The sequence below is a fragment of the Pezoporus occidentalis genome, unplaced genomic scaffold (assembly GCF_034315485.1).
Source record: "Pezoporus occidentalis ecotype Australia unplaced genomic scaffold, CSIRO_AGI_Poc_V1 ctg171, whole genome shotgun sequence".
Taxonomy (NCBI): Eukaryota; Metazoa; Chordata; class Aves; order Psittaciformes; family Psittacidae; genus Pezoporus; species Pezoporus occidentalis.
Genome location: NW_026913543.1, coordinates 1,768,123 through 1,840,211, shown reverse-complemented (window position 1 = coordinate 1,840,211; position 72,089 = coordinate 1,768,123). Strand labels below are relative to the sequence as shown.

At 42.4% G+C, this 72,089-nt stretch overlaps 1 protein-coding gene across 5 annotated transcripts; it reads right to left on the bottom strand.

Annotated features, from left to right (window-relative positions):
- Positions 1–22,950: 22,950 nt before the first annotated feature.
- On the bottom strand, positions 22,951–67,151 carry DOK5 (docking protein 5). Of its 5 annotated transcripts, none has more exons than XM_062613967.1 (9): positions 66,992–67,151; positions 46,605–46,712; positions 35,434–35,548; positions 35,215–35,355; positions 34,280–34,469; positions 32,693–32,828; positions 26,719–26,781; positions 26,393–26,513; positions 22,951–23,618 (listed from the first exon to the last, which is right to left on the bottom strand). In XM_062613967.1, exons 1-9 carry the CDS (start codon positions 67,055–67,057, stop codon positions 23,551–23,553), a joined length of 1,008 nt encoding a protein of 335 aa, XP_062469951.1. In that variant the 5' UTR covers positions 67,058–67,151; the 3' UTR covers positions 22,951–23,550. The 5 variants fall into 5 exon arrangements, with proteins under 5 accessions (XP_062469951.1, XP_062469953.1, XP_062469952.1 ...); XM_062613969.1 differs by having other exon boundaries at positions 34,280–34,430; XM_062613968.1 differs by having other exon boundaries at positions 35,215–35,334.
- Positions 67,152–72,089: the final 4,938 nt, after the last annotated feature.

Below are 72,089 nucleotides of genomic sequence, written 5' to 3'. Positions count from 1 at the left end.
CAGTTTCTGATTATCAACTTACAATTACTTAACCAAGAAAGGCTCTTGAAATGAATTATCAGTCTTTGAAAAATAATACCAAGGATGAAAGAAAAAGGGAAAGCAACAGATGGGTAACAGCTCCAGCAGGACAATTCAATTTCCAAACAACAAGCCATCACAAGCACACCAGCCTCCCTGCAGGCTTCTTAAGTTTAGCAATAATGTGTTAAACATGCCTCCAATTTGCAAGGAATTTCACAGTGGAAAAGTTTCAGTGCACCGTTGGTAATTGCAGCAAAGCTCACTCAGACAAGCAGTCCTGCTGGGACTCAGCAGAGGTTTCCAAGGCCAACCTGGGGACTGCAGTGATCTTCCTCCCCAGGACCATTGGGTGAGCAGCACCCAGACAGCAGGGCAGGCAGTGCATTTCTGTCAAACAGGCATTCCATCTGAGGTTGAAGCCTGCATAAACTGGGGGACAAGGAAACTGGTTTCCTGTACTAAACTACCATTGCCCATTACTATTGTGAGGGATAACCTCTTCATCGTATTGCAGTTTCTCCATTCATCTTTGGAGGGAGGATACTTCCCACCATACCCCTTGAGTGTTATCATCTGTATGTATTGTTATCCAGCTGAAGAATACTTGGGAAGAACTGGGAAACCAATATAATCAACTTATATCTCATTTTTGTCGCTCGCCCCCCCCCCCGACATCTGTGAGTATTACCAGGATTTAATTTGCTTTCATGAAATATAGACAGACTATCTACTGCTCTAGGTTTATTTTCCTTTGAAATACCTCACAATCTCCTTTCTCCTCTTCTTAAAAGCAGCCTTGTAGATTCAGGCACCTGGTATCAACAAGCACTACTCCTCCAGCCCTCCCAAGCCATGAGGTGCTTCAAAGCCATCAGCAGATGCAACTCAGGAGCTGAGCACTCACCCTGGGCTCCACACAGCCCAACACAGAGCTGGGAGCACACTCCAAACCAGAACTAGAGCTGGGTCTAGGACTGTTCTCATATGCTTATACAGCTGCTTCTGAGTGTTTGTGACTACATGGGTGACTTCTAGGTGGGAAGCATTACACAAAGCAAAATTAACTTGGATTTTATGCTGTAGCCAGTCCAGCAAAATCTGATTGCTTTGTAGCACTTACTGTGGGAACTTGGATGCTGTCCTCTTTAAAAAAATAGCAATATTGGAATGTTTAATTCATTATTTTTATATTAACACATTATATTCCTTGAACTAATGAGGTTTAATTCTTACTGTGTCCTATGAGTCTGCTCATGCAAATGACTGGCAAGCCCATGGTTTGACACACAGAAAGGAAGAGCTTGTACTCAACTATCACTTCCTTCAGGCAGGATGCAGCAAGTGGGACTGTTAGTAGTTATTAATTTAATAGTTAAAGATTTTCTGTTCTGTTTCTCTACAAGAGTTTGCATCATTTCTATGGCAAAAAAAATCTTTCTCTAGGAGCTCAGAGGATAACTGAAGTTAGCACAGTAGCATTTCCCTCTTCCTGGTGTACATGGTAACCTTCAGGATCTCTTACAGAGCAGAGCAAGCCATAAACTCAGAATGAAAGAAGCTTACGCTCAAACCTCTGCCTTCCTGCAGACTTCCAGTGCAAAGTTAGGCCACATAGTTAAAGTCAGCTAACATTGAGGAATCCAGCTCCTGATGGATTTGGGAAGCAATATATACACATCTAGGCTAAAGATTAATTGATTCAACTCTACATTTTTTAAAAAACAGAGTTTACCACTTCCCTAAAGGTGCTTTGCAAAGATTAAAGATAAAACAACCCAAAAGCTGCAAAGCAATCAGGTGCAGTGAGCCCCATAAACACAAAAAGCACCAATTACCTCAACATCTTCAGCTCACAGAGAGGGCTGCTCATCCAGGAGCAGCTCTGCAGAAGATGATGCGCTGGATCCGAAAGGGACAAGGTGGCAGAATTCTCAGAAGCACAGAGGTACCTGCAGGCCTGAGCAATGCAGAGAGCCATCAGCAAGCAGGATCCAGGAGGAAAAAAGACTGAGCAAAGAGCTGCCCACAATAGGCAGAAAACTCACCTAATGCCCAACGTCTGCCCTAAATGTGGCTCTTGGGCCAGTGGGTGGGTGCATGGGTGGGGTTCCCAGGTGAGGAGGGGCAATAAATGCCTCAGCTGCAGAGGATTAGAGCATTGATTTGTGGTGTTTCTATGGAAGTTCTGACCCAAAATGCGAGACAAAAGAAAATGAAAGAAACCTTTTATTTTCTTCTTTTTTTTTTTTTAAGATGAGGCAGAGCATTTCAGTATTCTCAAGCTTTTACTGTTTTTATCATCTTCCACGTAATTTCTTGTTTCTAAACATTTCATATTCGATAGCTCTCTTAAGAATATATAGTTTCTACAAAATATCCTGACAGCGCTCAATTTACAAAAGCAGCTAGAAAAAGAAAACAGCCTGTTTATTACCTCAAAACTATATTTCATCTCCAAGTCAAATTTGTCTGCCAGTGCTAAGGGATGTGGAGCCCATTTCTTAAGACACCCAGGGAAGTTTTGCTACTTGCCAACCCTCCATAGTCATTCTCCATGACCAGCCTCACTAATGCCACCATTTCTTTCGTATAAGAAACAGGAGCAGGAAGCACTTTCTGAGAGTAACTGAAGTTATCACCGCTTCCAAAACATCACAGGGAAATTTAGGATGGATTTGTTACAGGCAGATCATGAGAACTTCAAGGCACTTCACCAAAACTGTTGTGTGTACCAGAAATACAAGTGACCATCCTACCCAGACTGTTCCCATGCAGAAAGGAATGGGTTACCATGAAGCCCAAGTCTGCAAATTCATAGGAAGAAAGAGCAAAATCATACTTGTGGGAATGACAAAGATCATTGTAATGAATGGTGCTCTTATTTGGCTCTGTTCCTGCCACAGTCCTTTGGGTCACATGCGGTTCTCTGTGCATAATGGAAGAGTCAGCACCTTCTTTCTTACTCAGAGATGATACAGTAAATTTAACCATCTGCTATGTTTTGTTAGGGCTTGGAGGAAAGGGAACAGCAACAGGAGGAATATCTGAGCAATCAACTGTGCATCTTATGTATTAGATAAATATTTGCATGTGTTAGCAGAGCAGTCTGATGTATTTTTCTAATTAATGTTGATGATACTGTTCTCTAAACTCTAGAAAACTTTGCAGCAGTATCTGAATGGTATCACAACAAAATTACTAATGGAAAACAAGTGGAGAGTAGATGGTAAGTACGGTGCCAACATAATTACTAAATAGAACAGCTCACTGATGCTCTTACACAATTCAGAGGTCAAGCCTCAGGAGTATTCTCCGTGATTCTTGCTCAAAGTTTCTGAATCTTTTCCCTATTTTTGCTGCGAGTTAGAATCAAAACAACCTGAAAATGAGAAAGCTAATATTTGAAGGCACTGAAGGTTTCTTGAACTCATCCTGGAGCAATAGCTGCTGTTATATGTGCATCTAACTAACAGCAGAGGAAAAATGAGAGGGAGGAATCCCAGAAAATCTTCCATCAACAGGAAAACAAAAATGCTTTCACCCCAGCTATGTCTTCATTTGAGCCTGCACCTCCCCAAGGACAGCTGTCAGGCAGCAGACCTGATTCCACCTCCAAGGTGAGGGATGCCTCAGTGTTGATCTCAGTCAGACTTGCTTCTGCACAGTCAATAATACAACAGCCCCACACTGTACAGGAAGTGGTCTGTCATCCTGTACCATGTGTAACAGTGCAAGATGGGTGCTTCTTACATCAGCAGACAGGTCATTAGCCCAAGTTTCAAGCACTGCTAAAGCACTTGGGGGACCCAAAGGTAACCACACACGGCAGAGTTCCCTGAATGTGCTGGTATATCCCATACAAACAGCGGGGAAATCTTCAGTACCATGACAGAGACTGCCCAGCCTTCCTAGGGCAGGCTGCATGATGGAGGGAGTGCCAAAGCAAGAGGGAAATTGGGTATATCTGTCTGCAGCTTGAGCAAAGATCAGGATATCTGAGTATGTATTTCTCATGGTTTCTATGCCTTTTCCTGTACTCCCTTTCCATTGCTTTTGCCCCTGGAAGAGCTAACTTGTGCCTGAGCAAGGAGCTGGGCTGTGATTGGAGCTGCAGTTGAGGGTGTTCATCACTGCAGAGGAGGGATGTGGGACCTTGAACAGTTTTCAAGCTTAGATACCACATAACTAAACTACGTACCTCTCTCCTCCAGTTTAGTCAATAAGGCTAAGACAAGTATTGTGATTTTCAATATGCATTTTATCATACATTTTAAACATTCATTAACCATAATGGGAATTTAGATCTGGGGCTTTTTTACTCATTCTGCTGGCAATACACATAAATATTGGGGAAAAGATAATTTGAAAAGTGTTGGTATCACATACTGCCATACTGCATCATTTACTCCTCATGCAAAGGCATACTGCTTATGTACATAATGCATAGTCTACTGAAGTACAGCATCCATATATATATATTTGTTGTGCTTCAGCCATTTACCTGTAATCAGCTCCCCTGCCAGACTCAGTACTGCCAGCAGCAAGAACAGTTCTTTGTGTGATGCTTCCATTTTCTGTTTTAAAACTCGGTTTCACAGTTTTAAGCAGTTGTCTCGCATTAGGTTGAAATCAGCTGCTTTCATTTTTCTGCTCCAGCATGGCTTTTTTCTATATATTTTCCATTTCCTGTTTACAGTCACAACCTTAACATCTATTTAAACACAGATACATCCTGCTACCAAGAATAATTGAAGCTGCTGATGATTTTAGGTACTCAGCAATTTACCGATTCGGAGAGCACAGTATCTCAGCACACCTTCTGCTTGGATCTCACGGTTTCACTGCAGAGCAAAGAGAGTTAGGAGTATTTGATCTAGCAAGCACATTTTATTAATTTATTGGCATTCTGTAGTTTTCCATGGGGTAGCGATGGCTTATTTTGCTTATCACTTCCTTTGGCTAAATTGCCTCAATCCATGTTTGACCACGTACAAAACCAAAGTGCATACTATGTTTACAGCAGAGACCAGTAGCATTTTAATTTAAATATATTAAATTTCCAGTGTGGTATTTACACACTCTTGCTCCATATTCTTTAGTGAGTTGATTAATTCAGTATTAATTTAAGTATTAATATTAACCAGGAAATTTGCATTGTTACAACATGAAGAATTGTCTTTTGTGCTCAAAACAAAATCTCTTTTTTCAAGGTTTTTTTATTTGTTTTGTTGAGGTTTCTTTGCAAGGACTTTATAATACAAAACAGGTCTGAGGGATGGCTCACACCTAGAGGAGGTTTAAATAGTCCTTATAGTAGTGATATAGGAAAACACAGTCAACAGAAACAGAGCTGGTTGGCACCCAGGGTACTTGAACTAACTTACAGAGATGCTGCTAAGGAGTTTGAGAAAGGGAACATCAGAATGCCATCACCTCTCTGGGGGGCTTGTGTGCTGCTTTGCTCTGAGCCCTGAAAAGAGGCAGAGAGGCTGGATCCAACATCCAGTAGAAACCGTACTGCCCAGGGTGCTCTGTTCCTCCTTCTGTCTTTAAAATCGCTCCTTAGCCCAACAAAAGAACCTTTTATTTTTGTAAAAATCATTCTTTCTCTAGAGGGTGAAGTGGCACAAGGTGCTCAGCTTCACAGGGCAGCCTTCAGAAACCAGGCCTTTCCTCCACTTTCTACTCCACTGTCCCAGAGGAGCACTAGGAATAACTCATGCACACACTAACACCCTACTGCTGCAAACTGCCCATCACCTCCTGCAATCACACTGCCGGCAGGGACACTGCCCGCAGGCATGCTGCCTCCCTCCCACACCCTCCAGGGATGCTGGCAGCAAGGTGCACTTAACCACCAGCAGCCCACATACAAGGTGCTGGCAGGACTCTCACCACTCAAGAGGTGAGGTTCTCACTCAAATGTCAGTCGTGAGGTTTCTCGCATTTTAGTATAAGATACATACTTAAGAATGGGCTACTCATGCTCCCAGTTCCCTGCAGGCAGCACACAGTTTAACTGAGAAGAGAATTCAGGCCAGCTTGTAGGCTGCCCTGCTCTACAGGGACACACACAATCAGATTCTAATAGCAGGAAAGCTGGCAATAAACCCTGTTGTTGAGGACATCACCAGAAGGATGTTTTCATTTACTCTTAGAGAAAAGAACCTAACCCCCAAAAGAAATCAGCACCTTATTTTCACTGCTTTTCAAAGGTGAGGCTCTGGGCTTTTCTCATCTCATTTCCTTGATGCTCTCAGCTGACTGAACTCAATCTTCATACCTGAGCTAAAGTGGTAACATTGCTCTTTTCTTTTTATGCAATTAGACATGTGTAGGCAAGATTTCAAAGGCTTCATGCAAGTATATGCCTTTCCATTTCCTTATGAAACAGAATGGGAATTTGCATGTGCTCTTTTGTTGACTGTATGACCCACTCAACCACTTCATATCCAAAAGCCGTGGGCACCAATGACTGCACAGGTTTGCACATTCACCATCATGATCTGTTTACAATTTGTTCTACTGCATATGCTCTGCTCCTGAATTTCAAGGGGTGTTTTTTCAAAAACATGAGGCCTTTCTACATGCTAAAAATAAAGCAGAAGCAAGGGTGTTTGGTGTCACACACAATGGGCTTGTGGTGCAGGAGCCAAGACAGATGAATCCTTTTCTCATGAGGGTAATTACTGAGCAATTTCCAGAGGGAGGCTGTGGGGTGTGATTATAAACACAGTGACCACAGCTTGCTTTCTGAATGCCCTTGGTGAGCCCTGGAGAGGCAGCTGAGGACACCTCAGAGCCCCATAACATAGAATCATAGAATCGTTAGGGTTGGAAAGGACCTTAAGATCATCCAGTTCCAACCCCCTGCCGTGGGCAGGGACACCTTACGCTAAATCATATCACCCAAGGCCTCGTCCAACCTGGTCTTGAACACTGCCAGGGATGGAGCATTCACAACCTCCCTGGGCAACCCATTCCAGTGCCTCACCACTCTAACAGGAAAGAATTTCCTTCTTATATCCAATCTAAACTTCCCCTGTTTAAGTTTTAACCCGTTACCCCTTGTCCTGTCACTACAGTTCCTAATGCAGAGTCCCTCCCCAGCATCCCTATAGGCCCCCTTCAGATACTGGAAGGCTGCTCTGAGGTCTCCACGCAGCCTTCTCTTCTCCAGGCTGGAGAGCCCCAACTTCCTCAGCCTGTCTTCATACGGGAGGTGCTCCAGTCCCCTGATCATCCTTGTGGCCTCCTCTGGACTGGTTCCAACAGTTCCATGTCCTTTTTATGTTGAGGGCACCAGAACTGCACACAATGCTCCAAGTGAGGTCTCACGAGAGCAGAGTAGAGGGGCAGGATCACCTCCTTCAACCTGCTGGTCACGCTCCTCTTGATGCAGCCCAGGATACGGTTGGCTTTCTGTGCTGTGAGCACACATTGCCGGCCCATGTTCATTTTCTCATCGACCAACATCCCCAAGTCCTTCTCCGCAGGGCTGCTCTGAATCTCTTCTCTGCCCAACCTGTAGCTGTGCCTGGGATTGCTCCGACCCAGGTGTAGGACCTTGCACTTGGCCAAAAGCCTTTACCAGCAGTGGACTATTCTCAGCATCAGCAGTTTTCAGGTTTCATCTCTGCTTTACATCACCTAAGGCATTAGATCTGTACCTCCTGCACCACTAGAGAACAGTGTGCTGGGCTCCATACACAACAGTGATGTTAGTACATGGGCTGTTCATTCACCCACATGCAGCCCTGTGTTATCATGTTACATGCCATCAGTACCCACACTTGCTCGTTCATATGCTATGGAGCTTCAGCCTGCTTCTGGGAGTGAGCAGGATTAAGATGCTCACGCCCTCATTGCACGCTTGCTCCTCTTTTGATCGAGGAGCATCACTCTTGGTAGCAAAGACTAGGCATTGAGACATTGCTTGGGGCAGTTGTGCAGGACAGACTGAAGGAAGGCCACTGGAGCACAAGGATGTCCCCTGCAGCCCTGGAAGGGATATGGCAGCCTTCTGCTTGCGAAGCACTAGCCCTAAAGCAGCCCTTTCTGCATAAGGTGGACTATTAGATGGACTATTTTCAGACAGGGCAATGCCAGCTTGTAAAACCCACCTGAAATTAACTGCACGGAATTTGCTTAGTGCCAAATCTGTTCATTTAAAACAATGAACAAAAATGCAAAAAATGGATACCTGCACCATTCAGTCAGGAAAGACAATACAGTGTATTCCTATTTTCCCTGAATCAGATAGGGGCGATTAAAGACTCTCATCAGGAAACATCAGAGATGTTGTATATACAGCACCACTTCAGCTGGCAGCTCAGAATTTCCTTAGGGTGTTTCCCTGATAGAACGAATTCTATTTTCAATCTACACTCTGAGGGGAGGAAACAGATATTTAAGTTATCAATATGTTGCTGTGGACTTTTAAACTTGCTGCTAGCAAAATAGTACAAAGAACTCAATGTTCCTGTTTCAGTGGATTTCAGTGCACACGTTAAGGCAGTACAGCAAATTCTCTGCAACTTAGACCCTGCCACTACAATTTGTGTTACAGCACCTGGCGTTATCATAGGACCAGGGAATTGTGAATGGTCTTGAGGAAGCCCAAAGCAGAAGATGCTTATTCATGATGGACTTGTGTGAAGTCACAACTAAGCAAGTGCACTAGAGAAGGCTCTGGCTGAAATCCTGATCACCAGGGGTTTGCGCTGCGTTTTAAAAGATTAGTCTCGGCAAAATGAATGTGTGTTGGGGAAGGGGGAATAAAACACACCCATTAAATCGCAGCGTTTCAAAATGTGATATCACCAGTCACATCCTATTAAAGGAATCAGAAGATAAATGTTTGCTGTGGGCTGGTGAAGGAAGGCAGGAAGAAAATAAAGCTTTACACCTTACGTGTAAATTGTAAAAGATGATTTCTTATGTTGCCTTGCTGCTGCCAAAGAAAAAATTCTTTGCTAACTAAGAGAAACACAGCAGAAGACAAATATCCCAAAAATAGATATAGCAACTAAGGCTTTCCACCAGAGAATATCAAATACATCCAAATGTAGCTGTGTTTTGCTCTGATTCATGCCGTATACTCTGCAGACCAGGGGCTTGCTTTAATCCAAGCAAGTCCATCCAGACCTAGGGTGAAAGGTTCATATATCAGGCTCTGGTTTCAAATGTTACAGAGATAAGAAACTGTTGTTTCAGAAAGGGAGAATTTGGGCTCTGAGATAATGAAGGCTCCTGTTTACACCAGCATGTGATACACAAGCAGTGCCAGGAAGAGGGAGGACAAGGATAAATTTCACTTGAAATTCTCCAGATGCCAGGAACCAGCGGGAGCACCGGCCAAGCCCAGCACCTGCATTAGCGTCTTGGGAAATGGAGTTGTTTTGCTATCATGAACTTCTGCACATTTCTGTATAACAGATGTACCTGGTGAAACTGATGTGTTATGACAGAGCTCTCTTATTCTTCTTTGTACATATCAGATTAAAAGATTCATTGCAAGAATTACACATTTCTGTCATGTCTTTGCTGCGTCCTGCTTTCCATGGATTTATATTGCTCAGAGACTGGCAGCTGTAATTCTGCCCGCCTGGCAGCCACTGATGAAGACAATGAAAGCATTCTGGGCTCAAAAGAAAATGGTTATTTAATTAAAGCAACAGGAAAACTGCCTTTCTTGTGGTAGCCAGCAGCCAGATGGGATACAGCACCGTATCTCCATTCATTAAATCATCTTCTGGAGAGAGGGCAAGCAAGGCTGAACAAATAGTTTTATACACCCCATAAATAGTAGGGACCAGCTTCCCAGGGATCTGTGTCCTGTGGGTGAATTATCACGTGGGAGCTTCACAGCCCATACCTTTGCCTACATGGATCACTCAGGTGCCAAGTAAAAGGTGAGTTCATATCTCAGCCTTTCCCTCTGCAGAAAACCTCTGCTCTTCTTGAAGTTTGTAAGAAGCTAATGATACCTGAAAGCATGATGGCAGCGTGAACTCAAATGCAGATTACAGACAGCCTGTTTGACCAGCAAGGTGCTCTGCTCTAAAAAATCTTTTAGTGTGGTATAAAAGAGTGCCAAAATCTGTCTAAAATCTCTCTCCTAAATTGGGAGTCAATCGGATGTGTCCTTAGTAGGTGGCTCCCAGAGCCTTTGCTGCATAACCCAGTATGAGGGTTGCTGGAGGCATATATTAATGGTTGTAAAATGAACTTTCAGCAAATGCTGCCTTGGGAGCACCCCTTTAGCCTGTACTTCAGAAACATTTTGAAATTAAATATAGTGAAACAGACAGCCAGAAAAATAGACCCTATTAATACTAATAAAAGCCCTCTAATAGACAACAAACTGCAAGGCCATTAAAATTCTAGTCATGGCTGAGAAAGCAGACTGCAAACTTTGGAGACAACAATGGAGAAAAAGCAACTAGCAGCAATTTTGAAGAGAATCTGATATGATTGTAAGAACATCAGCTGGTTCTGCCTTGGTTGTTGTTAATAGACTCTGTTGTGACCCCCTGCACAGCAGAAAAGCAGCATAATGAAAGACAAAGCATATAAATCAGCAATCAACTCTTTCTTCTCGACACATCAGTAACAGCTGAATGAAATGAAGGTCTGGGATGCTCCCTTGAGCTAGTTCTGTACTGCTTAAATTGCACCCTAATCTGCCATATTTATAATGCAAGCAACTTCAATGGATTAGGTTCTTCAAAATTCAGTGTCATTTTGTAAAACAAAGTAATTATGAAGCCAGCATTCTCCAAGGGGCTGTTAAGGCCACAGCTTACTACGGTGACAAAAGCATCTGATTCCATGGAAGTTTGAATCTCTGGATTGGTATCAGTACATCCTAAATACTTTTTTCCTCCATTCCGACAGTGGGCACCTACATACTGCTTTGTGATCTAGAATCTCTTTTAAATACAGTGTATATATCACCGTGTTCTGCAGAAAATGCTTGTGGCATGGGGAAAAACTGGAAAGATTGCTGAAAATGACAATGTTTTTGGTGGAAATGGCCATCCTGATACCTGTGTGTGTTTTTTACCTCATTATACACTTTGCATGCCTCCATAGGTGTTCATTACGTACTCCGCTGGTTGATCGCTGAAGGAGGGCTTAAAATGGCATTTTAACAGGACCCTGCCAGGTGCCAGTAAGAGACAAGATAAAATCTAGCTAGAACTTCTGATTCTTGAATGTAATCTGATTTGTGGAAATGGCCAGCACACGGTGGGAAAACAAGTGACACTGTAATAATGCTGCTGAAGAATTCCACCAAGTATCATCAGGGTAAGAAACCCAACCTTCTTGCCTCATTGACCCTGCGGTAACTGATTCATTCTTTACATTAAAACAATCAGTTCAAGTTGCCAGTGTAGCTGGCATTTGGAACAGATGTGTGGCCACACTGGCCAGCTGCCCACCTCTGAGACTGACTTGCTCTCTGGGAAGTTCCCACTTTGTTAGGGATAGAAACTCAGTTCTGACAGGTAAAAGTTGGGAATTGCAAGGCAAAAGCCTTTTCAAGGCCTGATCTCCTAGAACTGAGATTTTGCTCTGCAAGCTGGGATAACAGTGCTCCCTCCCTGTGGCAGACACTGAAAGGAGAGTGGAATTCACCAAAAAATCCTGAAGCTCAGACATAGCTGGCGCACCTACCTAAGGAAATAGTCATTTAAATGTTAACACTATGTAGTTTATCTGCTTTTATCCCATTTCTCTTTACCCTAAGCAGAGTTTGGCCCTTCTTAGACAGAAAAAGTACTTCCAGCTCCAGCTGATGATTCCCATTTTGAAGGCATCAGGGGAGTTATAAAAGAAATGTTCCCTTGCACAAAGAACTAAAACAAGCTGAGTTCAAATGTGTTGTAGTGTCAAAAAGTATGTTCTGCTTCATTCAGCAGGAAGAAAGCCCACACTTGCCTGCATGGGAAAGCCAGAGCAATTATCTGTTTGAACAATTCTCCAACTTCTTTGACTCTGGCTTTTCACAAGGGAAAAATGAAAGCATGTCAATCTGATAACAAACTGCTACATCTGGAAGGAGGGGAGCTCTATTTCTCATCAAGATGTTTTTACTGAACCACTATGAAAATGCACACTTTGGTGCACTGTGTCAGAGAGAACATTCTTTGGGTTTTTTGATGAGAAACTGCTCATTGACTCGTTCGCAAGCTGCAAAAGTGATGAAAATAAAATGCAAGAGAATAAATTATAACACAATGATGGTTCAGGTCTTCTTGAAGCCAAAACAAACAAATACCATGCTACTATATGATTCCTTCCTAATGACACTCATTAGAAAGTGCTTTGGATCAGGTTTGTCTCTATAATGAGGGGGGAATGAAGGAGATGCCACAGTTTAGGAACATGGAGAAGGGTCAGTGCAATCTGCAAGAAATTGCACGGACATCAGCAAGGATCCAGACTTCTCACATACTGCCTGTGCATTTCAGCTCCTGGCTTTCTCTCTCAGCAACTGTCTGCTGATTTGCACAGTATTTCCCTGATCACAGAAGCAGCAGCCACATTTCCTATCCTACACGCATTTGTTCAGCTAAACCGCTAGGTCCAACTCAGACCAAGCCAAAAGTTGATTTAACCTGGCAGCTTCTTTTAATAACTCCAAGCTGTCAAAGAGCAGAGGTTGCACACAGGTGGTAGGTACTGACAGATGCATCCAGAGTATACATACGGCATCTTTGGTGGAGAGCCACCACAGTAGTAGCTACCAAAACAAAACCCAAACAACCTTGTTCATATTTCACTACCATGAAACAACTTGTCTCCAGCTTATCATATTGCTTTAAGTTTCAGTCCTTGATTATGTCCAGCTTTCTTGGATACATTTTGAATTATTCCTCTCGTGCTTTCTGATGAGTCTATTTTTACCATCTTTCTAATTTGCAATAGGCCTGAGTGAGATAACTGCCCTCGGGAACAGAAATAGCATCCCAGCTCAGTGCTGGAAATCAATACAGTTAGAAGATGTTATAAATCTAGTTTTCCCTCAAAAGCAGGGGATTGTATTTTGAATTCTAAAACTGTAAAACTTCCCCACATTGTGTCAAGCAGGAGAAAGCACATCTACAAATACCTTCTGGAGCACCAGGGTTTCTATTTTTGGCTTATGGCATGGATAAATGAACACTTACCAAAAACAGAAGAAGCACTCACAGCCTTTCACGGTTAATGGTGCATCAATACTGACCCTTCTACTAAAGCAAAAAAAAAAGCTAGTTTTATCCTTCAGAATCCCCTAATCATAATCAAACAAATTAACTAGCATAGAAACAGTCAAATAATATGCAAGGATTTGTTATCAGCTTATTAATAGATCCAAACAGATTAAAAATAGCATTGTAAGCCCTCCTCTCCTAAATTTCCCCTCTTCATTTCTATTGGGCTTGGATTTTTTGAGTCATTTTATGTGTTACAGACCTAATGTTTTCACTGACATTAGCAGTGACAGGCAGTAATAACGCCACTGTCATTCAACACTGACTTCCTGCAGTCCCAAGAGGGCTAATATATGGTTGACTGATCCAAGTCCAGCAATACCAATGCAAAGGATTCCTGCTGCCTTCCGTGGCTCGGTTGTTCATTTCTCAGTTTAAGGTTGAATTAAGAGGTGACTATAGCAAACAACACAAACATCACCTGGGCTTGCTCAAATGTCAGCTTTTATTTTGGTCTGTGTAGCTCAAGGAGGGAGCTTGGAAGAACCCTGGTGCTGAAGGCAACCTTTTCCTCTATAATCTGCTATATGCTGTTACTTAAACAATGGCTCCTCGGGAAAACAATGTGCTGTCACAAGGAGATTCCCCAGGGGGGAGAAGACACACAAAAGAGAGAAATAATCTTCTGCAAATGCATCTACTTAATGGGTTCTTAATTCCAGTTTTCTTACGGGCATCAAGTTTTTCCAGCTGTACTCTCCCCATCTGATGTGAAGCCTTTGCCAACCATCAGACAGCACAAGCCTAACTGGTTGGCAGTTAATGAACAATCCTATCTTTGTTTGGTAAAAATAAAGTGAAACTACAAAAAAAAAAAAACAAACCCAAATCCTAAACTTGAGTAAAACTCAAATCCCAAAGTGCTCTTCACACTGAACCAGATGTAAAGATTTTTGGTGTCAGTATCTGCCCAGGAATTTTCATGCCGCCTTCCCTTTGTTTCACTGCTGATTCAGGCAGAGCTTAACACCACAACTCAGTGATCTCCATAAACCAGCATAGCTGGGCACTGATGACAAATTCTCCCCTTTATTTGCTCCTGCCTCTGCTTTGGCCTTCTCTGTGCCAGCAGTCCCAGAGTGAAGAAAGCCTGAGAACTAATTCAAGTTAAATAAACCTAACAAAAAGCCAGACCCAAACAAAACATTCCCCAAACCTAAGTGCCGTTTAAAGCAAATCAGCTTTCTGCTGGCAAAGAACAAACTCTCTCTGTGCCAGAACAAAGATCTAAATAAGCCACAGCGATTTTTTTTCCCTTTTCCCACCACCGTAATGAATATAGTGTGGGATTGATGCATTCTTAATATCCAGCAGCATACCAATATCTTAGGAGTCTGGTTGCAATGGAAAGCTGAGATTTAGGTACCTAGGTTGCCCTATGGGAAAAAACTCATCCAGTTCACTTAGTATCAGATCAAGCACCGGGTAAGTGATGGATTTCAATGACAAAAAGCATAGTTCTTCAGTAAACCTTATTTCTGCCCTTAAAAACACTGGGTGAAATAGAACACAACATCTGGATCCGTGAAAACCCATCTGGTTCCTTTTTAGATATTTAGTCATCGGCTGTAAGGATCAGGCCCATGTTAACAAGTGGATTGTGCTTTTCTTGCTAGCAGGTCAGTTGGATAGATATATGTGTAAGCATGAGACTGAAGAGGAAATATATTCTTCCATGCTGGTGAACTGTGCAGTTTCAACCTGTGCACCTGGTTCGGCTATAAATGAAGACAACTTCAACAGAGACCACAGAGCAAGCAAAGAAATAAACCAAAAGCAATCAGACAGCATCAAATCTTCCAAGATAATTAAACTGTAATTAAGTATCCTGTTCTCACACAATTTAAGCAATTTTCCACAAGGATTTGTCAGTCACGTGTGGCAAAGGAAAAACAACTTTCAACTGATTTTGTTTCAGTCTGTAAGCAAATTGAATAACGTGGGATAAATGCTCAAAGTAACAGTCCCCCTGCCCCCAGACAAAGCTAAATAGAAACTTTATTTTATCTGTTGCTGCTCTAGGTAGACTCTGGCTCTGGATTGATCCATACTGGCTCACAGCAAAAGGTCAGTCTTGGTCTGCCACAAGCATTTTCCTCTTGCAAATATTTGTTACCTTGCTGGAGTAGAGAAAAGCATAGCCGGTGGTAGAGACCTATCATGGCTTTCACGAAGGAAAATAACTCAAAGCATAGCCGGTGGTAGAGACCTATCATGGCTTTCATGAAGGAAAATAACTCAAACCTTCTTAAAAGCATGCACTGGGATTTTCCTCTGGTTTGATACTGAAAATGCCTTTGGTAAAAACTCCAAATGTCTCAAGAAGAAAGGGAAGGAAATAGTAAGAATGTGCAGTTAGCCCAGATCAAAGCACGTCACTTGACAGCATTTCTAGTAAAGCATCCCTCCCTGGATATTGCACCAAATCAATCCTTTTTCCCAACCACAGGAATGAAACTTGTGTCTCACAGGGACCATCCATGAGCACACATCCATTCCGCACTGATGGATGCCTTTGGATAAAAGAGAGGGAGAGGGTTTATCTCCAGAATTTCCCGAGAGTCTGTACCTAAAGAAGAATCTGGTATCTCAGTGCCTTTCCACCCCCATGTCAGCAATTGCTGCTTCTCTCTTGGGAAGGATCAGGCTCCACTGGAATCCTTTTGACCTGCACTGTGAGCTGCAACATCTGTGCAAGGGAACCAACAGCTGGAGGCTGTGAGCAGTGATGGACCATGGCATGATGGAACCAAGTGAGCTCCTGCAGCTCATATCCAAATGACAGGGCTGGGCAACACCATCTTTTTTGTAGGCTGCTTCAGATGCAAGGTGTGGTGGCATCTGGAGAAATCACAGACTTGTTTTTTCCAATCCAACTCTTGATTTGGCTTAAGAAAGGATGTCATTTTGCTGAGGCTTTATGTAGACATCACTCCATCATAGCCACTCTTGTTTGCCCTTGCTACCTATCCAGGGGCATTCCAGCATCTGAATACAGTTACTTTAAGCCTACCCCAATAGACTTGAAAGACACATGAAAGTCTGGCCTGGTCTTCATTTTGAGACAAATACATGAAGAAAAGGACAAGATCTTCAAGGGCACAAGGGGACACCAGAGCCCTCAAGCAGCTCTGGCTGGAGTAGGTCCCCCCAACTCCTTGTATTTCACAGCTGGCAGAGGAGCTATAAATCTAATTTTGCTACTTTTCCCCCTTTGTACAGTGCAGAACAACATTTATGCATTTCCTTCATGCTCAGTGTAGGCACACTTTCAGTTTACTAAATGTGCCAAAAATAGAGATCATGCATCTCTATAAATATACTTTCTGGCTTTCAGCTGAGTCATTACACATTTATGGAGACATAAGTATTTATGCAACTATTTACTTCAGTTTAATGGACTATATATTCTGAAAGGATGCACTGCCTTCAGCACAAAGGGTTTTCTGTATCATTTGGTCCATATACAGTTTATCTCCATGTGAAAAATTGAGCACTCTTTGTTCAGTCAAAAAGATACAATAAATTACATTAGCAAGTTAATTTCTCTTACTCATTTGTCATTTTGTAATGTTTCCCCATGTCGTGGTTACCTCAGAATACAGACAGTATCTGATTAGAAGCTATAATTTCATACAAGCATGATTTCATATACTACACATAAACAGCATGCCCATCTCTGGAGTGGAGTGTGCTGGATATGTGAAGTTCAAAGCAGAACATAAAAGTATAGGACAGGAGGTTAAGGAAAGTCAACCTAGAAAACTGAGACACAAAATTCAGGCAGCTACCAGAGTTTAAGTGTGGCTGGGGTGCAATTCTCATAAAAACAATACCAGAAGCACCTCAATGAGCACAGGTCATTAGAGTCTCTTTTAATGTGTCCTTTTACATCTAATTTTTCTGATAGGACCACAGGTCTTCTTCACCCTGTTTTATGTGGTCTTTGCTGTACTGTTTCTGAAAGTAACAGGACTGCTAATGTACATTTTCCCTGGGGACTCTGCCTGAGAATGTGCCATTCCCATTTTTAAGTTTTGGAAAAATCGAGTGGGATCTCACACTGGACAGGAAAAATAACCTGAGCCAAAATATGAGCCTGTCCATTGCTGGTTTCCTCACCTGAGGATCTAAACCTCCTCACTTGGGTTGTGACCTACAGCAGCAATGCAAGGGCAGGATAAAGCCCTGCACCGCCTATTTTCTTTGCTAAGCTGCAATGAATTGGTTCAGTACACTGCTCCTTCTGCTAGGAGACTGCTTCCGGGAAGCTTTAATGACAATCTGCTGCAGTTGGGTGATTGTGACCTAACCTTGGGAAGTTGGAATAACGTAATAAAAATAACCCAAGCAAACAAATGGACCACATTCCTTTAGGGAAGCCTGGGAGTCTGTCGCTCTCCAGCACTGGGATGAAGTGCCACATGTGCCACCTCAGACACCTCGGGTGAGGTGTGATGTGAGCTGAAAACAGTGGCTCAGGTCTCATTTACAGCCTTTGGTTTCTGGAATTGCCATGAGACAGGAGAAATCTGTGGAAATCCAGTTGTTTGCCTGCTGCACCTCCCATCCCTTTCCCCTGCACACAGGGTCATTGGCAAAATGCAAAAGGTGGTGCTGCCCCCTTCAATCCCATCCATACGGTGCAAAAATAGCACCAGGGACATAGAAAACATTTTTTCCTACACATTTATTGCTTGCACAAAGGGACCTTACAGTTCTCCTAACACAGACACTCTTACCGTGTTTCTACAGGGCTCAGCCACAGACACCACGTTTAGAATAACCCAAACATTTCACTTTGTTTCTATTGACGTGCAAAGAAGGGAGGAGGCAGACCGTATCAGCTTGACAGGGAGGAAAGGGTGGAAGGCGTCACAAAACAGATGAAGAAAAACCGGTATGAGCTATTTTGGCGTTATTGGCTGTAGCGGAGCAGGCAGCGGGAGGCTAACAGCGGAGCCCGTGTTCCCTTTCCTTGGGAAAGGCTGGCACCCGGCGGCCGAGCCGAGATGCAGCATAGAATCATAGAACAGTTAGGGTTGGAAAGGACCTTAGGATCACCCAGTTCCAGCCCCCCTGCCATGGGCAGGGACACCTCACACTAAACCATGCCACCCAAATCACGGCACGGGGGATGCAGACCTGCCAAACACACTCTAAGCTACCTTTGGTTATTTCTTATTCTCACATCCATACGGCTGGAAGGCCAGGAGTTAATTTCACTAAAGAGATTATAACTTTGGTTTAGAGCAAGATGAACACCTCACACCTTTTATTTCAAAGATTTCCAGAGCATTTAAAAGACAGACGGGGAAAATACCCATATACAAACCCAGCTCTCCCAAACACCTCAGCGCCCATTTCCTCTGTTTTGGCTTGTCAAGAAATAGAACAACCCATAGGCTAAATACTAAAGAGAAAGCCACTCCAGTAAACTTTCCTAGCAAGTTTATTTTCTGGCATTTGTAAACCCACTGAGAAAGTGCAGCGCAATCAATACAGCTGAGGCCCAAGTTCTAATTAGAGCCTTCTGTTTGAAAACAGGTTTTCTTTAAACACTACACGGCTAGTGGTAGTGATAGAATATTCCCTAAAAATACAAAAATGGTTCATTAGCGTTCATGGAAACAGAAGATCAATCTGCCCTTGCGGAAGTTAATGAATACACAGAAATATCACATTGTGACCCCTGATCTCAGTGCCTGAGGCAGCACAATTATTATTAAGCACTTGCCAGAATTGCTCAGCAACAGGACTCGGCTGCAACTCTGAGTGCATTAATTTTATCTGAGTGATTATTTAAATTAAGGACATTCTGACTGCAAGTCACAAACTTCAAGAGTGGTTCATCTGCCTAAATATTAATGATGCTTTTCTGCTATAAGGTGTAAGATGGGAGAGCAAAATTAAATACCAACAATTTTAAGAATAAATAATAACTACAGTACAAGCATGAAAAATAAAGCTACTTCACTCAAACAAATGCTGAAAACCCCTTAAACTGCTGCCCTCCCTTGAGGAAGCAAAAAATGTCTTGTTAAAAAAGTAAGTTTTCCTTATTAAAAACACAAAACAAAACAAAAACAAACAAACAAAAAAAACCTCCAAGAAATACCTTGAGGTCTGGAGTGACTTTTGGCAAGTCCTTGTGAGACTCCATCTCCCTCTATAAAACAGAAATGGAGAGGTTGTCAGCTATCCTTTCTCTGAGCAGCACAATTATTTACAGTGCCCTGTATGCTATTTTAGATAATGGCATTTGCATTCTGTTACCTGTAACAAGAACATCTAAAGAAAAGAAATATAATTTGAAATCTTGATTATTATGATTCTGCTCCCCCTAATGTACCTGATTCCAAGTTTAGCCTTTTAAGACCATTACCCACCAAGTTCTGCTGCAGTCTGGACCATCTCCATCTACCCACTGTGCTATTACCAATTCACTGGTTCATACTGGCTCAAAAGGCAGAATAATTTTTCTTAGCATGGATTTGAAAAGTTGGGTAAGCAGCTCTACGCCTTCTCTTCTGACTCACTTTTACTTTACCCCTAAAATGTACTTTACCGTCTCCACTATTATGACTTACAGGTTGGCCACTGGTCTGTGGGATGAAAGGGGACCAGGGGCATGGCATTTCTGTCCGGTCTGTTTGGAGCAGCCATTTCAGAAACGGCACAGCGTTACTTAGAGACATGTGAATGGGAAAGGTTACACAAAGCCAAAGACCTGCCCATTGGGATGACTTTGCAGAACACTTTTATGCCTTTGAAAAAGTTATCTAGGAAGATCTATGGACATTTGAGAAAGAACAAGGTTGAAGGATATAAAAGGCTGGAATTTGGTGGAGCAATTGAAACTAGTCCATAAAATTGTTATCCTCCTTTTACACACAGGACAAGAGCAAAGAAATAAAAAGCCCCGTGTGAAGTCCTGCTAATGGGAAAGCCTGTGTGTAGGGCAGAGACTGAAGAAAAATAGATCTTGATGATTTGTCAGATACTGATCCTTGAATCCCATGGAACCCTGAGCCCCACAGCTCTACAGATGGATTTGCAGCACATTTTTTTTGAAGCAAATCTCTTCAGACAGAGCACAGCTCAGGTACCCAAAAGGTTTCCACCCCGGCGCATCTGTCTTCACCAATGTATCAAACACCACAGACATCCAACTGACACACATGATGGCACCATCATAACAGTATGGTACAGAGCCTGCTGTACAGTCTGAACAGCCCGAACAGCCCAGCTCCCAACAACTGAAAAGACCTTTCCCTCACCATAAATAAAGTCAGTAACTACAGGAGCAGCAAACCTGTCGGTTCCTTCAGCTAATGACCTTGCTAACAAAGCAGTCAGCAAGTATACTAATCTGTTGGTACCACAAATTAAAACAAAGCAGCTTCTTGATATTGTGTCATATACACACAGTAATTCAAAGCAAAGCTACTTCTGGGCCTCTTTTCCATCCTTCACAGGCAGTTTCAGTGGAAAGAATAGTATCAGAGCTAGTTGATTTAATGACCCTTCATTTAAAGGCCAAAGTTATAGCAGCTTTTTTTGTCTTCTTTGTAATTGGACTGTTCAACCACAGATAGTCTTACCATATCAATCACTGCATGAGTGAAAGGTGAATGAAAGCATTTACTAAACTGTCATATCCATGATAAAACAACAGAAGCTGTCAGCTCTAAAGGGAATCCATTACAGAAGTAAACCTGAAAGATAAAGACCTATTAGTCATAACATGCTTTTCAATAACTTATGTTATTTCAAAGTTCAGCTTTGAAATAAAGTGAACATAGTCCTTATTTACAATAAATTAATCTTATCTTCACACTATGGTATATCTTAAACAATGATGGTATAGTGATTTTTTTTTTCCTTTTTCCTGTATTTCCAGAATCACATTTACCCTCACCACACTCATTGGTTTGCTTCTTTGAAAGCCTCCCTCATCTCCAGTTCCATTACTATGACCCCTCTGGATGAAGAATCCAAATATCTTACATTTTCACAATGTTTTACTTCAATAATTGAGAATATGTTTATTAAAGGGCTATATAGATGTTAAACCTGAAACCAGTTAAATAAAAAGAACTTACTGGAGCAACTGTTACCTCAGGACACTGTGAAAACCAGAAAAGCTGAACTGACTTGGAAACGGGTCTCCTTCCTTACTCCTGGAAAGAAAGTCTGTTATAAAGGAAGGTAAAGACATTACACAGTGCACAGTGCAAGTCAGGAGCTGAACTATTCCACTGTAGTGGGGCACAGGTACCTGTAGTAGCCAAGCGCATTAGCTTGGGGTCAGCCACCACACAGGACTCCAGCCTTGCCAGGCTGAAGCAGAGCAGAATTACCTCAGCTGTCTTGAAAACTTAATGCTTTTACATTTCTTTATGACACTTACTTGTTTTGCAGCAACATGGCCTTTTTGCCTTATGTTCCACTTGTAATCCATAATAACCCTTATATCCCTTTCTAAAGGGCTATCTTGCTTCTCTTCCCATTATGTGTTTGTGAAGTCAATTATCCTTGCTTATAAGCACTTGTCCCTATCAAATTTATTTTGTATTAATCTTGTATTCCTGTGTCTTTCCTCCCCATTTTATAGATGTGCAGTTTTAATAAGCACACTCCCTATTGCTCCATCCAACTGATTAACCATGATTGGAAGCAGACCCAGAACTGCATGCCACTCTGGATACCCTCCTCCAGAGCTGAACACTGACAGCATCTCTGAGTACAGCCCACTGCAACTATGAGTATAGTTTTGAAATCTCCTTTCAGTCATCATATGGGTCATGATCAACAGCATGCCCCCCCCAGTCTGCTCTGAAATTCCATATTCAGAATTAAAAGCCAAGATACTTGCTATTTTCACTTGAATCATAAGAACATTACCTCTGTCATATGAGAAAATGAGTCTGTGCTGACTCATTCTCTACAAACATGAACGAATGAAGCTCATTCTCTACAAACCTCCTGTAGCTACTGCATTCTTCTACTTTTCTTCCAAGGTACCTGCTGAAACCTTAGCTGCTAACATTATTTGTATCAAATACTTATTTCCATTAAAAATATGCAGAGACCGTATCCCCCCTCTGGCACAATCAAAATAAGATCTAGTCCTTAAGCTTGTTAAGTGAGCAACACTAAGATGCTTACAACCAGTCTGACTTGTAATCTGATGAGGCATTCTTACTCAGAGCTTGTTAACAATATGATTTAACTACATCTCGCTAAGCACAGTGCTTCATTTGCATCCGGGTGTTCCTATTTACAGCTGTTATACATTTTCTGACCATTTGGTACAGCACACAGTAGTCAACCATGCTATTTTGGAAGAGTCTGTTTGCTGTTAAATTAAGATGCTGGTGCCAATCTGTTAAAGTAGTACCTAACACAGATGCTGTCACAAAACAGAAAAATCAGCTTTCTGCCTCAAAATAGTTTGTGGCACTGTGAGATTCATGTTGAATCTACTACTCTGTTTCACTAGGACACTCAACAGGTGGTTATATAGCTTTAGATGTGGGTGGGGGATCCACAGCAAACCACTATCCCTATCCACCTGTCCTTCCTTTCTTCCAGTGTCGTAGTGGCTCCACAACAACTCTGTTCATGATGCTGGTAGTGATGACAAAAAGCACTGTACAAATTAAGTGGGACTTTTTTATTTCAAGCATTTACAGAGATGGAAATAAATACAGGAAATAGAAGTTAGAGAGGGTGCTTTTAAAAGAAATCAATCAAGTCTTCATCAGGCTTCAAACAGGAAAAATTGTATCCAATAGCTGCTTAAAACTGGCCACCATTTCAAAGATCAAGGATTAGGCTGAACAATAATGTAAATAACTAAAGATAAGCATTACAACAAACAAGGATGACACAGCTGACATCAGTGAACACACAGCTGTAATAGACAAAATAGAACCATACTACAACAGAAGAGTCTCATATTTACAACATAGTTTACAATATAGCTATCATACAAAAACATTTGGAAATATTTAGGGAGTGATTTCTTCTCTGTCCAGCTGTCAGATATAAAAGATACACTGGAGGGTTTGCTGGGTTTTTTTTCCAATATAGTTTTTGCTTTTGGCAAAGTTTAAAAAAAAAAAAAACCCTTTGTATTGCAAGAATTTTTCATCCACCTGAAGTCTTCCATGTTTCCATTCTTGCTTATCATCATCACTGTCATCCACTGGGGCAGTCTGTCAGAAGACAAAGACTTTGTAAAGTTCTTTGCAGTCTTTTATCGATGCTCTGACCTGTAGGTTGGAAAAGTGTCCGTGCGATGAAGCTTCACTGGGCTAGAAACATCTTCACCAAGTCAGGTGCAAAAAAAAACCCAGAACAACACTCAGTAAGACACAGGTATCTTATTCAGCACTTTATAAAGGACTATGTGAACTAAAGATTACAGCCTTTTAATTAAACCCATCTCTGCTTAATCTGCGGCTCCACCTCAGAAACATCTCCAACTCAGATTTTCATTCACAGTTCCTTAACATTAGAAAGTTGTACAAAGCAAATTAAATTTTTAAAAGTTCTGACTTTGCATTTTACATATAAAAAGCACTTTAGCTCACAATATCAGCATCAGCTCTTTCCCACACATTACAAAAGAGGACAAGAGCCAACTCAGAGATCGTAAATTCCAACTTTGATGGAAAAATCTTTTGCAATACAAGGTTTTCAGGTGCCTCTACCATTGAGTCAGCAAAATACTGCTTCTTTTCCATTATACAACTCACTATAACAATGATCTTATATTTCTTTTTCCAGTAGCGATTGAAGCATATCAAGATTTTGGCAACCTAGTGTAATTAGAGGTGCTCTGGGTACCACTGAAAGAGTAGCCTTGACTGCTGAACAACACAAGGACTTCAGTGTCTTTCCTAATTACAACGTTGGCTGTATGTCTTATTTTACAAAGACTTTTACCCCATTCTCATGATGACAGGCTCCTGGGATCCTTTTTCTCCAGCTTAACAAGCAAGCTATTTTCTAAATATAAAACAAGTGGGGTTTACCCATACGGTCTATTTATCTTGTGTCAACTCAATGCTGAATTGTTGTTTTAATAAAGGACTCTATAGTAAGGCACAGTAAAAGACCAATCCACTGATTGTGTCAGAGTGCTGCAAGCAGCCTTGTTCTCGTGTGCCACAGGCTGCCACCAGCAGGTCATCTTCCCATGCCCTAATTTATTGAACAAATGTGAACAGGCATGTAAGTGCTGCTTTCATTGTTCCTCCTTCCCCAGAACATTTGCCGGGTGCAGCTGGGGCTTTTCATGTGCTGCCTGCCCCCTCTAGTGTTGAGAAAAGGAAAAAGAAGCAGCTTTTATCATTTGCTGAAAATCAGAGGACCAGAATGGAACATGGCTGTGTACGTCAGGGCTGCCGGCACTTGTAATTTTTAATCACAGCTTGTGATAGTCGGTGCTCTGGAGCTTTATTAAAATCTCCAGCTTTATTAAAAAACGTAAAATAAATGTCTTTCATTATTCCTTGAGAAACTCCTAGCATCTGAGGAGGACAAAAAAGGCACACACAAAAAAAAAGAGAGGCTAAAAGTTTCCCAAACCAGGATGTTCTAAAATATCTGCCTCGTGATTTCTGAACAGTTGGTGTTAAGTAAAGGATATCTCCATGTTGGTACTAGAAAGCCCTGCCAGCTCCTGAGGTTTCCTGCTAAACAGAGATTTACCTCGGGGGGGGGGGGGGGGTAGCAGGATAAGCACCAAGAGCAGGGCTGCCCCTTGGAGCAGCACACACCAGCCCTGATCTTCAGGGATGACAGAGAAACCAACCCATACCCTGGTGGGTTGATTCAGTTTCTAATGCCCCTAAGATGAAGGGAAACCAGTTCATCTTTATCATCTGAATGTTTAATCAAGCTCAGCCTTTATTCCATATGTTGTAAAAATAATGTTATGGGGGGTATTGGCTCCTTCCATTCCATGCTCCTGGCTGATGCACTTGTATGAAGTCTTTAGTCTGTTTTCTGATGACTTCTCCAATGCCCTGATCCTGACTTCACAACTCTGCAACACCAACTTCCATGCAAACACTAACACAGCTAATCCACATAGCTTAAAGTGTGTGTTTGGAAACACAAATGGGGTGTTGTTGTTTGACTACATGACTACGAGATGCTGACTTTGGACCAGCTCCTCATAGGTACTGAGCACCTCCAGCTTCCACTCTAGGGGTGCCTCTGGGGAAGCCAGCTTAGAGCAACACCACCCCCCACTGGGTGCTGCAGTTCTCACTCTCTCAAGGGACTGAAGTTCAGGTTTGAAACACAGGGGCATGGAGGGCTCCCGCCAGTGCTGCAGCAAACCTCACTAGGCACCCTTCCCGCGGCAGGGTGTGCTTGCCCTCCATACCCCCCGTGCACCCAGTAACCACTAGATGTCCCTTGGTGACCACGGAGGGACTCTCTGCAGCCCGGGGAGGTTTTCAGGCATGAGGTGATTGAGCTGTGCTGCCCCGTGGGCTGACAGCAAACAGGGGATCTGGAGAAGACATCTGCCCATCGTCAGGCCATGCTGCAATGCACGGTGGCAGCACTGCAGCTGTTCAAGCAACAGTTTTCTACAACTACTTATCATGGCCATTTCCTTTTGCTTTCCCTAATTCAGCTGGTTTTGAGGATGCAGTTTTGGTTGAATGTACACAAAATGAATAATGAAGACTGCATCATTCTTCCTGTGAGGCAGCCATCCAAAGGAGAGAGGAGTCAAATGATTGTGAGTCTGGCAAACAAAATCAGGTGCCATTAAAAGAATTTGGTAGCAGAAAGGATTGGCAATCTTGGTAACTGGCCACCCTGTAAAAACTGTCAGAAAACTTGTCAAACGAAGGATCCCTCTCCAATGGGAAGAAGGGCACTTCCTGATTATAACCCCCTCTGCCAAGCTGTCCATCGTAAGGTGGGATGTGTCCTTCCCTCCATCAACCAGACAGCAGTGGCAACTCGCTTAACTGAACATCAGCCTTCAGTGGGCTGGACAGATACTGAAATGATTCAACAACGAACGTCCTGATCCGATTTGTGCACTGACTCTTCCCACCCCAGCCCCTTACCTTGCAGACCATAGAGCTTGCCAGTGCTGTGCTGTCGCGTGATGTGCTGCCAGTAGGCGCTGCGGGGCAGGGGCACCATGGTGCTGAGGGACACGGCTCGCTCGCTCATTTTCATCTGAAGCTGCAAAGCAATACACTGATGTGAAGGAGACTGAGAACAGCACAGCTACGGGCTCCAAGGCTGCTAATGACAGAGCCAGCACAGCCTCTCCCTCCCTCCATCTCCCACCCTGCACAAGCAGCAGTGACTAGCTCAGGGGTTAGTGTCCATGGACACACACCACTCAGGTTAGGATTTCACGCTGCTGTTGCACACCAAAGCTCACCTTGGTGCTGCCCTGGTCCTGGGCTAGCACTGCTTCCCCTGAAGGGAGTTGTAACTCAAGCAGCTGAAACAGAAACCGAGGATCAGCAGAAGGTAGAAGAAGGCTGGTATGCTTCCCCTTCAGCTGCAAAGCCATCAGAGGGTCTTCCCAGCTATGCAAGTAACTTCCCAAAGCTAAATACAGCTTCAGGACACCAAGAACCTGACTGGGCGTGTTTCACATGGGTAAGGACAAGTTGTTCGTGTTAGTTTTGAAGCACTTTCTATTCACCTCTCCTACAGCTGAGGAACGTATCAGCTGAATGGCATGGGAGTTCAACAGGAGATAACTGCATCCTTCAGCTAGACTGCTTGAAGGTATGCTGGGAGGAGGGCATATGGGCTGCAGCGCATTGCTGGAAGCCCCATCTCACACTTTCCCCTCCATACAGGCCCTTCAGCTACGTCTTCTTACATAATCACAGCTTCTTGTTATTTATACTATACTTAACAGAAAAATACACAAGAACTGACTACTTTAAGCCCTTGTTTTTCCCATTAATTCAGTAAGATGTATGTGTGAGCTAATAAAAATGTTTGAATTTCACCAAAAGCCTCACAGTGCAGTTCAAATTCTCCTCCCACAGCTCAGGAATAAATCAGTTCAAACACACCAAGACTGCACTTGACTTTGCCAATTTTTAAAGACAGCTTTTTGCCAAAGGGTAAGTTTTACACTTTAGTTTCATGAAACCTGAGGTGAAAGAACCTTTTACAAGACGATCAGTATATTTTAGAGCAAAACCAAACAGGCAAAGCAAGCACAGAAAAGAGGCGAGGGCTGGCTGTGTCTGAACAGACCCATTTCCAAGTTACTTAGAGCTGCCATCTACCTTCAACATACTCCTTGTACGGCGGACACTGTGTCTGTGATGTGAAGGTAAAGCAAAATGAAACCCAGATCAACTTCTGCTCCTAAAACACCCACCTCTGTGTCAGCTGGGTGTGAGTCACTGCAGCACGCAAGGTTCCACCTACATCACACAGTGTATTTCTACAGCTCCTTCACTAGAGCCCTGACACCCTTCACAGTGTCACCACACACACCTCAGCACCATGGAAACAAACAACGAGGGATCTTTTACTGGGAATAAAAGTCAGCAGAGCATTGCGAGGATGGCATTTCCCTGTAGATGCCATTTTTGGTGGTTCCATTTGGCGGGTTGGACAGCAAGCTAATGCACTTCAAGCAACAGCCTTAATTGTCAGGAGTGTAAAAAACTATCTTGGGAGGAAAGAAAGAGGCACAGCTAGAGAAATGTTAGATAAAGATACAGAGAAGGGCCAGCAAGGGTGACCCTCCTGAACTCAATCAGCAGGGGGAAGAATTAAAAACCCCACAGCTGGAGATAAGAATTAGCATGTCATGTCCTGAATTCACAGTGCTTCATCAAACCACCTCAGACTGCAAGCAAAAGCAGCTTTAATGATGATTGATTTCATTCTCACAATTAACCTACTGTATCTCTGCAGCAACAGAAAGAGGAGGAATAACTTGCTAATGACCTGGCTTTATGCTGCAGAAGTACCTGGCACCCTAAGCAGGGCAAAGCAGCCAGAATTGATATGCTGGAACACACCATGAGCAATGTGTTGGGAGCAGAGCACCAGGTGGGGCACACGGCTCCACACAGCAAACTATTTGTTGTATTAATAACTGGAGGGCACCTAATCCAGAGCCTCTAGCCCTCTTCTGCCCAGGGCAGAAGGAGAATGCCGACTCCTGAAAGATCAGCATCCCCAGAGCAGTCTGAACGCAGTTCCCTGCACACATGGCAGGGATCAAGTTATGTTAAGCCACATTCAAACCAAAGAAGCAGCAACAGTGTGAGAAGCAATGAGGGATAACACAAAGCCACCTGCAGCTCTGGGGGCTAAGACAGCTCCACAGAGGAAGGGGTTGAGGGTGGGGAAGAGGAAGTTAATGCCAAGAGCAGCTGGGGAGTTGCTGTGCAACCTCCTGTCATCCAGATGAGATATGTACAGAGGTGTACACCAAGGCAGTTTGCTGAGCCTCTGCACAGCTCTGGGTCAAACATAGGGTGAGGCTGGTTCCCAGAAGGTTAAGTGTTTCCTTTCTTGGATCCCACCTTAACAAGATGGCAAAAATGCATTAAAAAAAAAAAAAATTAAAAAAAAAAACAAAAGTAGAAGTACTGTTAAAAAAAACCCAAACCACCAAAAAAACCCCAAACGCAACACAAAAACCCCTCAAAAGCCATTAAAAGAAACACCTGCACACCAACATTCTCTCAAGTTAGCTGGGAACATGGCTCCAAAAGGAAAGAAAAGAAAGAGGATTAAAGATTTTGTTAGGTTCTGTTGGTTAGCTAATGCTGGACAGTCCTATTTTCAAAGAACAACTTGCACTTGGTCAGCCTTCATCTTGAGATCCCCAGCTGGAGAAGCCTGCATGCACTGTGCTTTTGAGGGCTTTTTCTTTCCAGGGAAGCAAATTTAAGTAATCCAAATCAACCAGAACAATAACTGCTTAAGAACCATTTGCTAAATTCATTACAGCAAAACTACAGAATGGTGACTAAGAGAAACAACTTCGGAAATTGAAGGGCACTAACGCGGCTGCTTTGGCTCCCACCCATCTTACACCCATACTCACTGTTCTCCTCTTATGTCAAAAATAAGTGAGTAGCATTACTACTCTTAATTATGGATCTCTGTGGAAACAACAAAAGATAGTAGCAGCCTGGACAAAGGCACATCAGGTGGCTCACACCTGAGTTGCTGAGAGGGGAAGAAATCAGGGAAGGCTGCTGACAAACCAGCTGATAGGAGCTTTCTATGGAGCACAGAGCTTTAGCTGCCAAAACCGGGAAGTTTGCTGTTATTACTTCTTAGTGACATGTCAAGTTGTAACAGCTTTTTTAAAGCAACCTGAACTGAGAGCAGGCACAAATCGTAGTAGTCAATTCACAGCACTGCTCCCCTGAGTTTGCACAGCAAATATGCATGAAAATATAACCCAAACAGATATTTTCTTTCCGTTGTCTGGCAATGTAAAAGTGAAAGGAATGAAACAGCTGGATGTGATGAGCTACCAAATGACCAGCAAGGCTTCATGCATCACCAAGGAAAGCCAGCTCTTTCTTCCCTTAAAAGAAAAAACAGAGAAATCTTTGAATTCACTTAAAAGGAAACTAAAAAACCAACTCATGCAAGTGTCACTGACTGGTCAGCATATGCTCAGACCCTGGCAACAAGCAACAGCACATTAACAGAAAGCGTCAGGGTGAGGTTCCCAAGCTGAAGAACCACTACTGTGTCAATTTCCCACATGCATTTCAAGCGCCAGAGCCAGTTATAATCACAAACTGAACCAACATACTGTAACATAAAGAGAGTGACTGCTAGGGAGGTGACAGACACATTATAGCCCACATTCTCAACAGTACTTGGCAGCTTTATTTCACTCTAGCAGCATGGGATATTCAGCTGAGGTTTCCTGGTGGTTTTTTTTTGTGCATAGGCTCCAGAAGCCCTCAGAAGCTTAATACCATCTTTACCCTGGTCTGGGATAATCATAACACTGATATAGCAGTAGTTAGGATTACAGGAGCAAACAGAAGACATGCAGTGCAGACTTCATTTCTCAACACCCTATCTCCTACCTTCTTTTATTTACCCTTTCTGTGAATAAAAGCTCAAGCTTCACTAATATGAAAATTCACAGGGTAAATAATTCTTGGAGATAGAAATCACATAGACAGCCAAGCGTGAAGTGCAGGCATCCGAAATGAACCCCTTGTTGAGGCATTCAAAAGCAGGATAAAAATACAGAGGAAATCACTCAGTGTGAACAAAGATGTACTTTACAAATATTGTGTCATCAGCAAAAGAAGCCTCCTGAGACCACACTGATACAGTGATGCTCTGCATAAACTTCTAAATCTGACTATCCTTGAACTCCAGAGAAGCCACCAAGTCTTACTATTTTGGAACCAGACAACGTTTCTACAATAAACTTGGGAATATTTGGGGCATATGGACTCCTATTACATTCTACTACTAAAGTACAAGACTTTCCATTCACCATTCCATTCCAAAAGGAATATGTTCTTAACCCCCATTTAGCACTCTAGCATCCATAAAACTAGATTTAGGGTCTATGGTTGGATGCTGTTCATGAAAAAGCTTTTAGAGGCTGTGCAGCTGCTCTCTATTGAAATCTACAGCAACTGTGCATCTCGAGTCTACTGGCACTTCTAAGATGGAAATTTTACAGTACAACATCAGACATCATCTATTAAAGATGCTATTACACAAATGTAAACCCAATGAATATGAAATTGCCTGTAAGCCTACTCCCTATTCCTACAGAACTTATCCCTGGTTTTTGAAAATGAAGCTGTGCTCTCAACAGGTTACTCCATTGCTTCTGATCCTGGTGGGCTACAAATGTTAGCTAGTTATGCTGCTTTAGCCTAGGTTAATTTTAATCTGCTTAATTTAGTTGGTGTTGAGTACTTGTATCATCTACCCATCTGTCTCGACTCAGATAATTTGGGATATTTTTGAACACGAACTCCCTTCGTTAACTAGAACTAAAAAGTTCTTGGTTTCAAACAAAAGTGAAAAGCAGCAAAGATGGTGTTAGATGATACTTTACTGGGAAAGGGAAAAATACCAGTGCTGCTGGCTGCAGCATTTACCTGCTAGTTCTAATGCTTTTATAAGCAAGAAAGCAAAGTGACAAGTACATCTGGAAGTACTCTGAAAGCATGTGGTCCAAATAGACACAGGGCAGAGGCTGTCACATGAAAGGCTCCAAGTCAGTACTTCATCCTCACAGACACAGTGCTCTCTCTTGGGCTTTACAGAAGGGAACACATTGTAATTACACTAGCCAGAAGTTAACAGAGCAGCACACTGGTATATCACACTACATAAATATATATATATATTTTATTTACATATAAAACACTAACTAGGCTCTTTCCTATTGAAAGTAAAGGCATTGCACAACCCACATAGAAACAGACTTGAATGTTCCTCACTTTCCCATTTCATTTACTGTAGAATCACAGAACCATAGAATAGATTTGGTTGGAAAGGACCTTAAGATCATCTAGTTCCAACTCCCTGCCATGGGCAGGAACAGCTAACACTAGACAATGTCATCCAAGGCTCTGTCCAACCTGGACTTGAACACTGCCAGGGATGGAGAATTCACAACTTCCTTGGCCAACCCATTCCAGCGCCTCACCACCTTCACAGTAAAGAACTTCTTCCTTATATCTAACCTGAACTTCCCCTAATTATGTGGAAGTTAATAAGAGCCTGATACACATTACACATTAGTGGCAAGTGCCATAAACTGCCTTCCTTAGACAGAATGCTTCTGGAGATCCCACACTATCTTTTCTCAATCTGTATGTTAGCTTTGCATCTTACACTTGTATATGGGTTGTAAAACAAGTTCTGGATACAAAAAGCACTTGTGGAAAACAGACATCCACGGAGAGATGAGACAAACATCTTGTCCTCCTCCTTAGTTTAATCTGAACCATATGACTCCCTCCAAATCATCCTTGGAGTGTAGACATCAATTAGCAAATGTAAAACTGAGCATGAGCCACAACATCTTGCAAATAGATTGATGAAAAATGCTTCCAAACAAACTCATGATGCTGATTAATCAAAGGAACCTAATGAGAATGTGCACTGACAGGAGCTTATCATCTCTGTATTGATTCACACTTAGTGATAGCTTTGCAAACACAAAAAAATCAAGCAGTAAGTTCCCCGTTTTGATTCTTGAAAAGCAGTCTCAGTTTATAAATCTATTACCCTAACTGTAATCAGGCACAATGTAATAAAAGCAATCATCAGACTGCTTACTATCTGTGAATCAAAGCTTAAGATCAGATACAGTTAGTTGGTGCCCACTGTGAAGCAACAAACATAACAAGCAGCCGTACCATTGAATTTTTCACACTCTGCAACAAGCGCTCGTGTTGTTCTGCTATGGCTAAAGCAGCCGAGTGAACCTTCTGATAGATTGCTTCCCCATCTCTGGTCTGAAAGATGAATAGTCCTTCTCCTGTGTCACACATCCTGCCAAAGCAAGAACAGATGGGATCCAAGTGTGAGATTTAAGTTTACATGAGCAAGCAAAAGTTTACCATGCTGCTCTAGAAGTGCTATTGCACAAGCAGTAAGAAAACAAGAGGTTGCTGAAATATGGAACAAAGTTACTTAAGTCTTTGCTTATGGGTCTTAGCACCCCTGGTCCATCCTTGCTATTTTAGCCTACATTTGTATTGCTCTCACCAACCAGGGATTCAGCTAAGTACCACTGATCTATCTTAAGTGTTTAAGCTCTAGAGAGACCATGCACAAGACAAGGATTTTTAATACTCAGACCCTATCTTGAATCTGTGCCAGGTAGGATTGTCTTCCCATTGCAGGCTTTTAACACTGCCTGTAATGAGCTTTGCAGAGTTTTGTCTTCCACCTGAAACAATAAATATCCTCAGCATCCCAACTGCATTGTCCTATCATGGTTAATGCATAATCAGCTAAATAAAAATGTATCCTTTCCCTCCACCAAGGGGGGTTATTCTGCAGTAATATGGAAGATGGACATTTAAACACTCTCCCCTTTCCAGATAAGTTAACTGTACCATCTGTTTTTTTTACTACTGTAATTCTTTCACATGCTCATCCAAAATAATGCATCCATATCCTTTAGACAGGATTTGAGAGCTCAATAAACAAGTGCTCCAAATTCAGCCAGTCAAAGACTTCAGCTCATTAAAACTAAGCTGCAGGAAGCAATACAGAACATCATCTCTAAAACAAGGAATTGCATTCAGATTTCTTACAAATTCATTTGTCAAAAAGATGGAAACTGGTAATCCACTCAATGGAGAAAGAGGAGTTCCTGCTCCATTACTTCAGTTTGCTTTTGGGAAACAACTTGGCACTCACTGCTCTCAACTTCAAATTCCACTTCCAGTACAGAACCCATAACTTTGTACCCAAAGGATACATGATATTCACCCCTTCTTCCCAGACCTGTCTGTCCAATTCTCTGTCTCATATATAGCTTTACTGAAGAACAATCCTATACAGTAATATACAATGCTGCCAGCCTCCACCCTGCAAACCCTTGGGATACCTCAACTCCTCCACCGCCCATCCTCAGGCACTTTTATTTAGCAACTGCTTCCTTTCAGGCTGCAACCTGGGATTAAGAGAGTTTTTTTATTTGGTTTTATTTCTGTTTCAATTTTTACCACATATTTTAACATATAAATTATTATATATAATATATAATTATATAAATATAAATTATTATTAAAAAATATTATTTTTATATGTATAGAAATAATTTCTCTATTAAATATATGGTAAATATATACATATAAAAATATATATATTTTTAGCAGAGGGTACAGATAAGCCTCTGTCTTAAGATAAGCTCTCATGTCTTTCAACACCCTGTAGAAGTGATCCAGAGCACCACCAAGGAAAGCAATGCAATGTAGTGAACACAGACCTACCTCCCAGCTTCAAATGTGAACCAAGAGGGGTCCCGTCCGTAGCGCCGGAGGGCACTTAATGGCCAAGAGACGAGTTTTACTCTGGGATTCTGGATGTCCCAAAGACAGATATTCTCAAATGTTATCTGCAAGGTACATTCCCCATGCACATCTAAATTAGGGGATGGCATCAAATACACATTGAATCTCTCTGGGAGAAAAACAAAAGATTAGTCTAAAATCCCTGCCCATTAAATGTGCAATTCATTAAAGGAATTTCCTGTTTTCGATATCTAAGACAAGATCTTATTCTCACTTAGAACACTTAATTCAAAAACAAAGACTCAACTCCTTCCAGTAACCCAATAAACTTTATGTCTAGGGCAATCAGAATGCTGCATTCATAGGGCATCAAACATTTGTGCACACATTCAGACACTGAAGAGAATGGCACCATCATTACCCTGATATTTGCAAACAATCACTAAAATTGTGTGCATGAATAAATACATTGCAATTGCATTTCTGCATGTAATCAGTTCATTTGCATAGGAAAGTGAAGTAGCCATGGGCTCAGGTTTTGCATGCAATTACTATTATTGATTTGCTTTACAATGCTGCCAAAGAGCCCCAGTCACAGACTGAAACTGTTGTACAGACATCACACAAGAATACACAAACAAAAGATAGTCCCCATTTTCAAGAGCAACTAAATTGCCTCAGAAAGGAAAGTGCTTCTCCAAAATAATTCATTACCTTACTTATTATCTCTGGTAGCAATTAAGAGCACCCAGAAGCCAAAAATAAGACCCCAAACAAAAACAGCCCCCCACAAAATAGGAAGGAGGGCTCAGAACAATTTTGCTCCATTTTACTTCTGATATTCACGAGCATAGTCCAAAAGACTTAAAAATGGTGCAAATAAAGATTTAAAAGGTCAACATTCATGTACCTACCACTCTGCTCCCTCTCTACTCCAGATGCCAGCAAGTCAGGCTCTCCAAGGCTAATGTCATTAATCCGCGTTTCAAGACACTCCATCTGCAGCACCTTGCACCACTCATCTGCCTCAAGTTCTGTATAAATGCCCAGAAAATCTGTGTGTAGGTATATAATGCATTTATAATTTCACAATTAATGCTCTGTTTGCTAAGGTGCATTGCCATTTTACCCACCTGACTCACAAGCAAAGGTTTTTGATGTGTCATCATTAAAATAAATTCCAACAGCATGCTTCTTTGTGCTTTTTGGCATTCGTAAGATATTCTTCACATTATTGAGCTCTGTGACCTGGAAAAGCACAAGTTAGAGTTTTAATTCGGAGCTTGAAAAGATACATATCCATTATTGACCGGAGAAGGAGACAAAAGAATAATATCTAACAAAAAGGACAAAGAAGCATGCTTAGACAATGAGCTTGAAGCCCCTGGATGATGGAAGCAGCCACATTGTCCGATTCTCTCTTGTCTGTACATGAGCTTCAGTGCAACACCATCTGAGCAGGATTTTAGCCAAGAGGCAGATGGAATCAACGCTCACTCCAGGTTGAGAAATATTTATGTAAAGAATATGAGAAAGACCAACCTGATGTAGCAGAAGCAGAGAAAGGTGAAGATAAAAACCTAAAGGATTCAACCATTTGGAGGAGCAAGTCCAGCTCCAGTACAGCTTTCATCATGGAGGAAAAAAACTGTAAGAATGGTGAAAAGCTGCTCTCTAAAATATTTTTTGATGGGAAGTTAAGGATTTGTTAAAATGGTCCACTTAAAAAGGCACAGTTTTAGTTATTAGAAAGCTTTTTAGCATTAAAGATTCACAGACTTGTAATCACAGATTTCTGTTGCTTGGCTGCCAAAAAGCGATTGGAAAAACAGCTTTCGTGCCAAAAAAATAAACATGTATCTGTTACCCTGCATACAGCTTTAGTAAATACATACTACAGTTGCTCCATGTTTCTAATATCCACTTTTCACCTTCACAACCACAAGTAACACTCCTAAATTTGAATAAGGAGGAATTTTGCATTATTTAAATTCCTTTTAATATGAGGCTCCCACCCAGAGAGGCAATCAGGAAATTATATTCAGATATTCATTTTCAGAAAATATTTCGCTGATTCTTTAACGTGGTAGGGGTTGCAAAGAAAGAAAGGGGGAATTTAACAGAAATGTTCCCAAAGTTGTACAACCTAACACCTTGACTACATTGGTCTCCTTAGCTCTGTGGAATAGCCTCATATCAAACTGCATCAACTCTAAACAAAGAAATGCAGCAACTGTCTCACAGATAGGACTCAGAAAGTATAAAGAGTAATCAGTGTTGTAGGGTCTAGCAACAGAAACCACTCATCTGGAGCATCTTGGGATTGGCAGCACAACCCCCTCCATCTCTCTGGCCCTCCATCCTAAATCTCTTTCTTGGGGTCATTTTATTTCACTTTCTCTGGCAGCAGGGAAGAACAGCCAGCCAACCCCCCAAAAAGGTAACCTTATTGTGAATGGAAAGAACAAAGAGCAGCTGGTGGGCAAAATAAAAACAAATAATAGATCCGAAGTCTGGGAACTCATTTTACGGGCAGTAGGCAGAAGGAAATAATGGAAAGAATATCCCATGGGGAACATGCCAAACCTTCTGCAAAAGGTTTGCAGAAACAGCCAAATTTAGCTGCCAAATTTAGAGCTCAGGTTTTTATAGCCTCCAGGTTCAAGATTTTGAGAACTGTCAAAACTGAAACTTCCTAATTGTGATTTAATTTTGCATGAACAGCTTTTTACTCTTCCAGGAAATCCTGTGATGGAAGCACATCCCTCAGTGCTAACAAGGCACTGACAAACTCATTGTTAAGCATGACAAATCTGTCATAACCTATTCCCATCGTGCTCAGCATATGACAGGTCAACCACAAATTGCCAGCTGCCAAAAAAAAAGATTCAAATGCAGGAAGGAAATGTTCATTCAGGACAGCAACTACCTTGACATTTATACTGAGCACATTTACATTTTCTGCAAGTGAATGTGCTAATGAAGTTTTGTACCTACAAGTACAAAAGTTAGCAGAAGCAGAACATAGCCGTACATTTTGGTAATGAATCATTTAGCTACCTAGGATTTGTCCTAATGGAAAGCTCATTTCTTAAGATCAGGCATGTCACACTCCCGCTGCTGGATATCCCAGTAATTGTCTCTAGACTGATGAAACCTGAGGATGCTGTGACAAGACTCACCGATATGAAAGGTTTATACCAGTCAGGGAATAGTAAACTGCCTCTCCATGCTGACTGAGGAGCCAAAAGCATTTTCAGCAGCTGGGAGGCTCAGCAGTACCACCTAGTCAACTGTTGCCCATGGTGAGGGGTAGCACATGCTGTCTCAGCCCCAGGCAGGAAGACATCCTGCATGGCAGTGAGTGAGGGAAAGGACACTTGCTCATGTGGGGATGGTGCCTGCTCCTGCAGAGTGCTGGGAAATTAAAACCAACCAACCCACCCAAACAGCTTCACCAATGAGCCTGTGTTCAAAGCCATGCACCCCTGGGGCAGATGGGAGAGGATGTTCATAACACTGCTGGGAAAATGAGAAAGACAAGATTAAAACATTTCTTTGCCTGCCTACACCAAAATTTGCTTTTCCTGCCTATACTAAAGACATTTCTGATCACTATTTCTTTTACTATGGCTCCAACCTTGTACACCTTATCTTCATCACTCCCAGCATCCCTAAGACCACACTTTACCTCCCAAGTTGTTGCAAGCTGCAGCTAGTGCCCAATCTCCCTACATGAGCTCCTAGAGTCTCTGCATCCTTGGCACAGAGAATCCATCACTCATTTCTGTACTACTAGAAACAACCTGTACTTGCCAGCCTCTGCACTCAAGTCTCATCCCTGCCCACCCAGCATCTTCCAGCCTTGCACACTGTTTCTTAAGTGTCATATCCAAAAAGCAGCTCTAGGACTTCATCATCTCTGAACCCAGCCACAGGGACTGAGATTTCCTCCTGCCAATATATAAGATCCTTGCGGTCTCCCTCCAGTCCAGGGCTTCACACCAGAAGCAGCCGGTCGCTCCAACAAGGTTTACCCAGCACACAGCATAGGTCAGAAGCCACAGACATGCCTTGCAACCCAAAATTTTCTTTCTTTAGGTCTCCCAGTCAAGAAAGGTTTCTCCAAAGGTTACACGCAGCAGCTCCATCCTGTGGCCCAGCGCAGTAATCTCACTGCTCCCCCCAAGACAGAACAGCCACTTTTGCTGCAGTCGCTTCAATGGACCATTAGGGAGCTGTGCAGCACTCAAGGTGTACAGAAATGTGGTGGCTGGGTGACTAAACCTCATGACAAGCAAACCTCACTACTCCTGCATTCCCCTTTAGAAACGACTGAACACAAAAAAGGCACAAATATAATGGCATCATTGTTTTGGAGCTGAGAATAGCAAGTTTTTTTCCTTATCATAAATTCTTCTCAAAAGCCAGTTAGTTCTTGCAGTAAAGTACTTCTTTGTAATCCCAAATGCAGAGTAATATATTCCAATAGAGATTTTACAAGAGTCAGCTCATGCTTGAAATCCCAAAGTTCAACATTCTGAACAGAAAAATTTGGTTTCATTTAAACATGCCTTCTCCTACATTTGCTTTTTATTACTGTACTCCTTCTAATTATACTGTGGTACAAAGAAGACAATGCAGATTACCTAAAACATTATTTGTTTCATCTATTGCCTTTGCAGTATTCACAGTGGCCTGTTTTGCTTTTCTGGGGTTTCAACCAGCAGTTAATTCGTCTTTCTAAGTGCAAACTCTCCCCAAGTCAACACAAGAGAGAAGGATGAAGACAGAGCACATGAGAGCGCCACTGACTTGAGCGTTAGTGGGGTTGGGTTTTCCTTTGGTCTGCGAGGTGGGTGTACAGGAAAGGGAGGAAGGAAACGGGTACAGAGATGGGGTGAACAATTTAATTATATGAGGGGTTTTGTTTAATATGCTTATAAAGCTCTATCGTGCTTTATCATCACCCTATCTCCGACTGCTACGTACTGGGAGAAGGGACAGGACATATCAGTCCACAGCCTGCAGCACAGCAAGTCAGGTGCTTCCAGGAACCACCTTATGCCTTGTGTGAATGCACACAGACTGCACTGCAAAGCAGTGTGTACCAAAACCACATCTGCTTTATAGCCTGGTAAATAAAATTGCAGGCGATTTCACCCCTTGGACAATACCTTGAAGAAATACTGAAATCAAATACCATCGTGTCATTGACTTCAGCAATCATCAAATCCTTTATAACTCATGTTTTAGCTTCTGAAATGGGGGGGGGGGGGGGAGGTATTTATATTTGTAGAAATGCTAGCTACAACATTTGGCAGCTTCTGGGTTATTCTGTGCTGCACTGACTGCTTGAGAGCTCTTGCATAATGGCATTTCACAGAGCATGGTCCGAAAGTCTCCACATCCATCTGAAGACTTCCTGATGGTATTTGCTTCTGTTGAGTAGCACAAGCTGACACCAAAGCATTGCCCTTTGAAGGGTGACAGGCAGGTAGCCCCCAGTTCTGAGCTCTGACCCAGGTCCAAATGTCCACACTACTATGCACATACTCTAGTCTCTTCCCAGGCAGTTTCAGATAGTTTCAGACCTAGCAGACACAAGGAGCTTAACAGATGGACAAAATCTGGCACTCTGGGACTATTTCTGAAGTCAGTGGCACAAGTGCTAGGATGCAGAAGAGTTGCCTGCATTCCGTCCTTCAGCTCTTGCATACCTTCTGTCCTGGACACAACCTTGTGGCACCCAATTTTTATGTCCGGCAAATATATTCTCAGTGAGCAGCTGCCCTCTCTTCCCTTTGGGGGCTGCACTGCTGAAACTGCCCTCACCTTTCAGAGGTCCTCCAGGGTGGTAACAGCCCCTTCTGGCAAGGCCAAGCTGTTCCTGCTGCCAAGGCTCAACAGTGCACCTGCGATCCTAAGAGAGAAGCTCTCTACAGATCACTTGATCTCTGCCCCGCCGTGCCACCCAGCAAGGTGCTTCAAACCACCATCATTATCCCAGGTGCCTGAATAGCCTTCCGGTTGCTCACCCTTGTGTAACAGATGGTTCAAATTGTCTGGCACATATGTACTGAATTCACACTGACGAAGTGGCAGGCTGCTAACATCCCTTCTACCATGCTTTTGGAGAGGAGTCAGGAGCAGACACCAAACACCTACAGATATTTGAGGCTTAAGTTTTCTTTGTTTGCATGTGTTTTTTAAATAACTCTCCTTCTGCCAAGCTCTTGTAAAACAGTGGGTTCATGGTGGGTTGAATCGATGGATGATTTATTTATCTGAGATTAATAAATAATGCACATTTATGAACTTACTTCTAAGAATGTGGATAAACCAAAAATATCAGACCTAAACCCTGTTAACAGAGAAGTCACAAGAATGAGATTTTGTTTAGGGTTAAAGATGTCCCTTTGCATACTTCTCCCCTTTACCTCCAAGCCTCCTTTACATTAAGATGACAATCCATGTGATCGAAATACATTTCATCAGATTAAAACCTAAAATACTTGCAGAGCTGTGTGGTAAGAGAGTTCTGAACCAGGAACAGGGATTAATCAGTCATTTCCCTACTGGCAGTACCAGCAGACAGAGCTTCACCCTGACCCATTACAATCAGGCAAAAATTCTTCCATCTCTCTCACTCCCTTCAAAAACATGCCAAACACACTGTTTACTAACAATGGTCTTCAGCATTCAAAGCATTGTTTGAATTCATCCATAAATCTCAAATGTGGGTAGCCTTTCAGAATATAACACAAGAGAATGTATTTATTACCTCCACAACTGCCTCATTCAGGGGTTGTTAAGAATCTTGTGGTTTAATCTTAATTTAGGACTTCATGGTTCTGTATTTCTTGGTTTCCTGGAAATTCCCCCCATGATGAGTACAGGTAGAACACTTCCTAGGACACACCAGGGGAGCATTTAATGGAAAATGCTGCTGCCGCTGCTGCAATTCCAGCCCAGCCCTGTTTATAAGATTTGGCTCTATATATAAGTTACTAAGTACACACAACACACTATGATTTTAAATAGGTTTTTAAATATTCTTAAAAATGTATAAACATAATCTACAACCCTGCCTGTATCTCCTTTCTTCAGTAGGAAAAATATGCCAGTTTTCCCTTGTTTACCTACAGAAGGGCACACACTGACTTATTCAAAGAAATTAAAGCCAGGGACAACACCCAGATTTAGAGATCCAGTATTTACCATCACTCTTGGCACTGCTCCTTCACTCACAGGATCAGTGGACCCATGTACAAGGTATGTCCTTCCATAATGGAAGGGCACGCACCTGCACAACAGACTTGCAAGGAGCCTCGCAGTATGACAGCATAGTGAAGATACCAAAACATCCTGACCAGTTACTTTAATTCTTTTAAAGCCTCAAACTAAATGTTTCATTCATATTAAAGTGATAGTATTCATTTAAATAAATGTTTAACAGATAGTTATTAGAAGAGTGGTCATACTTTAAACATTTAATTTGCTACCAACACAGTTTTTTGCATTAGCTAGCCTGGAAAACAATTACAAATTACACAATTCAATTTTCCAAATGGATTACTCCATAACTAGACAGACTGTTTAAATTACTTCTGCTGTTTCAAGGCAAGATTAATACAATCGGATTGAAACTTAGATCCCCTCAAGGAATCAGTATATTCCTGTCAGCAGTGTGCAATTAGTTGGTTTTGTATTGGAATACTAAGGATTCTTCTGGCACACTGCAAAGTTAAAAGTCACTGGAAGAAATAACGTCTTTTTTTCCTCCAATATTATTTTGTTAAAGCATAATGGTAATTTGTGGTTATTATTTACATTTAACAAGTGAAAACTAGACAGGTACCTGAAAGGCAACTCTGTGTAGGTTCTGTAGCCTGGATCCTAATTATTTTCTGTCCATTGTGGGACCATGTGAATTAAGTGGGCAATTTGCTTTGTGTATGCAGATTTCCAGTTCATTTCACAAGCTACAGATGACTGTTCTCAGACGACCTGTATTTTAGGGCACTTTAACATTTCCACTTCTTAAAACAGAGAATAAGATGAGAAAGGATTTAAAGGTCTATAATATATATATACACACACATATGTAGTCCTTATTTCTTTTGTTGTTTTAGACTTTCAGTAGCAAGGATGTCAAAATGCAGCCCGGCTGCAGGGCTGCAGTAGAGGACGCATACATCAGGCATTCAAATGAGAACAAACTGCCTCCCCCTCAATATAACAGAAGCACCACCAAGGCACCCCAGAGACACTGCTTGTGACCCAGATGTCAGGTGGGTAAAGGGGAGACCTTGACTCAATAAAGGTGCCAAGGGGATGATGTATGGTCTCAGACCACAGCAACTCAGCTCCAGTGACTGGTACCATCATGGTGCCACTACAACAAATGCTCTGGACAGCCCTTTTCCACTAATAAACTGAAGTAATGTTTGCACTGTAATTCATCACAGAAAGAAAAAAAAGAAATGAAACAATTCAACACTTCAGTGCAGGAGGCAGGTGCTACTGCAAAATTAGCTCCATTCATCATTTTAATTTTTTTACAGTTTTATGACTAATTAAACCTTTCCTGAGATTGATGGGGTAAGTGGGGACTCCTCAGTTTTCCAGATTTGATGGTGCTTTCAACAGTGTTTGAGAACCACCTCAGAACGATGCAGGAAGTTAACAATCGTATATCTGAAACACTGGCAATCTATAAGTGAGGTTTTCCTCTAACAGTATCATCTGTCAGATTGAACTGCGTTCATCCTTAGATTCATTAGCACAGGCTTATGACACAGTGACACTTGACATATTAACAGGACTGGCTGGGCTTCTCATTTATAGGATTAACTTCATTGTCAGCAGCAGCAGCGAGACGCAGCCTTCTGTCCAGGAGTGACAGAACTGGAATTCTCACAGAAAAGCCTCCACACACCATCAAGCTGTTATTACAACAGCTGCTCAGGCTGATCAAATACATATCAGGACAACAGCAATCCTAGACCTCTGGATGATGTTTTGAGTACCAAAGTCCCATTACTATTCTATATCAAACCAGGTGACAAGTGGAGTTAGTTGAAGGCTGCCATATCAAGTTGTTTGTTGGGGTTTATTAATAATTAATTATGCTTTTTATAAGAATCATTTCAACTACAGAGCTACACAAAGCAGCAGAGACATGTTCTCATTTTTCAACACCTCATATTTAATGCTGTTAGAAGTTGCATCATTTACCACCTTAGAATTTCACACATTTACAAAGCTTACTTTAAAAAGAAGCTTGCTTTTTTCCACCTGTGCTCTTTGTAAGTTAACACATTTTAGCCAGAAAATGCTATTTAATATTCATTAGCTTCCATTTCAGGAAGGTTCATTAAAACTAAACAGGATCCATCAGCCTGTATAGCTGATGACTCTACAACTAGAGGACAGCCTCATTTACCATCACAGGGTAAAAACAGGGATACTGCAGAGCCCCATTGCCAAACAGCAACACCATGTAAGTGACAACCCCCTGTCCTGGGTGATCACACTGTACTTGGTTAGCATTGCTTCATTACAGAGTGGTGAAGAGGAAGGGTAAGAAGTGGTGATGAGGAGAACAAACGCCGATGGCGATCTTCCAGGGCAGATCCCACAAGGCCATCCAGCCTGTTTGCACCCCAGTAGCTCTCAGCAAGTACATCCACAGCATCCAGTTCCTGTGCTGCGAAGGGAGATGTCCATTTTAACAGGAGGACTACAGGTTCCTGGCAGAAACCTCAATACTGTATCCCATAATTTGGGTCTACATTTCAAGGACCTGAAGCAGACAGAATTTTAGGGAAGGGCTCAGGGTGATTGAAGCTGGTAGTCTAACTCGATGTGTCCAAGACAACAAAAAGCAATAGAAGATGCATCATCTCAGGTATATTCCACTTAAGACTCTTAAGACTCAGACCCTAAGGCACCTCTCCTGCCCCAAAGGAGATTTAGGAAATAATAATCTATCAGCTCACTCCAGTGCTTTCAGGAGGACACCATGCATTCAAATGTGGTTTACTCCTCCAAAAGGTAAAAATTCCTTCCCCTCAAGACATGAGGATTTAGGCCTTCATCCTGCTTAAAAGAACCCCTAGATTTGGCCAAGTTCTGATAAAATCCACACAAAATATGTGCGGAAGATGTCTTACTGCTATGATATTTCTCAAACCTCAGTCAAAACTAGGGTTTGCTTTAGTGCCTTTATTAATGTTACAGCTCTGATTATGTTACAGCTCTCAGAAGCAGAAAGCAAGAGTTTGCAGCTACTAAACAGTTAATTCCCATTGACTGATACGGGAGTTTGACCATTGTTTATTCCTGTCACACAAGCTACCAGAGAAATCTAGAAACTAAATTTATAGAAGCAGCAACAGCTTAAAATTAACTGTGAATTACAGACTGACTTATAACTGAAAATTCCTCCAAGATAGCAAGACTTTCTATGGTGCATTAGTCTCCAGATCCAGAGTGTCACGGTTGGAGCCCAGCTGGTAACTCAGAACCATGCAGCCACTCACTCACCCCCCTCCTCCTGTGCCCCCCTCTCCCAGAGGGATGGGGAAGAGAATCAAATGAATTTAACTCCACAGGTTGAGATAAGAACAGTCCAGTAACTAAGGTATAACACAAAACCACTACTGGTACCACCAATAATAATAATGATAATGGAAATAATAAGGGAAGAGAATACAAAACTAAACAGGGAAAAGAAAAAGAAAACAATAAACACAACTGATGCACAATACTATTGCTCACCACTAGCGGACCAACACCCAGCCCGACCCGAGCAGTGAACTGGGCTGTCTGGGTAATTCTCCCCTGTTTATATATTGGCATGGTGTGCTGTGGCATGGAATGCTCCTTTGGCTAGGTTGGGTCAGGTGTCCTGTCGCTGCTTCCTCCCTGCTTCCTGCGCCCCTCCTCACTGGCAGAGCATGAGACTGAAAAGTCCTTGATTGGAGTAAACATTACTTAGCAACAACTGAAAACATCGGTGTTATCAGCGTTGTTCTCTGGCTAGTCGAAAACACAGCACTGCACCAGCTACTGAGCAGGAGAAAAATAACTGTTACAGCTGACCCCAGGACACATGTAGGAAACTGCTGTTAGGTTATACATATCACAAATAAGTGTGAAGGCACAGATCTTCTTGAAAGAAGAGAAAAAATCCAGCCTAATCAGATTCTTCTTGGATTTCATATTCATTACTTAATGTGAACTTCAAGACAGTGTGTGCTGCTAATATATTGCATTAATCCAATGGAATAAATACAGATTTGCATCAATAATTGACAAAGCCATATTACTATGAATGCAGCATTTCACACAAAGCTGGAAATTGTCTTATACACACCCTCACACACATCAGATAAAAAAAACGCACTTCTCGTTACTTTTGAAAGTTGCTTACTGTAAATCTGAATGAACTATTTCTGGGCATGACTTACTACAAATAGCCACAGGTTTTATGAGCAATCCATTACAAATTACATGGCATGCAAACAGACAAGTCTGAATTCACATTTGGTATTCCCTCAAGATTTCCTCCTAAATGTATGTCAAAGTGAGTAAGCGTGGATCAGCCTCAAGCTGAGCTGTGCTCACCGACTCCTAGGAATTAAGCACATAATTCCTAATCTTCTAATATATTAAGCTTTTGCCAACAAGGATTCTGAGTTAAAAGGTTTCTTATTTTCACCTCCATGCCCAGGAGAATTACACATGTAAATTCTTAGATGAATATGAAATGTGCACATAACTCCAGAGTAGTGATTAGAGGGGAAAACTTCATTCTTTTAATACTTGTGAATTTAGCAAGGGTGTTCACACCATCATTGCAAGAAAAATTTGCACATTAGCCTTCACCTCTAGTAGCTGTCTACTGTCTTCCCACAGATGCAATATCCTAGTCAAATGAGAACATCTACGTATCCAGCTTTTTGAATTCACGTTACCTTGGGTGGTCGCTACTGTAATTATGAAGAGTCGGAGCCATTGCAAATACTTCAGATCTGATTTTAAAGGGCTGAGAAAAGGGACATCTTCTTTAAAAAGAAAGGCATTTTCCATTAGCTTAGCAAGATGCTTGCTTCAAAACAGAAAACAGAACACTTTGCCTCTACTTCACTGAATGAAGGAACACACAAGTGGGTTTAGGACCTTGATAGGAAAAAAATTCCAGTTTTCAGGCAAATTAATACATGTCAACTTCAAATTTTACTCTTGATTGTACATATAAAACAAAATTGAGAAAAGAAGCAACCCTGTGCCTTACCTTGTGATAGCATCTAAAGTAAGCAGCTCGTTCATCTGAGAACTTCTCCAGCCTCTTTGGCCCTTTGCTTGAAGCTTTTTTGAATACTAACCAGCATCTCTGGTAAATCTAGAAACACAAAAGAGTAAACTTGGCATCTCCAAGCATTCACATAGATGTTAAACTCATAAATCAGTTCTTGCTCTGGAGCAACAATTAATGGCTCTCAGTAGCTTAGACAAAACATAAAATCAAGCTAATGGATACTTACTATTTCTTTTGAATTACGACACAATCTAAATTCTATAGACAGCGCATGAATGCATGAAAGGTGCTAGGAAGAAAGAGCTGTAATTATGCTTGCTTGCAAATGCAAGGGTTTCTAAGAACAGCTTTGTAAAAATAAGTGTCAGACTTTTCCACATGGACTTATTACAGTTCCAGTCTTGCATGTTTCAGATGGACATGAAGAAAGCTTAAGCAGAGAGGTAGCAATGGATCTTCCATCACACAAGGAAGAGAAATATTCTGTGTGCAAGGATAAACAAGGATACAGATAAGGGAGAAGGAACTGAATTACTGGGTAGCAAAAAAGATAATTTAACTGTAGAACCTAGGACCATTCTGACAACTGGCATTTTGCTTTCAGAGTCCAGTTGAATTTAAACTCAAGTAATTTGTGGCAAACTGTGCAGAGGAGATAAAAAAACTTCCTTTCCATCTACAGCGTTAAGCCACTTCCTCTCAAACTTCTGCCACCATTTCTCACAATCTTCCCACCTATTCCTTAACTGTGGTGCACTTTCTACCATCCTCTTACATTCAAACCATAGATCTCAGCTCAGATAACATACTGTCAGTATAGAGGGAAAGAGTTATAAGCCTTGCCAACTGTTCACAGCCTACATCTAATTAGTAATTCCAAAGTAACACCTGGTAAATTAGAAATAAAACAAAACTGCCACTAAAATTAGTGTGATTTCAAAGAAAAACAATCTGACCAGCCATTATCAAGTAGTTCACAGCTCTGACAGCACAAATTCACTGGAGTGATCAGTGACCCATCAAAACATCTCACCACCTCCAGCTAAGCCAGCACCCAACAGGTAACCAGCGGCCAAGGCAAATCCATCCTTTGAACCCTTGATGGGCTTCTAACCAATGCATTTAGCACAAAACAATTATGTCCATGAAAAGCAACTTTATTTCTGTACTCACAAATGTTTGTTCGTTGACTATAGCTGTTTCTTTTGCCAGCTTTTAGCTGCTTCTATAAAGCTGTTCAGAGAATCACATTACTCCCCCCAGCTTTATTCTTCTGCCTGACATGTGGGCATTCACACCCCTGGCCCACTTGGCTGCAGAAGCATTTACAATATGGACAGGCTGCTCTGATGCCAGGCACCAGCTGAACCTATCAAGATTTCCTTCCAATTTTCCAGCTTATTGGCCTCTCAACCTGTTATGTTTAATGCAAGGGTTTGAATTGAGTTGTTTAAAAATTATTAGACACTGACCCAAATGACAGCTTACCACCCAAAAAGCCATTTAGATATGCACCTGCTTCTACTGGAAGAGACTTTCTACCTTTACCTTCTGAGAACCTTGTTTGCCTGGCCCAGATGACCTCATCACATCTGATAAAAAAAACCTCTCCAAAACCCCACCCACTTTTCACTTTAACTTCAGCAATTAGAAGCCCATAGAAGAGAATAGAATTCTTTAGTAACGCATTTGCCATTGTACAACACATGCAAAGACAACTACAGCGATGTCCTGTTCAGACCATCTGCACTCAGAAGCGCCTCTCTGGGTCAGCAAAATCTGTAGCTCAACAGTGAGCTCAGCAGCACATGGAATTAGGGGCAGAACACGAGAACAACACCTTAATACAAATAAACCACTGAAGTTTTGCTCTGCCTCCAGCTGGGCACAGATCCAGTATGGTTATCGGCCTCCCAAATGCCACCAGGAGCTTAAGTACTATTAACAGTCAACTCCAGTCAAGCATGGTAGATGGCTTCAAGTAAGTGCTACTGGAATTTATTGCTACAGCTCAACAATGACCAATACAAGGCTAATTCTTGGATTTAGATCAGAATCAGGACAAAGCTGGGGGAGAAGGACCAAAACTGTAAGTACCTCTAAGCATGCAAAAACCAAATCAGCCTACAACATAAATACCGGTCTTTCAATTTTGGTTCTGATCCCATATTAGAACAATCCTCTAACAGAAGAATCCCAGGGTTGGAATACATTATATCAGTGCCTCAGGACAGCATCATCATGACCCATGTAACTATACCTATAAGGAACAAACAGCATTCATGACGCTAACTCGACAAACCTGGAGGAAAGTCAGGTCATGAAGGTCCCTCCTCTGAACTTCCTCCTCCTCCTGCATGAGCTAGTCAGCTCTCTCCTCCTAGGCAATCTCTAGGCAGAGAGATTCTACCACAATAGTAGTTTAAAGTAGAATAAAGTATGTTGTTTGATAAGAGACAACAAACAATTTTTTGCCTGAATATACAGCTCAGAATCCCATCAATGTTAAAATGGTTATGATGGTTAACTCCTCTCTGCTGAGTTTACATAAACAAATTCAAAAGGAAGATATAGGCCCTCTACTGAAACCTGCTTAGCACCTTCAAAAATGAGAAAATGGAGCCATCAGGAATACTTATTAGTAACACAGTCCCACTTCTCTGCTCCCATGACACGTATCTCTCACACATGAACATTCACCACCATCTTGACTGAGCATGAACTACATGGTACCCTAAACCTCTAGCAATAAAGCACTAAAAAAGGGTGCTGGACTAGGTGACCTTTAAATGTCCCCTCCAACCCAAACCATTCTATGATTCTATGAATAACCAATTTGGCAGCATCTGCCTAGGAGCACTGAAAGCCCTTCAACACACTCAATGCACAGATGATGTGCCTAAGACAGAGAGCTAATCATAGACCCTTTATGAGCTACAATACAGAGCAAATAATTAGGTCTTTGATGCCACCATGATCTAGTAAGTGCCTGAAACTTGTCAGTATTTCTTCAGCTTGAAGAAGGTATGGGAACTGTTTACATTGATACATTTTGACAGCAGCAACATGAACCAGTCCTGGAAGCTCTCAGGTGCCTATTCCATCACGAATGCTTAGCTAACTTACCGCTCAAATCCACATTTTCAGTACTACACCATGAATAGGAATTAGTTGAAAGTACCGCTGTAATTACTTCCACACCAAACACTTGGGCTGACAGTGATTAGATAAATCCAAACAGCAAATCAGGATCTGATGTGCTGAGAGAGAACAGTAATAGCTGTCATTTGCATAACACCTAAAATTCACAAAGCTTTCCCGGTGAGATCTTACAGAAAGTCTAACTCAGAAGTTAATTCGAGTATCAAAAATTAGCATCTACTTCCTATGGTCTCTCCTGGAAATTTCAGCTTCTAACAGGTTCCAACAGCCCATTAAGTAGGTATCAATGTAAAACTGAAGGGAAAGAACGTGATTGTTTATCACGTGGATGATCCAAAACCCAGATAAGGGATCCAACATGCATGTCCAAGGTCACATCAAAACAGTTCTATTTTTGGCTCTAAAGACCAGCTGATATAAATCATTACCACAAATGAAGTCAAAGAAGTGACTTCAAAGGAATGATGCAATCTGAGTATCTGGATTCCTGCCTCTCGGCGCTATGCCTTCGAAACCAGGCAGGATTGCTCACCCGCTCCCATGCTCTGCCCTGTGAAGCAAAGGAGCTATTAACCTCAGCTGGAACTGGTCAGCATCTGGCTGAGTACAGTGGAAACATTTCTCCTGACTTGCCTGGATTCCGTGGTTCAGCTGTGGTGTGGGAATACTCTCCCTGCAGAGAGGGAAGCTGAAACGAGCCGTGCTGTCCTACATGACGACCCAAACCCCTGGACTGCCCCTGGAAATAGGTGTGGGGAGGGCGATCTGTCAGCCTTCACCACCTCCCAGCTGATCATTAGCCAAGATAGCCAAGAGCTAGCTTTCTGAATGCCTACAAATGTCATTCTTTGACGTGAAGCATAAATTATTCCATGCAGAAAACAAATACTTGTATTTAGAAACTAAAATCTGCATTTCAGTCTAAAGCAACTTCACCCCAACCCTTAATACCTTTGTTCAGCAAGTGCTTTAAAAAAGCATTTGCAAACAGACAATTATTTCCAGACTGAGGGGGAGGCTATTTTTCTTATCTTGGGGCAGGGAGGTTAAAACAGGCTATCTTTTAAAATCAAGATATGTGGCTTCTCCTACATTATAGCAAAGCAAGCCTATTTTACTTCAGGATCAAACAATTCCACCCCTTTTGTTAGTTATTTAAGAGGGATACTGAGGTCAGAGATGGTAGCACAAAGTCTCATCTGGCGAATTTCCCCTTTGTGAACAAGTGAACCTTAAGGGAAAGCTGCTCTATTTTATTAGTGTTGTGTTTTTCTGCTCTCTGCCCTAAAACAAAGAATTGCAATGAGCTGCATTTACAGAGACACTGAACTTCCTGTTAAATAATCACAAACTTGCCTTTTTTTACAGCAGTAGCTGAAAGTACAATCATGCAGCTTAGGACAGGCACCAGAAAACCTGGGCTATTGCCGGCATCTTGCATTTTGTTGCTGATAATCTCTAGAAACCTAATCTAGCAAAGGCACAGCACAATGGCACAAGGCATTTCTCACAGTACCTCTGAGATCTTTTTTGGGGGTAGAAAGAGGAGGGAGATAGGAAAACAAGTGCTGTCATTTTATCCAAGGCTGGTAGATGGCTCACCCACTGAAATACCTCGGTTACAAGCAGAAAATTGAGTGGTTTTGATGAACTTTGCCAGGAAGTGCCCAGTGGACTGGAGCTCCAGGTACAAGGTCCTTTCCAACTGCGAGTTGGTCACATAGGAAATTAGCCAGCTTGTACTAAGTGTGTGGATCTTATTTCTTCTATTTTAAAAGTGCCTTAATGTGTCACTTCTGACTCAGTAAGTGTCAAGAGCCCTGCAACAGAATTCTTAGCCTGAAGGAATTTTGTGAGGAGACCGGATCTAGAATTTTGCTTTGCAACTAGAAAAGTGAATTATTACCTACAAATGCAGATTGCAGCTCATCATTGAACTATATTCACTTCTCAGACACATCTGGAGCAGCAGATCTCCATCAGGTAGCTGTTTCGTTGGGAAAATCTGGAGGACCGCTTTCTAGTAAAGACATCTAAGTACAAGCATGATGATGACTTAATGACTTCTATACATCAGGTAGAATGGAACTGTGGCTCTAGTGAAGACCCCACAATCTTTCCATGACTTACAAAATGGAAGTACTTAATTTGAATGTATTTCTTCCATTAGGTTATGTCTTTCCTCTACTTTTCCAGCCCAGCTTTGTCCCTTGCCCACTTCATCCAAGTGTTCAGCTCTATTTCAGTCTACAAAACCACAATGTAAAGTATAAAACAATTACAAGTAGATGGATTACTAGAAATAATCACATAGCTGTAAATCTATCTAACTTGTACTGAAATGTGTTTAGCTTGACTTAAATAGTGCACAGAAATGGAGAGCGGCTCACCAGCTTTGGGAAACAAGCAGCAAAGTTGTCCACATGTTTTCTGTACAGATACTGCTGCACTTGGCAACAAGACAATTTCACTTTCCCAGAATACCCGTTTAATGTGTGTTATGAGTAAGTGATATTGCATTATTCATTGTGATCAGGTTATAATGACTACATAAATCAAAGTTGGTTTATATCAAGCTATCTTATTCTCTGGGGAACCAAAGAAAATAATCTAGATTTCCGCTTCCCCCGAGAAACACATTTGTGGAGGGAGAAACCTCACTTCTTCCTCTCATTCAGTATACATCTTCTGAAACAGTATTTTACACTAAGAAGTCATCCACAGCTGCTAATAGGGAATGAAGCTGTAATCTTGTCTCTGTGCCTGATCAGAATGCACTACATTGCTCAGTTTTGCCATGCTTTTCCATGAAGTTACGAAATACAGGTTCGGCAATGGCCAGAACTTGCTATAAGGCCAGTACACAGAAGACTGTTTGGCAGATCTTTATGAATCTATAGCCCTTCTTTTACTTTTACATTTATTAATACAAGTCAAAACAGATGCCTGCTGCTCTAAAATGAGGCATTTTAAACACTCTTTCTTCTTCAAAAACTCCTTCTTTCTATCCCTTCCCTCAAAACTGGAATTGCATCAACCAAGTGGGATTTTTGTTAGTGGTTGAGGTTCAGAACTCAATCCTTAGTTTAAAGCACCAAACAGCTGGATTTGAGCCTACAGATGCATTCCCACTTGGCACACTAGTTAGGAGGCAACTTTTTCCTAATCTTTTGGGGTTTTTTTGGTCCTTCATGATTACATGGGATTAATTCCACAGACAAGACTTGCTGCCAAAACATCTTCAGCAACTGAAAGTCTGCCTGCTATGATCTAGGGCACATTGTCCACAGAAGGGTGGTGAGGAAGCATAATCTAAGCAGAGACAGTAAAATGGCTCACCCAAGATTACCTAACGATTCAGTAATGAAGCCTTTGTTTTATTTCATGCCTATACTATGTTCTGTGACGATGGACGATGACAGGGAAACACAGGCAGCATTTACAGGTTTTGCCTGTAGCTGCTGTGTGTATATATATATATATATATATTAGTCATTGGTTCAGACAAAGGGGCAAAAATGTTCAACGAAAATGCTGCTGCTGGCACAAGTCACCACTGGCAGATTTCAAGATGGAATGGGCTCACTGAAAGACAAGAAGGGATTTGCTGAGACATTCCTGCCTGGTAAGAGATTAGCTTTTATTTTAATTTTTAAAGTGACACCCAGGAGCTCATGAGAGCCTTTTACAATGAATCACTGCAACTGTCAATAAAGTAGCTTAGAAGCAATATACCCCTCCAAATCATTGCACTCAGCAGCTGGGAATCTAGAGTTTAGAGGCATCTTAATTACAGATCCTGGACATACGATGAAGTGCATTACCAATGAAATCTCTCTGACGTACAATTTTTGAGGGCTTTGGAAGGACACTATGGTACCGTCCAGGTAGGGCAGAGAAGCCACCAGGCTTGGGGGGACACCTGAAACAGCATTCGGACCTCAAGGGGCTGGGAAAGAGCTCTCTAATGCAGGTCACTCAGGGGGTTGCCACCTGGGACAGAACAGCAATAGCCACTAATGCAAAATGTCATTAAGATGACAGGGCTGGGGTTTAGGACTTGCTTATCCCACATGAATATCACCAGGGTTCTGCAAAGGAGTAATTTCTTTCCCTTCTCTTCTCAGTGCATGGTGCCTTGAATTTGCATTGGCAGGTGCTCCTTACATGCAACTCACAGGAGACTTGTTGATAAACTGATGTGTAAATAAATTACACTGTATAATAAACTACACAGGAGATGCAAGGCAGAAGCTGTTTGATGCCATGGAGAGCAATACAGAACTTGATTCCATTTTTTAGTTTCTCCATTGACTGTCTGGAATTTCAGGACCTAAAGGACATTAAAAGCAAGACATCAGCTTCCAGCCTACTCTCTCAAAAAAATGATGAGTTGGATGCAGCATCATTAGAAGGACAGCATTACCTGAAATAACCTTCCACTTTCAGGCCCTTCTTTATTGGCTTACAGCCTTCAAAGCATAGGGTTGCTGGTTTGTTAGGTTGGGGTTTTTAAATCATACACAGAAAAGGTTATAATTCTGGGCTGTTAAGGCCATTAGAGGAGAGTGCCTCCAAGTGCCAGGAAGCATTTACCAGGAAGCAGAAACCCTCTCTTGCTAGCGACAGCTTGAAAAAAGTCAGACTGAAGCTAAGTATCTGATTTGGCTCCTTGAACATCTGCTAAGCTTTATATATGGGCACAGTTAATTCTAGGCATGAAACTGGATAGGAGAATAATCAGCCTAGGACTCTTAACTACTAAAGAAAGAAAAAAAATAGTAAAGGCTTCAATGCAGACTAAAAACTGCCTCTGTGCAGCCAGCTCGTGCTGGCTGAGCTCTGCAGAGTGCAGTTGGATGTGCTGCTGTCCTGCTGGGTCAGGCCATTAGCGCGGTCCAGTGAATTAACACCATTTAGTGCTGTGTTAGAATTAGGTAACTGCTGAGCAACTTAAAATGACTGCAATGAATTATGGTTTGGAATTATTCTTTTTGTAACCAAGGATCTAATCTGGTTACTTTAATTACATGGGCTATAGAGGGAAAATAGCATTGATACAGCTCATTAACAGTTCACAGAGCTCACTAATCAGTACATGGGATGCAAAGAGGCTACAGAGTACACAAGTGCTAACCCTTGATAATAGCTGATCAATCCTCACAGGAGAACACAAGCTCACCTGTGAAAGCCATGGTAAGGCGATGCTCCAAACTCAGCTGTAAGAAGGCACTGATGGGACTTGCTTCATGTTTGGAGATGAACTGTACTTGCTCACAAACTCCCAGCAACAGGCTTCAGCACCATTTGTAAGAGTTGTATTTCAGAGATGGACTTTTAATTTTAAGACTACGCAAGAGACAGAAGAAGGGCAGAATGTGTGCATGGATTTGTCCTTTACCTCAGTAAGTTCTTCAGCAATAAGCTGCCAGCCAAAGCCAGACATGGCAGAAGGGCTTTAGTTTCTCAATCTTCCGTGTATGACTTGAGCAATTGGGCTATACCTGTTGCCACTTGCCCACCTGTTAAGTTCAGCTAATGATGCTTGTTATGTGCTGCTTGGAGAGCCAAGGATGACAAATGCCCTGCAAGCCCATAACTAACAGATGGGTATAACTGCCCATTCCTGGCCCGCTGTCATTCTGCTATTCACCAATTAATTCAACTGCAAGCTTCAGAGAGCATCACAGGTTTCCTGTAGCAAATACTACCTCCCATGCCTCCAGACACCTCAAGTAAGTCTCAAGGTTAGTCCATCGCTCCATCACAACACATGGTAAACAAGATTTATTCCTTCCACATCTTTCTTTCAATCCTGACATCAAAGCTATGCAGTCATAAGTCATTTCCCAGCCCCTCTGCAGCTCAGATCAGTTATAAAATCAAAGTGAATCTGCATAAAAGAGCAAATAATGCTACCAAGTGAGTCACTGCAAGCTGGACTTCACCAAAATATAGTGCTTTGTTAAGAGTGACAGAATTACAGCCCATTAAATCATAGTAACAAGCATTTCAGCATTGCCTTACAGGATTGCAGCAAATAATTGAAGTCATTTGCCTGGGCTCTAATGGACTGCCACTCTGCTCAAAGCTGCTGCAGGGAGAAGTCCATGGCAATCAAAACGCATTTTCCTCTTCAAGCACTTTGGTGCACTGGCTTCAGAGTGATAACCGTCATTGCATCCTGAATTACAAAGGGATCCAAGTCAGAGCAGCACGCATGGGGTTTGTGATCAGGAGATGGACTCCATCCTAGGTATGCAAGAGCTCTGCTGCTCTGTCACAACTTTTAAAGGTACCAACCAGGTTCAACTTGTCACCAGTTTGGCCTTTAAACACAAAATTCAGTCATTTTTTCTGGTAAAGTTGCAAGTGAGGCTGGGGGAGGGTTTTCTTTGTTTACTGGGTTTAATTTTGTTTTGGGGTTGGGGGGGAGGACAGACTTTAAGAAACACAGATTAAAAATGAGGATTCTAGAGGCAATATTTCCCTGGTAGACTTCAGCTTTCCACTGGCTCTTGCGGTCCTCTTGCGTTTGCTCAGACTAATCTACACATTAGTTCAAATGGACAAAGCCTACTTCTATTAATTGCTCATGTCCCAGTTGGGTAGTACTCATTACAGAGAGAGTTCAGGAGTTCATCCACATTTAGATAGGTTCCATGCTCAAGAAAGTGTGACTGCTGCCTAAAATATGCCTAGGAAAGCTTACCAGAGTACTGCCTTAATGTGCACTACTTCATTTAACAAAGAATAGCCACTTGCATTATACCATAATCACCGTGCCAAGAGTATGCCACTCAATAGTATGCTGTTAATTCAGTACAATCAGCTAACATCCATCCTCACTAGTGTGGAGATATTAGTGAGAACATTAAGAGGAATTTTTCCTCTACTGACCATAGGGCATTGATAGTTCCCCAGATAAACATTACCTGGTAAGTAAAGGGATAACTTAATCTCCGACATTAACGTTACTGGGGAGAAACACCACTGATTTAACAGTATTGCCATTTGGAATTGAAACAAGCTACATTATTTTCTGTAAAGGCGGAAAAACAAAAAAAAATCCCACTCTTCCCACAGCAGCTTGAACTTTCACTGGTATTTCTGACAGCCCTTGATGAAGTCAGACAAGAAGATAATAGGAACAGTCCATCAACTTCCACAGTACACCTAAAACTACGCAAACATCAAATTAAGATGTCAGTCCCAGGTGCAGACCTTGCATCTGTTACTTTCTTTCAAGTGCCTCCACAAACACTGCAAAAATTGTAATTTATCATGGATCTAACTTCAGGGTAATGCCCATATACACCAGCAGGAAAATTACCTTCGCACTGTGTAACAAATTGATGATGAAAAGGCATCAAAATCACAAAAGACCAAATTTCACCTGTTTACAATTGGGTTTTCTTTTTCTTTCACTGCCTTTTAAATTGATCTTGGCATACCCTTTCATATGCAGAAACCGTACAGACTTTTTTCTAGCAAAGGAAAAGCAAATAGTCAACATGCAGAACTGGGACCAACAACTGGCAGAAGATGAGGGAAGGATCTGAATTAAAAGCAGAAGAAAAAGGGTGTTCTGGTCAGTTTGCATTACACCTGTTAAAATGAAAACTCCACCTTTATAACGAGCAAATGAGTAAGAACCACTTGTTTACTAGTTAACTCAGTGTATGAGAAAAGGCAAATTGGGAATCTCATTGTTTCGCTTCACAAGCTAAACCCACCTTCCAAAGAATGTGGAAGGTAAATTGCCAGAAAACATATGCTGGAAAGCACAAGAAAAGCTGTTCCTGCTCCTAAAAAGGGCCACTGTCAAAACAGGAATTTCATATCCAAATCATGATCTGCATAATCCCACATCTTCTGCCTCTTGGAAAGAAACTGGAACAGTTCTTAGACTTGTTTGGGGGGATTGTGGTGGTGGGTTTTTATGAACCAAATTAGGCTCCGTTTTGTTTCTCTGCACACAATTCTGAGGATAAGATTTGCCTATTTTTAAGATACATAAACCTCCAGCTTTCCCAGCTCAGTTTAGAATCATAGCTGGGGCTCTGAGTAATATCCAAAACAAACTCAGATGATGCCTTAAAATGAAACACAATAGGAAAAGTGGTTTGATGAAAAGCAGGGGCCATGGGAGAGATATCAGACCCTTGCCTCTCCATCACATTTCCACAAAGTGAAAATTAAGATACCTTAGAGAAGACAGAGAATTCCATTTTTGTTGCAAAACTTGCTTCTAACTCATCCAGAACACAGGGCTGAACACCCTGCTCCTCTAAACACATGGATCACACAAGGTGAGCAGCTCCAAAATGACAAGCACTGCTCATTTTTCTCCCACTCAACTTCTTTGCTTCGAGAACCTTTACTTCAGTTCCAGAGGTAAGCCCTTCAAGATACATGCTGACTTGGACTCAAATTCCATAACTTGGTGCCAGAGGAAATCTAAAGGGGACTTGCTCATGGGCTGATAGACCCAAAGCCAGCAGCCAGATGGAGCTTCATTAGGTCTTGAATGACATTTACTGGTGTTCCTCCCCTCTTCAGCTGGAGGATAAAAGCTCAAACTTTCTAAGCAATATCCTGGATCCTCTCCCTGCTGCCACTGACAAGTTCCAAGCAGTAAGAAATGTTAATATCTGTGAATATGTTCCAACACCTTATTTAACAGTTGTCTAAAAATATGACTATCCAATGGGCTTAATACCTTGCAGGCTGAAGTTGATACATGAGAAATCTGTTCATTTTTTCCCTGTCTCAATGCTGCCAGACTGAAAGGAGCTGTATAGGTGAACACAAGAGTTTTATTAATAATGCTGCTTCAAATGTAGATATAAGCAGACAACTTTACCTTCTCTCCCCCCTACCCTGCCCCCAGCCTTACATTATTCTTGTTTCCACTTTTCACAGCTTGTACTCTAAAATTCCCATATTAACTTTCTGGCACGCTTCTTGAAGCACCAATCTTCTTAACCATATGGTTCTAGTCTTGCAGATTGTCTCTCCCCCATCTTACCTCTCCTCCCACAGGGTTTCACAGAAACAGCGCTAAGCAAAACTTGCAAAAGTACATGTCATTTTAAACGCTCAACACCAATCTTCTCAATGAAGTTTCCACAGAAGTCAGTTTACTTCAAATCGAGAACAGAAAAAACAGAAAGCTTCATCTCTTTTCAGTTTTTGACAATCAAGAATTTCTGCTGATGTTTTAAAAAAAAAAAAAATGGAGTGGACCAAGGCCAAAACTTTACACAAAACTTTTTCCAAATTTCTAAGCATGAATCACAAGTTTTCCCATCTAGCCCTAAAACACGAGTATGAAGTATGAGCTAATGCTAAACTTCCGGAGGAAAGGTCTACAGCACAGAAGTGTGGAAAGGAATTAAGGTCTATGACAAAAAAATTTTCCCACTTAAACCTAGCATATGGCCACTGCCCAACACCTAAGTTCTCATGCAATAATACTGAAATACACCAAAAATTAACATCCTCCTAATTTTAGGAGAGTGTCTAATACTGTAAAGCACTGACCAAAGAAGCAGGCACTCCAGAAACCCTAAGAAGGACTTTCTTTCCACTGGGTTTTTAAATTAACCCAGGACTATTTGAGTACTGCTCATATCACCTCAGCAAGCATTTCCTAGAAACAAGCAACTAGTTACACAGTGCTGAAGAAGTCAGCTCCCTTCTGTCACAAACCAAACACTAAGCTACTACAAATTCCTGCTATGGGGCTGGCCAGGAGAGCCCTAGTTCTGCATTGGAGGACACCGCTTACACCACATTCCTTCACACTGATGTGATTAAGAGGTTTTGGGCTAGTCAGACCCATCAAGCAAAGAAAATTGACATGCACAGATCTAGTTTCTGACCTCAATGAGGTTAATACTAAAGAGGGAACAAGTCTACTGCTGTAGTTCCAGCAGTCACGTCTTTCAGAAGAGACCCAGTCCCTGTTACCTACCAATTTTTACTTCCCTGATTTCGCTGTGATCAGGACTTTACTGAACTGGGTTAAGCTGGTTCAGATCAGTCTTAAACAGCGTTCAGAACAATGTCACCTACACAAACTTTTTCTACTGTATGTTAATGTGATCCTTGTACCAGTGAGATCGATGGCATCAACACAGCAGCTTTCAGAAGTACAGCTTCTGATTTTTCTCCTTCCCTCCACTCCAAATCAGACCCTACTTATCAGCCACATTTCCAGTAACATCCAGCACTTGCATTAGGTCACCCCTGTAATGAGAAATCACTTCATCATGTCCAAGTTGATTGGGAGAGGCACAGAAAAAAAATTAAACTATGCTGCCCCATCAAGGGCAAGGACAGTAAGGAAAGGCTGAGTGCCCTGGCCCACAGTACCTCCAGCACAGCCAGGGAAGTGCCCTGCAAAGAAGCAGTTGGAAGGAAGAGGTCTGGGCTGAGCTTAGCTCACCTTTAGCTCTTCAAATAACCTTGTTGCTAGACATATGGGCAAAAGTTTCTCCATCTTAACAACGGTAGCTAAATCCTTAGTTTAAAACTCCATTCTATACATTTGATCCCAGAAGATCCAGCCCCATGAGAGGATGACAACAGAAACCTCAAGGCAGGACTGCAGGAACACATCAGATGGTGGACAACCCAGTATCTGCCATGACTGAAACCTGGAGGTCAAGGGCTGATCTCCGTGCCCTTGGGGAACTCCCATGGACAAGAGCAAGGTATATCAGAACTGGGCTTCAGCTCTAAAACCCTGCCAACCCTCACGCTGGGTGCTCAGATCTTATTCTTGGCTCCTGCCCAAATTTCCATGGAGGACCCACTCTAATAGACAGATGAGGCTGATCATTCCTTGCATAACAAGGAGGTGCCTCCAGCAGATGGGGTTACAGACAACCCCAGCGCAGGCTGTGCAGCCTGCGGATTTAATTAGAAGTGCTGTTAAACAGATACGACTGCAAGAACTGGTCTGTGCCTCACCCCGTAAGGGCGAAGTCGGAGATACCTCAGGAGACAGCATTCTGCAAAACTCTGTTAGCAGCATCTCCTTGGCCAGACAGAGGTACAAGAAGCAGACTGCCAGGTAAAAAAGAATCCACTTTATCCCTCTTTTCCGTTCTGTGAGCTTCATTCAGATATAGAAACCTCTGCAGAAACCTGCATTTTTAGGAACAGACACTTGGCTGTTAGCACAGCTCCATTAAAGTCAATGAATCCTCCCAGAGGATTGTTTTTAATAGCCTGTAATAACTTGATAGTGATACAAGCTTGTGGAGCAGACTCCCAAACCTCCACATGCATGAAATACCTTATAAAATCATGGCAATAATAAAATAAATCAGGCTGCCTGTTAATAATGCCCAATTCTGAGAGCAGCACACATTATTTTTAGTGTTCAGATTGTTTTCCTGCGTTGTAAACATCCAGTGTATCTAGTTAGCACAGTATACGTTCTAGAGAGATAAACACTTTGTAAGGCTTTTCTAACAAATTGCCAGGACTATTTGTTTTAAGTGCCTCTGCCATACAGAAGCAGTAATCTATGTATATTAATTGAGCAGCATTATGTCCTACACGCTTCTAATTTTAATAACCCTGCCTTTTATAAAGGAAAAAATTCCATCCTCTTCTAGATTAGAGGTCACCTCAATTTTCATATGCAAATCATTTCAGCATTCCCTATTCTCCTGTTAGGTACACATGATCTTTAGTGTTTAACTTGAATACCCTGTGAAAATAGGCACTGAAGCTTGGGAAGGCCACTTTATGTCTGTAGAGAAGAGCTACTTCCATGTCTGTGAGAGCTAAAGTTATTTTGCAGCTCCAGTTCTTTCATCTTCACCATGAAATTGAGACACAGATGACCTGAAATAACATGTTGTGAATAACCTGGGAACAGAAATGGTTTCAATGCTAAAGAGAAGTTTGCTGAAGCAGAAAGCACCACAACTGTTACCCTTCTTTTGGCTTTATAATGAAAGCAATAAGTATGCAACAACTGTATATTCACTTTTTAAACCATAATTAATTCCTTATTTCAACCTGGATTTATATTAGATTATGGCATAGACCTCTTACAGCAAAAGTCTTCCAGAATAAAGATGTTTTAAGAGGTTTATTGACCAGATAAAGATTGCTTTAGCATAGGGAATTTTGCACACTGGGAAGAGCACACAAGAGCACAAACTAGCATAGATGGCTCCACATCTATTTTTAAGCCCTAAAAATCTGAAAGATGCTGTCTATCCTTGCTGTTGGATTTTTCCTGGAAGATTGCTCAGTAGCAGCCTCCTCACATTGCACATGCAGAGCTTTGATCCACCTTGCACCACAGCAGGTCAAGCATCACAGTACACAGAATGAAGCTCACATTTTGATATACCTGAGAGATGAGATAAAATGAAAATACTTGACACAAGCCAGATGTGTTCATAGCAGACAAAGCTTGAGAGAAAGAGTACAGTCATATTTGTATCATCTTAAGGTATGCTCAGAAAGGTATTCTACCCCTCCTAGAAAGCAGCAACATGCAAGCCACCATAGCCAAATCCTCTATTCTTCTCTATTGCGAAGAAGATGCCTGGTTTCCAAGCAAGTCAGAGTGAATGTTTTTGGAAGCCAATGTTTTCTAGTCAATCAAGTATTGTGCAGAGCCAGACCAGACTCTTCAAGGCTTTGCATAGCCGTGACTATGTACAACCCCTTAACAGAGACATCTCACCAGCAGCACATCTCAGCTGGCTCTCTGAGGCATTTCTGTTTGATCAGCACTATTTGGCTTTTAGCTGCAGACGGCTTAAGGCAGATGCCGTTCATCGAAGAGATTGTTTCCCTCTGACACTAACAGTACTTCATCACTTAATGCAACAAGACACTCCAAGTGTCCTACTGGCATATCAGAAACCAGGGGCTGACAGCTAACCCCATGGCATCTTGCTCCATCAGTCTCCCATACATCAAGAGACAGGGACAGGCCAGATGCCTGTAAATTGTGCAGGGTCTTCCGAGGGGAACAGCATCGTCCTCAAAGCCCCACATGCAAGAGGGCAGCCAGCACCTCTTAGTGCCACGCCACCAGCACCTCCAACACTGCTGTCTTTACCCAGAGAAACAGGCTTCAGAAACATCAGAGCCTTCTCTTTGAGCCTCCACCATGCATTTCTGCCTTATACCTTGACTATGGCAGTGAAGAGTACCCTTAGAGCAACTCCTGTACTCCATAATGCTTGCTCAACTTAAAATGTGGCTTCCAGCAAACCTGAATTTAGGTGTGCATGCAGGAGGGGTAAGCTAAGCCTTGACAACAAGGAGTTCAACAGAAGTGTGAGGCTGCAACCAACAGACACTTCTGGGAGCCTCCCAGCCCATGAGGAAAGGTGGGCTGGCTGCACCTCAAAGAAGGCCACTAACTGCCCCTTTCCTTTTAAAGCTCTTCAGGCTCACCAGTGTAACAAAGGCCCTTTAGTTCAAAGATTTGCACCTATTTTGATTTCTTATTATTTGAACACTGAGTTGAGCCAGTCCAATCTCAAATGAAAGCTCAAGTGTGTTCACAAGCAGTACACATCCACCCATTCTTAAAATGAAAACACACGAACTAGCTGTTTCATTAAGGAGAGGAAATATCAACATAATATATTCCCCCTCAGAAAGGCCACATCTGTATCTCAGAAAAGACACTATCTGAAAATCATAAGCACAAGAAAAGCCTATTCCGGTAAAGAGGCCATAAAATTACTCCTCTGTTTCACAGGTAGCTAGAAAGCACTGAATCAGATGGAAGGTGACTGCAGGCAAAAGCACTCAGCCCAGCTGAGTACCTTCCTTCCCAAAATCCAGGTCCAGCGGTCACTGATGGAAGCACTGTTCACAGAGCAAAGCAGGTTTCCTTTGTTTTCAGGAACTCTGGAAGGTTGTGCTTTTATACACTGTCAGCAGTTTTGCAGCACACCACCTCCTCTGTGTCACTGCTAATGACATAACAGAGGGAAATCATTGGCTGAGGGAATTATTTTTCTCCCTATAAGGATGGAAAGAATCAGGAAGAGTGTGCTTTCTCCCGAATATATTTGGCTCTGCAGAAAACACATGTGATACAAATGTTGCTATGGAAACCATTCTATTAAATAATATTAAATTAAATTTACATATTTAAAGTGTGCAAAAACAGTCCAGGTACAAAATTCAATCTTGAAATTACAGTGGAATTGTCCACTACCCACTGGAATTGGCAGTTTTCTTTGGTTTTGAGAAAGCTGATTCTCTTCACCCCTTTCTTTCCAAACGGAGCACCTGCACCCCAGTTACTCAGAAAAGTCATTTCTTGAGATAATTTGTAGATACAAGCTCAGTTCCTAGTTCCCTTGGAGATGGAATTACCATAGCATTGCAGAGAAAAACCTAGGAGCTGAATTCAGTCTGAAAAGACAATGCACTGATTACAGCTGTGCCACCATAATATTGGAATGTACTTTAATAACTCCCACTTGCATCCCACCACACACAGAGTATTGGAATACTTTTCAAATAAGCAGGAGTCCTCCATGGGGCTGGAGTAGGCTGGTCCTTCCTAATGTTTTCAGTGTGGGAAAGTTCTTTAAAAGTTAGTATTTTAAGGTCTAAAGTGTTTTTTCCCTTCCCACCTCCAGCTCCTGGGTGTCCTACCGCTCTCCCTGACAGAGCTGCTCTATAGAAAGCTGTTTGCATAGTTCCTTCACCTCTGAAGAAGCCAAGCTCACATAGCCCTTGAGTGAGGCTGGATTCAAGCTCTTGCTAAAACCAGGTGGCAGTCCAGGTGCTCAGCCACGCACATATACACCTCACCAAGGCAGAAAACACACAAAGGGGAAAGGACAGCGTTTAGCTAGGGCTGCATAGGGAGAAGTGGGTGCTGACAGTTGCAATGTTGCCACAAGCAACACAAACCTGCATTTAAAGAACTGGGGTTAATCACATTACCCGTTTCTACTTGGGTGATGTAAATCAGAGCAATGCACTTTTAGGCAGCTTATGGGAAACAAAAGTTACAGGAAGAAATCTGCAGCCATGTTTCAACCATCCGTCCTTAAGCTGTGGGCCAATACGCTAAACTGAGAGCTACAAGGACAGTAAAGTATTACTGATGATGAAACTGCTATTTCCAAAGAGAGCAGCCAGATCTGAACAGGTCACCTCTCCTGCATAGCAAAGGCCTCTTCTCCAGATGCAAAGCAGTGACAGCCAGATCACTGCAGCTACTGCCTTCCTCATAACGTTCTCCACAGCGCTGGAAAGCCATTGGGACAGCACGCCCAGTGCAAAGAGCTGCTTAGGGCAACAAACTCAGGGCTCCACAGTTTAACAGATCTATGGCTATGGGAACTCCCTGGGACTCTGCTTGGATTCCCTCACAAAAGCACTTTCCGCCACCCCTTCCACACATTCCAGCCATTCATAATGACACAAACCCTTAGAACTGGAAGGAATGAGATCAAATAAAGAAACCGTCTTTCCAAAGAAAACATTTAATATTTGTTCCGTTTCCATGGACTCAGCGTTGTTCTCCATGTCTTGCTCTATTTTTGCATTCACCTGTCAAGTGCATGTCTATTGAGCAGGAATGAGACACTTCACCACCACCCTCAAAGTGTTCTGGAAAGCCTTAGTAAAGGAAAGGCACAGGTATTACCAGAACTTACACCTTTCTCAGAGTAAGGTGTGCCTTATTTACATGATCACTGGATTTCATGGCTACATTATGGAAAAGTGTCAAAGTTTAACGTTACTTTTCATTTACATTGGAGCAAACTAAATACAAGCATACATTTAGTAATGAAAGGATAGTTACAATACACTAATTGCCAAATTTACTACAAGTTGCCCCATAATGACATTATCTCCATCTGTCACAGGATCGTGTGGTTCTTAAAGAAAAACTGTGCCTGCAAGTCCACATACAAGAAAAACAGCCTGCTGGAATACTTTAAAATGCTGTCCAGTTTCCAAACAACTCAGGAAGATGCAAGTTACCAAAGCTGCAGAGAAGCACTGAGCATGGATACAGCAAGAGAATGAAACTACAACTGTAATGGGCCAGCAAGAGCTTTCAGATGACTGTGCACCCTCTTCTTCTCTCCCATAATAAATCTTGATGCAAACTCACACTATGAACAACTGAGAACTGCCAATCCATCAGCTCTCAGTAAACACAAGAAATGAGTTCCCTTCCTGTCCCGAGAGGCAGATACATCAATTTAAACATGTTATATACACAAAGCCTCCCTCCTTTAGCCGTGCTGGCTCGCCAAGGGAGGCCGAAGGTGCAGAAAACACCGGAGCAGCTCTGGTAGCTCACTCAAGCAGCCCGTGGTAGCTCGCTCTGGTAGCAGCAGCAGCAGCCCGTGAACAGCCCCTGCTTTAAGAGGGCAGATGCCAAACCAGGTACTGCAGGGAACTGCCCTGTCACTACTGCCCACCGAGCACCTGCAATGAACCCAGGAACACGGCACGCTAGTGACAGAACAACCTTACAGGAAGTTTAAACATAAATAACAAGCTAAAGGGGGCTTTCTGGATTTTCATTTTATGCAGCTCCAATGAACTCAAAAGCCCTGAGGGTACCGCGAGGTTTTCATCTGTCCCACACAAGACCTTAAAGCCGTGATTTGCAGCAGCCCCCTCCCAGGACCCCTGCAGCCACCGACCGCTCCCAGCTCTCACCGCTGCCTAGGGCTCCCCGCACCGGCAGACGCCATCCCAGGGGCACAGGCACCCCCAGTCCCCGTCCTCCTCCCGGCCACCCGGTCCCTCCCAGCGGTCCGAGCCCTCCGCGCTCCCCTCGCCGGCAGTCGTTCTGCTCCGGCCCCAAGTTGGCGGCGGCTGTCGGGGTACGAAGGGCAGAGCCGGGCGGTGGAAGCAGCCGAGGCTTCGGGCGGGCAGCGAACCCATCTCCCAGCGTGAGAGAAGGGAATAAAGATTCAAAGATACAGGTACACCACACACGTATACATATAATGCATATATATATATATATACACACACGCATTTAGGTGCCTTTATTCTTCTTCCCCTCCCCCCCAAAATTTTGTCTCACGTCTTCTCCGCGGAGACACTCACTGAGCCCAGCTTGCAAAAACAAAAAGGACAAAGGAGTGGAAAGGGACAAACATAAAACAAGAGGCGAGCCAGAGGCCGGTGCGCGCCCGGGAGGTGCCAGCACTCACCCCCAGCCGCCTGCTCCGGATGCGCACGTAGCCCTGCTTCACGATGTCGTTGAAATTGGCGGCCATCCTGCCCCGGGAAAGTTGGCAGCGGCCGGCGCCGCTCACACCCGCACCGCACCGCGCTCCGCTCCGCTCCGCTCCGCTCCGCTCCGCTCCTCTCCTCTCCTCTCCGCTCCGCTCTGCCCCACGCAGCGCCCCGGGCCGCCGCGGGCCGGGCCCTGAGAAGGGCCGTGGGAAGGACCGCGGCAGAGCCCGCCCTCTCCCGCCCCGCCTCCGGCACGGCCTCGCCACCGGGAGGGCTGCGGGCTCTTGTCCCGACAGCCAGCGAGGGGCCGGGCGCTGCGAGCGCCCTCACCCTCGAGGCGCGTTGTCTCGATGCTTTATGCCTTTCCGCCCTGTAGCGAGAGCATCGCTTCCTCCAGCTGCAGGTGGGTCATCGGGCAATAGCCACGTCTGCGCCGTGCTGCTGAGGTGGTGCGGCTCAGACCTCTGGTTTTCCCTGTGAAAGGGGGTTTCCCAGAAAGTCTTTGGGTTGCCTGAAAGAACGCCGAGTGGTCCAGCTCCAGAACCTCCTTCTAAAGAGCAGTAACCCGAGCTGCTGTCCTGCGGGGCACTTCATGTCGTGGAAATGTCACACGAGCCTATGCTGCAGTTTCGAGGCAATGTGAGGTTGCAGCAGGGAAAGACTTCGCCTGGCACTGGATGCTTCTCAGTTCTCTTTTGCCAAGAACATGCAACTATTGCCAAGCACACCAGCAAGTCCAGGGGAGAGGGGCCCCAGTAATTCGGCTAGCTCTACAAGGGTTACCTGCTTGTGGCATGCTATAAATACTATGTCCTGGAAAAAGGGACCGTTCATCTCTTCATGACACCTTTTAATAGCATTACAAATATAGGCAGTCTGAGGTCAGCCAGAGAGATTACTTTGACTTTGAGAATTATCCTGCCATAGAAATTACAACCAGGGTAGCAAGGAGGAAGGCAGGGCAGGGAATCACCAAAGAGCATAAAAGGGAGAGCACCTCGCTGTTGTGCTCAGCACAGGGTGACAGGGAGGCAATGCCCATTTTTATTTCGTTACTCCATAACTACAGAACTCACCTGCAATAAAACTGGCCCCTTTCTGCTTTAAATTTGTAGCTCCTTCATTTTAGGAGCAGCCAGAAATGATGGTGGTTGCTCTGCTGGGGTGACAGCGTGGTGCTTTCAGTTCTTGCTTGAAGAGTTCTTGATTATGCTCTGCAAGGCTTTGCGAAATATCAATTGATGGAGTGGATTACGGAGATGGAGTGTAAGACTCTCTAGCTGAAGGGCTAATTCACTTAGGAGGAAGGAGACAAGTCTGCACTCTTTGCCACAGAGTCTTGTTTGTTATTTTATACTTCCTTCTTCTTTTCACTGAGCTGTTTTGCAGGATGCGTAAAACAGAACAGCTTCAGCTAGAAACAGCAAAAACGTCCACACCCATGCACCCAAATGCACCAGAAATGAGAAGAATACTCTGAGACAAGTCCATCCACTACAGCAATATGACCCTAAATCAACCCAGAAGTTGAATATTACAAAGTACGGGTTCTTGCATGCAAAATTGCCAAGTAATGTATTTTTGTTAAATATATCATACTGACCCAAGAACGCTGTTAATACCAGTTCCATAGTACCATTCATTAGATTCCACTGCCGGTTGAAAGCTAAAGAAGTTTAGACACCCAGCCTGCTTCATCTGGTATGGAAGCATGCATTCACACAGAGATGTGTTTTACACTCTCAAGTACTATAAAAGTATTAATGCTGGAACCATCAACTATGTTCTAATCTCAGAAAAGGAAAAATCCAAAGCTTGCTTATTTTATTTTCAAAGACATTTGTAGCAGGAAAGAAATTACAGACACACTTTAGATGTCTTTTCAACAAGTTCAGACATTTCTTCTAATCCCTTCCAGTACCTGTAAACACATCCTGCTGATACCATTAGCCACTAGCATAATCTTGCAGGTAAACACATTCCTAAGAGCTTTGTTAAGTAAAGGTGGATTTAAGCCTGTGCTTATTCTTTGATGAATTAGGATATTAGTGTCCACTTACGTTTTCACTTTGAACAACATAAATCCCTTACAAATGCTATGTTTCAAAGAGAATATGCATTTTAATCCCCATGTGTGCAATATGTTCCAAGAATGTGCCAGAAAATCTCATTGTTCAGGTTTGCAACCCAATACTATCACTAGAAAAAACATTGTTTACTAGGTTTTCAATACACATGCAAATGTGTGCTGTCATTGTTTTGACAGGAGTCCTTCTTTCATTTCCCTAGGGGTCTATTGACCATTTGCACTCCCTAAAAGGAAACACTGCACATGTTTATCTATATTCAAAACTGTGCAAAACCTTTATAATAAGCTTTCATTGAAACTCAAATACTTTTCCTTTTAATGACAATGTTACTGCAATTATTTCTTAGGAAGATAAGAGTTAAGGGTCACTTTGAAGTACTACCCTGCTGTTGATAATTTAAGTGGATTATTGTTATATTCTAATCTAATAATAACTATCATTGTATTGCCCTACAATGAGCTCATTTGCTTTTAGGGCTCTGCGAACAGAAATCACTGTTGTGCGTTTTCACTGACAATGAAGGTATCCGGTTGTTTTCAAAATGCCATACTGACATTTTAAAAAGAAGTTCCATTCACCTATTACATTTGCAGCATGTCATCCTCTGTGCCCATGACATTAGTTCATCACAGTCTACCAGTGGAATTTGTTAAACAGCTCTCAGACATACCAAGTTAAAGAATAAAAAAGCTGTGGAGGCCATTTTAAGGGAGCAATATTCTCTGTGGAAGTTATTTCCTCGAACAGATGGAGCTGGCACTACTCAAGCATTTCTTGACAAAAAGAGTTTCTCATTTGATCACCCTGAAATGATTTTCTGGAAATGCAGAACATGCATCAATACTGTTTCATGAAAAGCTCCCATAACATTTTGTCTCCATAAGGTCAAGATGCCAACGTTTTTCCACTACTGTTTGGATTTTTCAGAGTAGTTTGGAAATGATAATGTCACAGTGAAGTGTTCTGACCTTATCAAGTACTTTGAGGTTACCGGAATGCGATATTTCAAACACAGTATCTCCATGAGAAGCTTTTTGGCATTCCTATGTCTAGTTTTGTTTTGGTGGGAGGTAATTTTTTTGACATTTCATTCTGATTTTGCAATGAACAGTCTGAATTTGGACTAGTTCTGGCTGCAAGGAAATGCGACAGGTAATGAGCAAACACCAGAGGTGTCATGCTTTAAAAAAAGCATGCTGTTCCTATGCTATTGCAAACTTTGACATCCCTTATTCTCCTCTTTGTGAAGCCAGCCTCCTAGTGCTGCCTTGGCTCATTGGGCCAGCTGTATTTAATTTGGGAAAAAGAAGGAAAAAAAAAAAAGTTTATTCTGAATTTACTTCTAATGCATAGGAAGAAAACACACAGTTTTAAAGCATGACACTCCGATTTTTACTTATGCATGGTTTTGTTTTATAACTGTGGCTTGTTGTACTGCTGGTGCTAATGCGAAAGCATCCACTGGATCCACAGTACAAAACCGCTCAGAAAGCCTGTTCCTTCAGCATTCATGTATCATTGTGCAAACTGATTTTGAGTGAATGAATTCTGCAGAAATAAAGATTCCTCAGATACTTTGCTGTTATATCTTCCCCTCTGTCTTTGTTTCTAATATGCCAGCAAGAGTCTCTATGCAGCAACCCCAGGCTTCAGGCAAATGAGAAGTGTGTTGGGGCACAGAATGCACAGAATTTAGGAAACCTTTGGGTTTAGGAAAATTTGGGGTAGGCTTTTGAGGTAACTTACCTGGCAAAGTGAGGGCAGGACCCTTGGTTATAGCATCCTCACTCGCTGCAGGGATTTTGGAATACATTAGGTATAAAATTGCATTTGAGAAATGCACACATAACTTATTGGCGGAATTATTATGCAGATGTCAGTCAGTGCCAAAACATGAAAATTCATGAGACTGAACAGTTAGCTTAAAAAAAAAAACCCTACCAGAACAAAATGTAAGCATATAACTACTTGCACAGTAAACAGGAAAGTGCCTGCCAGCATAAGCCACTGATAATCAATATTTAATGAGAATAAATTATCTATTAACCAGGCTAACATGTCATTTTGCACAGTAATATTGCAGTATCAGGCACTGAAATTACCTTGCCTCTGCATGATTCATATAATTCTGCTTCATGTAGACCAAGGTGGTGAAAGGCAGAGAAGTTAGTGGAGGGTGGGGAGTAGCAAATGAAATGCATCCTTTCACTGGAAACTCTGGTTCTGATTGTAGTATTTTGTCCCTAACAAAATTACTGTCAACACAGTGAATGCTAAGGTAGAAATAAATATATGCTGCCTGAATCTGCAAGCAAAGTGAATCCAGGATAACATTAGCAATTGAAAAAACCCGACATTCATTTTGCTTGCTTTGTAGTTCTGTGACAGTTACAAGCATTTAAGCAACTTTCTCATCCTCGCTCCCCTGAAGGCCTTCCTTCATCTGCAGAAAACGTCTGGAGGGATTAAGCTGGAGTGAATGGTGGGTCATGAGGTCACCATCCATCCTCCCTTTTCCTATAGGTAATTTATCAGAGTCTGCAGTGTATCAGAGTGCAGCTCTGGGACTGTCAGCTCCCTCTGATCTTTGGCTATGGCAGAGCTGGAGCGATATAGGCTGTGCAATTGCAGTTTCCCTGACTGCCTGTTTGATATTTCCTGTCTGAGCCAGCACAGGAACATTAATCCCACAGTAGGTCCCAAAATATGTGACTGTAGTCTTTATCAAGCTATGAGTAGGCAATGCAGGAGTGCCAGAGACTCAGACCTCAGCAGCAGCTGAATTCGGATTACACCATGTGCACATGAAAGACTCATTCACATTTGTCTGTGTGTTTGGGCTTAACTGTACTGCTCGTGTAGGTGGATTTCACTGCATGACAAGTGGTTATCGTTGGGGCTGGCCCAGCTAAACGCCACAGCACAATGAATAATTCCTCCAAGAGATTCTTCCGCAAATCAGTATCTCCTGGGATAAGGCAGC

Excerpts from the sequence above, each read along its gene's own strand:
- DOK5 (XM_062613967.1), bottom strand. The coding sequence starts at position 67,057 with ATGGCCGCCAATTTCAACGACATCGTGAAGCAGGGCTACGTGCGCATC. Across the intron at positions 35,549-46,604 it reads ACTTTAGATGCTATCACAAG|GTCACAGAGCTCAATAATGT; the intron begins GTAAGGCACAGG and ends GTGCTTTTCCAG. Across the intron at positions 34,470-35,214 it reads AGTAGAGAGGGAGCAGAGTG|AGAGATTCAATGTGTATTTG; the intron begins GTAGGTACATGA and ends TTTTTCTCCCAG.